A 71,446-nucleotide genomic window follows, 5' to 3' on the forward strand; every position below is an offset into this window, starting at 1 on the left:
GATACAATACTGATGCTAAAACACCTACTTGAGTCGGAAGTTTGGCTTATGAGGTCCAAAATGGTGGTGGAGTTGGCCTTTCCTACCACCAAGCACCTTGGGACTGGTCTGATGGTCTTGGTTTGGTGACTAGACTTGGAGGCTCGTTGAGGTGGAATTGACATATATCAATTTTGCTTCTGCTAAAATGAGAGGGAGGATTGTATATCTATGACAAGTGTCATCTCTACAGGTTTCACGCATCCTTGAATAATTAATGTGAGATTTACTATTTTGGAGCATTATGAAAAGGCTCCACTTTCTGCCAAACAAAACAAGAAAGCAATTCCTGCCCTCCTGGACTCTCATTGATCCCATTGCCGTTCTCCCCAATCCCCTCTCGCCTCTTGCTTTGCTCCACTCTGCTCTCAAACTCTTGATACTTCATTGTCCCTTGTGGCTGACCTCCTACAAGTAAGAACCTAACTTAAACCACTCATTAATGTGGGAAAGATTCCCTTTGTCATAAAAACAGCAAATCAGCCACCAGGTCTGCCACACTTTTAAAGCAAAAAGCATAGGTTCAATTTCAGTTGCTGCAGTTTACCAGATTCCTTGCTTATTGAACTAAACTCATTCAATTCCATCAATTCAAAAGAACAGCCAGCCAGAAATTGAACAAGACCAACCATGTTTTGGGTTGGGCCAAGTGAACTCTATGAGATGGAATTTGTTTTTCTATTTGAACTTTGAACAGGTCTGGATTTGTCTACCATTAGAATAAAACTCAATCCAAAAATGTCATTCAGACATTAGATTTCTCATAAAAAATTGTTTATTTTTTTATTTTTTTATTTTTTTTATGGTTTTTATTCAGACACAATGTTTAAAAATAAGACTTAAAAACAATACTAAAACATTTGAAGTCTGTCAAGACTTCAGACAAAAAAGACAAGCGAGGACTTAATCATATGCTAGAGCTACTCATTAGGACTGCCAGTTACATGGTAGAAAATTAAACAGCCCAACAGCTTACTGGGCTCTAGTTACTGAGCATAACCAAATCTGCCAGGAAAAAACACTAAATGGATCTAGTCTCTGTCTGAACACTTAGTTTGATTAAATACTAGGTTGTTTCCAAGGCACCTAGATGTCCAAATCTTGTGCCCAATAGATCTTTATATGGTCTCCATTGGTTAGAATGAACTTGCTGTCAAGTTGTTGTGTTGTTATTGTTCCTCTCTCTCTCTCTCTCTTTCTCTCTCCCCCTCCCTCCCTCCCTCTCCCTCTCTCCAGTTCATCACGGAACACATGCAGATTTTGCACATAATGTTTATTTTATAATAGTTGTCATGTCTTCCACAGAATGCAACAGGGTCCACAGAACAATCTTATTATTCTTGAGCTTCTTGTAATTATCAGTAGGAAATTCCTTTTCCAAATACATTCATATTAGATATGTCCTCAAAAAGTTTTTTAACTTTATGTGCATTGGCTACTTTATTTATTTATTTTGCAGTGCTCACCTGTGAATTTCATTATGCATCATGAGTACTAGCCATGGTGATGGTTTAAAATGCTCTGCTCTTTTAGCTGACGTGAACTGATTGAGCATTGACAAACAGTCACAACTCCAAATAATGAGATGGAATGTGTAAAAGAGATTCTGCCACCACCTACATTAGTCTCACATGCCTTCAAATTTTATATGGAGTACGTGGAACTCCTAACTGGATATAGTTCTCTGACAAGTTTTAGGGGTTTGATGTGCATATATTGGATGGAGATGGTCCATCGCGATCTAAAGAGCGTTAATTGCCTTGTGGATAAGCACTTGACAATCAAGATTTGCGATTTTGGACTGTCATGGATACTTACCACTACACCAATGAGAGATATATCATCTGCAGGGACTCCAGAATGGATGGCTCAGGAACTCGTCTGAAATGAACCCTTTACAGAGAAGTGTGATATTTTTTGCCTGGGGGTACTAATATGGGAGCTTTGCACTCTTACTAGGCCATGAGAAGGTGTTCCATCAGCACAAGTAAGTGTTAGGTTCTCTTACAATTATATGTTTCAATCAAGTCTGAAGTATGATTTTTTTGCCTGCTATTATTCAGGTAATTTATGCTGTTGCCAATGATGGATTGCGGCTGGAAATTCCTGAATGTCCCTTTGGCAAACTAATTGCAGGTTTATTCTTGTCAAACCTTGAAGTGTTAAAGTCTTTTATTTGGCGTGCTCTAATTTCTGAATACAATTCTTTTTCCAGATTGTTGGGTAGAACCAGACGAAGGACCTAACTGTGATGTGATTCTTTAACGCTTGCTTGATTATGAGAATACACTCCCTTGATTTAATTTATGTTTGTACAGAAAACTAGAGTGAAGGTGCTGAACTGACAGTTTCAGAATTTTTAAGTTATCATGAACTGCCGATCAGTGACCATCTTCCATTTAAATAGAATCATAAATTTTCCATGGACTTAAGTTTCAGTTTGCTCTCTGGGCACCCTGCCCTAGCCTCCCTCTTCATTAATATGTGTGCTTGCGCTGAATTTACTGTTTAAGAATTTGTATATCAAGATAATCTTCAGAGCACTTCTTCAGTTTTATTATCTTCTAATTGTATAGCATAAATTTCAGTTCCCCCTCTCTGCATATGTATGCATGCGATTTCATTTGACTTAAATTGGAGCTTGAAAACAACACAATGCTTGGACTTCAATATTATAAGGAGGCAAAGAAATTTTCAAATAACACAATAGGGACATGAGCAGCCCAGCTCCAAGTTTTCAGTCAGGTATGTGGCGCCTATTGAGGGCGTCCTTAAATCGACAGCATGAATCTACTCATACCTCTGTGCTCATATGATTCTCAGGTGCAGGGTAGTAATCCTCCCTGAGTTGTACATCTCTGAGATTTGGTATTCTCAAAAGAAACATCAAGTGTTCATTAGCTGTCCCATGAATGAAAAGCTTCCTCAGGCTCATACACTCAGCTATCAATCCTGCTGCAGGGAGAGAGTGTTCTCTGATTAGCATTCCTATCTTGTGGAGGTCAATAATTGAGCTCAATCAGATTCGCATTCCCAATCTCATTCAGGTAAAACCGCTCTCCCAGGCTTAAATCCATGTACCCTGATGGAGCAGTCAGAGCATACCCTACTACACCTCCACAGTCCACGCATTCTGGAAAGCTGAAGGTGACACACAAGGGAGCTTAGTCCAACAGTGCAGGCAGCAGGTCTCTGTTGCTGCCTGCAATCGCCTTCAACAGTTATTCTCAACTCTTCCAGAACCGGGCAATCCTCTAGTCTTGCTAGAGCCAATGGAGTCAGCAGTTCATCAGCAGCAAACCTCAAACTTGATCAGCCAGGGGCAGGTAAGGCCCCATAGCTACCAACCCATAATCAGTTAAGTGAGGACAGTTCTTGATGGACAGCGACTCCAAACGTCTGCAGAGTACAATGCCATCCGGTTGAGAATCTATTCCCTTGCAGATCCCATGGAACTGTCCCAGCTTCAAAAATTTAAGCCGTGTGCACTTGGAACTAAGCCCCTCCAGCGCTGACCAGGTATCTCTAACGTTTTGGCAAACACCAAGAACCAATTCTCCAGCATTGGCAGCCTTGCAAAAGGGTCACTGGTTGTGGTATGACTGATGAAAGCTTCTCCGGGAGCGTACACGTTTTCATCTGGATCAGCCCTAGCATCTGATAGGGTAGAAATATCAGCGAGACAGAGGAGGGGAAGACGAGGACAGTTTGAAGCAAGAGCTCGTAGAGTTTCATTGCTAAGTACAAAACCAGTGTTTCTCTGATCAAAGCATACATGTAGCAAGAAACTCATGAAGTTTCGGGCAGGCAGCAGTGATAGCGCGAAACTCATGATCAGATTTAAATCCCTCAGTGGAAGAAACGGTGAGGATATCATGACGGGAAAGGGAGGCTTCAAGACAAGGGTGAGCTTCAAGGGCTGGTGGGATATATTCTGTCCAGGAGTAAAAATTAGAGAGATGGAGGAAAGAAAGTGAGTGGCAATGCTCAAGCAGTGGGAGGAGGTCAGACCCAAATGGTAGGCAACCGCTAGTGCCAGCGGACGAGCATAACTCGATGAAAATTAGGCCAATGAGGGGCCAGAAGCTGGAGAGTGGATAGATTGAGTGTAAACATTAAGAGAGACCACATAAAGGAAGGCCTTACGAAAGAGGACAGCCAGGAGAAGGAAGTCTAGAATTGGATGGCCCCAGGGGGAAAACAGAGAGAAGTCGAGCTCAGTGATGGCTTGGAAGCAAGTTGGTAGATGTTTCGAATGTTACAACGAAGGGTGAGGGATGTCCTCTTCACGCGCTCCACCACCAAGGAGAATATGTTGGAGATAATCATATCTGGCAAATCATGCACATGGAGACTCCCCACACTTGGTGCCATTTTTCCTTCTGTGGGATTTTCTATTCCTCAACTTTTTTTCTTCCGCAAAGGGAGTGGGAATGGATGATGAGTAGCCTTGGTGTCATATGGGGATGAAGTTCATCATGCATGCAGAAACCTAAAGAGTCTTAAAGACGGACTAAGTGTTTACTTGTGTGTAAGGATGAAGATAAAGATTCAGCGCGGGAAAGTAGTGCTGGCTTAGAGGGAGGATGGGAATGAGAGAGAACTTGCATGGAGTTGTGGGGATGAAGGAAAGATACAGTAGTGGAAACTGATGCCCTTAAGGGAGGAAAGAAGCTCATGCATCTGAGCTGTGCTTGTGAGGATGAAGAAGATAAAAATGCAGTGGTGGCTCCACACGCAACAGAGAGAGAGAGAGAGAGAGAAGAAGAAGAAGAAGAAAGAAGCTCATGCATCTGAGCTATGCAGTGGTGGCTCCACATGCAACAGAGAGAGAGAGAGAGAGAGTAGTAACAGTAGTAGCAGAAACTGGTGGCCTTTAAGAGGATAGGAGGTTGTGCATCTGAGGTGAGGGGTAATGGTGAGGACTGAGGAGGAAGGGAAAGACAGAGTCACATAAACTGGTGGCTCGAGGGAGAGAGTCTCAAGGGAGGACTTGTAGGGTGGAAGATAAAGATGCGGTAAAAAGAGAGTCTCTAGTCTTTGGGTTGCCACCTGTCGCCACGGCCCACAACCCCATCACCCCTGATCGTTCATTTCACTTTTCTTACTCCTTTTTTTCCCTCCCTTTTTCCATTTCTTTTCACCTTTTTGTGATATTTCTTTTCTCAAAAATTCATTTAGTCGGCGGTAATGGTTATGCCATCGTCCAGTGGGTCCGGTCCGCTCCACATGGGTCCTATAATTCTCCAAAAACTCATGAAAATGTAAGGAAATGCGTTTGAAATATGCCTCACTTTTTCAGGAAAGAGAACTTTACTAAATGGAAGGAAATGCGTTCTGTCTATTTTATGTAAGTCTCTCAAAGTAAAAATTCTTTCACGACTCGAATAAGACCATTGATTAAATACAAAGTGATCCACAACTTTTGAAAATGGCCTTTAAGTTTCTTGATGAAGTGTTAAAGAGTTTGAAGTCATTCGGTATCATTTTGGGTTGCAGGCCTTTTGTTTCCCCATGTAGCTAGGCGCAACAGAAATGCCAGTAAAGACAAAGGAGTTCAATGCATGGAAGGCATGTCTTAAGCTTCTGTGGGTAATTTTTTTATGATAAGAGATTCTACCTATTGCAATATCTAAGACTTTCCTCTGTTCTCTACTGCCATAAAGCCAAGCCTCTGTTCTCTACCTATTAAGTTGATTATTGTTTAATATAATCAACTTGTTAAAGTGATACTCTTTCCTAACTAATTATTTGCCTTGTTTTTCTATCACTATGAGTTGTGGAATCTGTCCATGAAAGGGCTCCTGGATGAAAAGTCATCCCGTTTCAGATAAGCCTTTAACCATGTGTTATTTTTTATTTTTTTTTGGTTTACAACTGGTAATTACTCTAAATTAACTATTCAAGTCTGGCTAGGGACCAGCAAAACCTAACCAAGACTGCAGTTCTAAGGTAAAGTGAAAGAACAAAATACTAAAAATGAGGTTGAGTAACAATTCCAATCATTTTTACACTTATCGATTTAGATATATAGTGAAAAAAAAAAATACTTAGAATGCTTTGATAATCAAATGACTAAAAGCCCAAAAAAATGGAAGTTGTAAAACTTGAAGAAGGAGCAATGTCAAAGAAACTTAGGTGGTGTTTGTTTTTTTGACTTTTTACTGAAAGCAATTTGTTTTCAAAATTTAGTTTGTTTGTTTTTCTAATTTTTCGTAACTTATTATAAATTTTTTATTAATTAGAAAAAGCCAAAATATGTAACTTTTTCTAAATAGAAAAAATAACATATTGATTTTTCTTTACTTTTTAATAATTATAGAAATAAAATACTATAAAAACAAACAACCTAATATTTAACACTATTAAACATTAAAATTTTATTTAGAATTAAATAAAAAAAAACAAACACCACCTTAGGATTGAAGAAAGTCCAAAAGTTCAAAATTAGTTAAATAACATATGATAATATTAAAATATAATAGTTAATTTATGTGGAAAGGTTTAAGATTAACGCGTGTATACTCAACAAAGTTAGATATATGAAATTTGTGATACGTAAAATATTGCAGTTGTTTGTGTATGAGTTTGTTTCTTTTCATATGTAGGTATGAAATCATTGGGGACGGTGTATATTGTGAATCTAAATTTTATAAGTTCAAATTTTTGGGAAAATTAATAATTTAATATTAAACTTTTAGTAAAATTGATAGCTTAAAAATTCTTTTAATATATCAAGGACACACTCTCTTGGATGATTAAAAATGCAAGTATTCCTTAAATTTATACTCCCTGGCATAACTGTGCTTTTGGCATTGGAGCCGGAGCAAATATAAAGATGGTCATAGAGGGATTTGAATCCTTCCTCACGAATAGGTAAATAATCCCCTTATTACTATTAGACTAGACATACTTTTTTGTCATTTTTTTGCCCCTTGAAATTAATAGCTAGATTTAAGCCATCTCAAATCATTTGCTGGCTTCACCACCGGCCACCGTTGGCAGGTATCCAAGTCAATGAGATATTGGGATGGTGACATGCCATTTTGCTAGGCACTGGCTCCAAACCTAACGCTCAACTTGGATTTTATTTATAGGTACTAAACCCAATTATACCCCTGCCACAATTCTCTCCCAGAGTGGGAGTCTTGGGGAAATGCAAGTAATATTGAATTGACATAATCATTAATTATATGGGAGTGGTCATTATCAAGAATTAGTTAATTAAACCCAAGGTGAGAAAGCAAAAATGGACAATGTGGTAGCTGCAAACCTACCAGCTTTTTCTAGGCAAGGAATGACAAGTAGGTCATGATACTTTGACGGAAAATCCTTATCCATAACCCTCCCGCCAAAATCTGCTAAGCCATTACTTAACCATGAAGAAAGCTTCAAAAGCAAAATATGGTGGATAATTTTATTTTTTGGACCGACATAAATAATTATTGAATGAAAATGGTGGACTTTTATCTTAAGCTATGATGTTTGTGGCTGGAGCCGAGTGCCAGTAGTTGGGAATGGACTATGACCTTAGGAATGACAAGCAAGGTAGCCTAAAATATCATACGGACGTGCCAACCAGTCACATTCAAATATTTTTCACATGGCATCAACATGCAGGCCTTGCTTTTTGCCAATACCTTATCAAAAACCAGCGCACCCTAACCCTTCCAAGTGTGATCTTGACTCAACCGCTACCATACAATTTCTTTCGATACTCTGCTCAATTGCATCTAGGGTTCCCCGCCTTGATTCACAAAATAGAGCACCATGTTGTGACCACAATTTTACCTCTAGAGGTACATAAAATCAGATGACCTTCATCTCGGGCAATCAAGAGCACTACCCTCCCACCAACTAGTAAAACCTATTTGACCTAATGATTCAATTAAAATTTTTATTTGTTTATTTATTCATATTAATTCATATCAGACCATAAAATATTAATAAACGTGGCATATTGATATAGGAACAGCATGTTCTAACACAACATTGTCACACTCTAATATCAGGAGTTGCCTCAATTATGTATATCTATGGGGAATGGGGTTTGCCATGTGCACTCATTCCATTTGATATATTTTAGATCATAATTCAGATCTGATTTCGAGGGTTAGGCCATCAGATGAGCTCCACTGATTTAGCACCATTAAGTTATCATACATTTGTAGCCAACTACTTCCTTGAACAAGACAAATCAAGTTGTTGACCAGCATCACACCTAATCTTCCTGAACCCAACAACTCAAGGGGGCAATCTCCTGCTGTCCCAAAGAATTAAAACTAGGCTTGTTAACCAAAAATCTAAACTTCCAAATTTAACTTAAACTTCTAATTACAAGAATGTCGGATCTGTTCATTACAAGTATATAGTTAAAGTAATGCTCAAAAGCAAATTATGAATGCTAACAATAAAAAAGGAAAAATCATATAAGGACATCATTTACCAAAGATGAATTGCACTATAGATTTGGGTTTCATACCCAACAAATGTTAGAAACAAACGCAATATTGCTGCCTTGACTTTAGATACAAAAACAAACGGACAATATTGGATTCTTGTGAACAGTATTGAAGGCAGTCGTGCAGGGATGTAGATCACATGCTTCGCTTTCTATTGATGAGCCATTATGATGCTGCGAAGATACATCTGTGGAGGTGTGGTCCTGTAGAAATTGTTTTTTTTTTTGCTTTTTTGGAAGAATTTAAGACCCCCTTTGGAAACTTTCTTAAAAGTAGTTTTTGATGTTTTTATTGCATGAATAGTTTTCTAATTCAGAATTTTTTTTTTTTTTTTACAAATCATTAATAGAAAATGTTTTTTTATTTTTTTTTTTGAGAATTTGTTATAAAAATATATTGTTATTCTACAATATATTTGAGATATTTTAAATTATTTTTTTGTAAAATGTTCTTAATAACAATTGAAAATGCTAAGTTTATGTATTTATTTCACAATTATTTACTAAAAGGGCATATATCCTTAAGGCCAAAGGCCAATACGCTTGAAGCTCCTTTCAATTTATTAGCTTGTATACATCTGAATCCTGGATGCCCTACATGCCAAGATCATAGCCATTTCCATTAGGAGGCCCAAATGTTCCATTATTCCTCATTGTCTTACCAAATGGTCTGATCTCCATATATTGCTGACTGTTAGCTGTCTGTGGACGAGCTCAACCGACGAGTCAATGGTCATGAAGGTTAGAAGAAGGGCATCACCAGAATAATTTGGTACCACAGACGTGGAAGATAAAATATTAGAAATCACAGAATGACCCTCATAAAATCAACATTATTCTCCAGTTTTTAGCCTCATTGTCCCCATGATTTTCATATTCCTAAATGTTATTTTGGTCTTTCCAGGAAACAATTTCATATTCTTATCATTGAGAAATTGAGGTGCCAAGGTCTTAGGCTGACTGGTTGGCTTGGTGCAGCTAGCTTTCTCTGCATTTCCACCTTATATAGAACAGACTGAGAAAGAAAAGACTATCACTGGAAACCCAGTAGAGAATATGGGTTCCCAGAAAATTCAACTGGCTCTTGTCCTCTTCATCTGGGCTTCACTGGCATGTCTCTCTTCAAGCCTCCCCACTGAATTCTACATAACTGGAGAGGAGTTTGCATCGGAAGAGAGAGTAAGAGAGCTGTTCCATCTATGGAAGGAGAGGCACAAGAGAGTGTACAAGCATGCGGAGGAGACAGCCAAGAGGTTCGAGATTTTCAAGGAAAATTTGAAGTATGTGATAGAGAGGAACTCAAAGGGGCATAGGCATACGCTTGGAATGAACAAGTTTGCAGACATGAGTAATGAGGAGTTCAAGGAGAAGTATTTATCCAAGATTAAGAAGCCAATCAATAAGAAAAACAACTATCTCCGGAGAAGCATGCAGCAGAAGAAGGGCACGGCGTCCTGTGAGGCGCCTTCCTCCCTGGATTGGAGGAAGAAGGGCGTTGTCACCGGGATAAAAGACCAAGGCGATTGTGGTAAGTCTTAACCATCCCCTACAATTCTTTGATTTGATGATTAAAGACAAGACACAAAGTTTCCCAAAATTTGAAGTTCATTATAAGACTATCATTTGCCATTGTGGATTTGGGAGTTACATGAATTAAATCTTAGATACCATAATCAGGAATAGCAACGGGCAGGTTTGGGACGGGTAGCCCCCATCCCAACCTCACCCCATTAATTCAAAATAAGTCTCATTCCCGTCTCATTTAAAAAATTAAATGGGAAAGGGTGAGATGGGGCAAGTATGAGAAATTCTCATACTCACCTCGCTCTGCTTCATTTGACTTTTTATTATTATTTATTATTTATTTTTAATTATATTAAAATAAATATATTTTATAAATAATTAAATTATCATATTTTTTATTACTTATTTTATTATTATTTATATATTAAAATAGTAAAATTAAAATTTAAAAATTAATTTTATATATAATCAGGATGTGACGAATACCCAAAAAATTCTATCCCATTGCCATCCTTAGCCATAATGAGGGGTTTTGGTATTACTAGGTGCTTTGCCACATACGTTGTTTCTAGGCTTTGTCCCCCCTCAAAATAAAAACTCAAGGAGAATTTTTGAGAACAATTGCAACAAAAAGGGCCCCCTTTTTAGGGCCTTTGAACAATTAACATGCTACAAAAATATGAAATGTCAATTAATAATTTGCCACTGTCACAAATTTATAATTCCCTAGAGGCCCTCTTGTTGAGATTAGGCAGTTGCCGTCCTCCTTTTTCACTTTCTTGATAGCTCATATTTTATTACTTTCCTTGGTCAACTATAATAAGATATTAACTATTTAGTGTCAATACTTTATATTTATATTGTTGATTAATGATTTAAATTAAGTTTTTAAGCATGTAATTGTAATTGTCTGAACATGATATTACGATTCTTTTGGGACGGGTGACTCCTCACTTACCAGCTATGATGAATGATGGGTGTTTATTTGAACTTTGACTTTTAGATGAACCAAGAAAATTAGATAGGAGAAGGAAATGACCAAACTATCCTGTGACCATAATTTCCCCAGATAAATAATCTAAAACTTTGGTTGGGAAAAGTTATAGATGGTTGCAATCAGTAAAGGGATTTGATCAAGAATTCGAAATTGTTACTTGTGCCTCTGCTTAATGTCACACAGGAAGTTGCTGGGCGTTCTCTTCCACTGGAGCCATGGAAGGAATAAATGCCATAGTCACTGGAGACCTCATTAGTCTGTCGGAGCAAGAACTTGTAGACTGTGATACAACCAACTATGGATGCGAAGGAGGTTACATGGACTATGCTTTTGAGTGGGTTATAAGCAATGGTGGGATCGATTCAGAATCGGATTATCCCTACACAGGCACTGATGGTACCTGTAACACAACCAAGGTCTGTTTAGTAAAGAATTATAATACCTTTTGGCAAAAAATTCATTCTTCATTGATCTCACTTGATGTTTGTGTAGTTTTATCATTTGTATGGGTTTTCTTTGATCAGGAGGATACCAAAGTCGTTAGTATTGATGGCTACAAAGATGTCGATGAATCGGACAGTGCTCTCTTATGTGCTGCTGTCAACCAACCTATTAGCGTGGGCATGGATGGCTCTGCTCTTGACTTCCAGCTCTACACATCTGTAGGTCTTACTGCTAATTTATCATTTACATTTACGAATCCGAATACGAAAATGTAAACGATGGTAATTTGAATTTGTTCAGGGAATATATGCTGGGGATTGCTCGGATGATCCAGATGACATTGACCATGCAGTTCTGATAGTTGGCTATGGCTCTGAAGATAGTGAAGACTACTGGATTTGTAAGAATTCATGGGGAACAAGCTGGGGAATGGAGGGGTACTTCTACATAAAGAGGAACACTGATTTACCATATGGAGAATGCGCCATCAATGCCATGGCTTCCTATCCGACCAAAGAGTCTTCTTCACCATCTCCTTATCCATCCCCAGCTGTTCCACCACCGCCGCCGCCCCCACCATCCCCGCCACCGCCTCCCCCTCCCTCCCCACCACCTCCCTCTCCTGGCCCTTCCCCTAGTGAGTGCGGTGACTTTTCCTATTGCCCGAGCGATGAGACTTGCTGTTGCATATATGAGTTCTATGATTTTTGCCTGATCTACGGCTGCTGTGAATACGAGAACGCCGTTTGCTGCACTGGAACAGAGTACTGCTGCCCCAGTGACTACCCCATTTGCGATGTGGAAGAAGGCCTATGTCTCAAGGTATATATGACTATCCCATCAGTGTTTCTGCTTTTGTTCTTGGGAACGTTATAATTCACCTTATCTGTTTGTATGTTTTTTGTATTACAGAACCAGGGAGACTACCTAGGAGTAGCAGCAAAGAAGAGAAAGATGGCGAAGCACAAGTTCCCCTGGACTAAAATAGAAGAAACACAGAAGACATACCAACCTCTGGAGTGGAAGAGGAACAGGTTTGCTGCGATGCGTTGAGAAGGGGAAAGATGAATGAGACTTATGAGTTTGAATTTTAAAGATTGTCAGTCATTTGTCCTATTTCTTCCTCCCCAGGGGGAGCGACCATTACATTGTCCTGTTTTGAATGTATGGTCTGATGCACATTGGACATATGTAGTAAGCATAATCAACAGCAGAAGATGGGAAAATTTGATTTCTTTTCTACGGGTAATGTATTGGAACACTATCTTTATCGTTTGCGATTGTATTTCCCTGTTTGGTTGTTTGTCCTACCTTGCAGCACATGCCCTGTCATATAATTACAATACAGGGTTCAGTAATTCATCCTGCAAAAAGGCTATCAGGTGAGAATTTAGAATCTTCAATGAAAATGTCCCTGGAAATCTCAGATACAAGCCTAGTGGGCTAAAAACTGTGGGGCGAGAGGAGTTTAGCAGCTAACTGTGGCCATGGACTAGGCCACGAAAATAGATGGATTTCATTGAGGGCTTGAAAACTGCTTTTTAAAAATTATTTTTGAAAATGTCTGCAATCTCTTCATTTCCTGAGAAAAAAAAAAAAAGAGAACATTAACTTTTATATTGTTTTCAAATTACCCTCTTTTATATTACAAAAAAGGCTGTGAGGACTGAGGGCTAATCAATATTTTTCATTCACTTGGCTCGACTAGTAGGTAGGGAAGCATAAAAATGGGAAGAAGCCTTGGATTGAGATACAATGTTCCCCTTAAATGAAAAGCTGACTGTGGTTGGACCTTCCATGTCCACCTATATCATATCGTTGAACATAAATTATTATCAAATATGACATGAACTCAAAAAAGAATTAGGTATGATATGACTTTAAAACAATTTGCTAAAACTTCAATGTTACACAATTTGTTTTGAACTTTGAAGTGAGGGGACCCCAAACATGCAGAGGAATTTTTGTGATCCTTTGCATGTCTACACAAGGAAGGGCCTGCGTGACTCTGGTGTGTGAACAAGACTGGGTTGTCTTTTACTCAAAGCTCTTTCTTATAATGCAGGGTAGGCACCTTTCCTTATGAAAGATTCTAACTTGACTCGATTAAAGTCAATAATGGCGGACCCCCTAAAGCCATGAAAAGCTTTCCGCGGGCCACGTGGACCGGACCTACTCACATGGGTTGAATTCCAAGCTTTGATCTGATGGATCTAGGTCTTCAACCAACACTTTGTAGTGCTTTTATACCCCATTACATTCTTAAAAAAAAAAAAAAAAAAATTTAAATTGCATATGATTTTTTTTTTTTTTTAATATCCATGATTATCTCGTAGAGATTAGGGTCTCATTGATAATTTTTGTAAATATACTCCATGTACTAGCTTACAAGTTTGTAAGAATCATTCTCCTCAAAATATCTATGACTCTTATTTTGTCCAACAATAGGTTATTAGTATTATTTTTTATTTCTAAAAATAGAAAACTTGGCCTTATTTGTTTCTACCTAAGTCTCATTCCCTTATGCTTTAGTCCAATAACTTATATTTTATTGTACATTTTCAAAGGTTCAAATTCAATGTTCAATAGAGACCAATTTAATACCTTAGAATTTTCCAAGAAGAAAAAAATGTAAGTGAAAAAGATTTACACTATGATTTTTTGTATTTGCAACCCTCTTCGTGTAGACTATTTTTTTCTTTTCATTTTGAAAGAATATGAAAGCATATTTGGACCCTTTTTTTTCCATTTAATTTTTTGGAAACAAAGAATTTTTTTGATAACTATTTTAAAAAATAATTTTTAAAAATTGCTCTCTTACATTTGTAAAATAAAAGTTTATTTGAAAACTTAAAATATTTTTAACCTATTTTTAAATATGTTTTTAAAATAATCATATTTGTATAATTATTTTTTAAAACAATTGTCATAAAACAACTAAAAGATATTTTCCCAAAATATTTTGTATTTTATTTTTTGAGAATTTTTTTTGAAGAAAGTAAAAAATAAAAAATAAAAAAATAAAAATCATAACATGATATTTATATTATATAAATTTTTAACTATATTTCTTTTTATTTATTTTTAAAAATTAGTGAAAAATTAAAATCAAGTAAGATTTTATATATTTCATTTATTAAGAAATACTTGTCATTTTTCTTAATCATAAGCATTTTCAAGAAAACAAAAATGGGAAGTAAAATCATAAAATGAAAATTGAAAATAAGAACTTGACCATTTAAGGGGTACTTACCATATTAAATGTGGGTCGGTCCCTCATTTAAATATTCTACTTCCCCCAACCGCATCTATGTCCGTGACCAACCCCCCTGATTCCTCTCTTTTCCTTTTTATATTATTATGCTTGCTTTATCATACCTTATCAAATTTATAGTAATACTATCTATTGTGAGAAATTATTAATATTTTATTTTAATTTATATTAAAAATAATAATAAAAAGTTACCAATTTAATATGTCGGTTAAAGACAAAAATGGAAAAACAGGGTAGAATGATGGCAAGGGATGAATATGGCACACGACAAACGCGTGCGAATGCCTCAATGGCCAAGAGCCTTATCTCGGTCTCTCTGGTCTCTAGTCTACACGAAAACGATTGTGAAAGCAAAAGTATATGTAGAGAGCGGAATTGGAGTGAGAACTTTCTCGCTTTCTCTCTCTTCTTCCTTCTTTTTGTCTCTTTACTCCTGAAGTTTCGGCAGGATCCCCGGCGACACCGCTCGGTACTGCATCTCCACAGGTATGCCTATCTCTTGGTTCCATCTCTTTCACCCGGCCGCTGTCTTTGATTCTTGTTTTTTGGTTTTTATTTTATTCGAGCCGAACAACTTTGAATAATTGTATGCAAAATGGTGAATCCGGCTATTTCGGTTTCAATGGGTTTTCAACTGAATTTTTTCGTGAATTTGAGTTCGCTGTCGAGGAAATGGGTGGTTTTGGTTTGGGATTCAAGCTTTTGAGTTACCGGACAAGTTTTTCTTGAATTTCGATTTTGTGCCTCTGAACTCAACTCAGCTAAATCTAACACAACTGATTCTGTTTTTGCTAACAAAGCGGTATTAATTTCTTTTTCCTTTTTTTTTTTCCCCTTTGCTTCTCCTCAGTTTTCTCAATAACCAAACTGTACTTTTACTTTATTTTTGGTTATACTCCGTAGATCATAAAGTTATATGTTTCTGATATTCAAGTGGCTTCATCGTTCGTTTTCTGTTTGGCTGTGAAGTGTGTTCGAATCATTTCATTTGATAGTATCATTAAATTGAACTGTAGTATATATTAGTTTGGAAATTAGACTTTTCAACAATTATTTTCAGATTTCTGTGGATAATAGGGGATACAGAGTAGATTGTTTTGTTCGCTATCTTTTTTCATTGTTTATTGATTTTGATAGACTGATGAACTTTGAATTAGAGGAGAAGTGCGGAGAACCAACTCTACAGAGAGTTCATGGAGGGAAAGCAATTGAATTTTAGTGCACCACTTCTATCAGTGAGGCGAATTTCATCGACATTGGGTTCTTCAGATGGACAGAAAAAGAAGATGATTGAAAATCCGCGGCCCTATAGACAGATTTCTATTCCTTCTTACATACCATACTCCAGCGTCGATCAGGTGACAGAACCAGTTGCAGTCCCTTTTCGCTGGGAGCAGATTCCGGGAAGAGCCAAGGATGGAAGTGAACCAGAGCCCCAGTTGCATGATGAAGAGCTTTCAAGCACTCCAAGGGTTCCACCAGGGAGGGTTTTTGATGTTATACAGAAGCCTGCAGAAATTGAATCTGACAATCGGAATATTTTTAGGCCCCAAAATGAAACATCTTCCTTGGATGAAAATTTTACTAACTTGGAGGGATTACACGAGGAAGGAGATTCTGATAACGATAGTGGCAGCGATGCCTATTCTGATGCGGTTGACTCACTGTCCCCAACGAATTCATTGTCTTTAAGCTGTAGTGTTAGTGGTTTGAGTGGGTCTGATGGTCCAGATGTCAAACCTTCTGGAACCTTCTCCATAGATCCACAAACTCGAGATCTTATGATGAATCGCTTCTTACCTGCAGCAAAGGCAATGGTCTTGGAAACACCTCACTACGCTTCAAGGAAGCAATCTGTGGTACTTGAACAGCCTAGACAGGTTAAAAGGGTGATCAGCGAGGATACAAAACCTTCTCTTAATAAATATTCGACAGACATCATACCGTATTATGGCCAATATGAAGAGGAAGAGGGAAGGGAAAGTGAAGATGAACATGATGAATATGATGCTTCTGGCAACATACCAGGTTGTGGATTAATTCCCCGGTTTTGCTTAAAGAATTCTTTGTGCCTCTTAGATCCGGTGCCAGGGATGAAAGTAAGGACCCGGGTTCCCAAATCTTCTGCCCGAGTTGTTAAAAAACTGTCCAAGCATGCATATGTCAGAGATCATGACCGAATTGTTACAAAGGTAACTGCTGGATTATTGTGTATTTCTTTTTATCTTTATTTGCTTTTTTACCATTCCATATTCTGGTTCCAACTGGTATTGATGGATGTTCCCTGGTGGTGATGCTGTGTACAAGCAGAATGCTTGGGATGCTTTTCGTCGGAACCAATTAGATTATGAAGTCCAATCATCTAAGCTGCATGAAGTTGGGAATATGATGACTGTGGAATCCAATTGTACCTATTCCAGTGACTCACAAGCAACAGATGGGTCATCTCCCCACAGACACTCAAGTAGCGGCGGTGGCATATCTCCATACAGGAATGAAGCACCTCACTCTCCCTTTCATGAAGGAATGGGGTTCCTTGGTGTACCTATAGAAGTTGACAATTTCAAGGCTGATAGGTTAATTTTTTATAGCCAAGCCTGTAAGAACTTTTCGGAGATATTATCCCCCGAAGAAAATAAACAAGGGCCAGGCTCAGTTAGCCCCATAGTTGAGAAAACATTGTACATAGATTCTGTAGATGTTGCAGAATTTCAACATCCAAGTTATTCTGACACCAAGGAGCTGATGGACACTGCTGGTTTAGATTTTGGGACCTTGGTAGAAAGAAGAGGAATAGAAGAAGCTTCTAGTGCGGAATCTTCTTTTCAAGATATAAGATGCCTGAACATTTCAAAGGGGGGCATATTGAAATTAAAAGCCCCTGGATCTGTTGACTCCCTGCCTTCATCCTCTGACATACCACATATCAATAGCCAAGAAGACACACTGGACAGCTTTAGACTGGATCAAGGTCTCGATCAGGAATTTAGGTCCTTGGAATTCTCCAAAGGGCCTATTGATGGAAACCTAAGTATGAACAATGAGCAGATTCTAAAAGCAGATGATCAAGTTGATTCAAATGTCACATTCTTACAGTCCCCTGTTCCCCCAGCCTTACCAAAGTCACCTTCTGAGTCTTGGCTCTGGCGTACTGTTTCTTTGCAGAAACCACACCAAAGAAGCAAGTTTCATCCTAGAAAGCAGGCTCCCAAGACTTCCTCCACGGATACAAAGTGGGAAACCATTGTAAAAACTTCTAAGTTGCATTATGATCATGTACGCTATTCTGAGGTAACTTCATTGCCACCCTGAGTCTTTATATATATATAATTTTGTGATCAAGGATTTATTGGTGAGAGACCTGAGATGAACTAAAAATTCCTTTTACCTTGACAGGAACTAATTGCTCATGTTCCTCAGCTACCCAAAACTTGAAAGTGCTAGGATCCCATGAAGTCCTTATTCACAATATTAGGATGTTTTTATCCAATATTGTCAAAGGTAATTGTAATTTTCCAGAGGTCCCCTTACCCTATTGTTCTCACTGATGTTATGTTAGGTATAGTGGAATTCAGTGTGGTTATTTCTTATTTTGTCAACAGAAGTTTATACTTACTGTCCATTCCTTCTCTTACATCAGAATGAGGCTGAGGTGGTAGTCATATATTGGATCAAATTTTGTTTGTTGTAATGCTCATTAAATTTTCTTGCTTCAATCTGGTTTCTTTGTTTGCCTCACATGTCTGTATTTTCATAAAAGAATACCCCTTTTTGGTTGTGAATGAAGATGCTGCTTCCTTGGTAGCTTACAGATTTCACTAGTGTAATTATGTGAAATATCGGATTCTTTGGAGCTCTTTGCCTATGAGGCAATGTGGGAGATAGTACTGTCCGTGTACTCTGCCAATTTTGTTGTTCAATCGATTTTAGGCGATTCAGATGCTCTTTTATTTCATGTTAATCTTGGGGTAGTGAATGGCGGCGTTCTTGCCTAAGAGGATGCTAGAATTGGCACCGAAGCCAAATTGATAGTGAAGGTGAACATTATCCAAGAAAAAGAAAAGTATACTTTAAGGTTACAGGGCAAACAAGGGTAGTTTTGCCGCTTTTAATTTTTTCCAACAATTTTGTTTAATGTTAGGGAGATTTATTGGTATATATGTTAGGGAAATCCCATGGTTTTAAAAACTGATCGGACTGGTCTGTCCGACCGGTCACGGTTTCGGTTTGGTCCGGAAAATTGGACCAAAAAGTGATCGAATCGGTATCGAACCGCTTGAACTAGCGATTCGACCGATGAACCGAACGAACCGGTCGATTCAATCATTTTTTATTTATTCCCAACAACTCATTTTCCTTCCCATCCCCTCCCCCCAAAGCCCCCCACCATCGGCATGCCTTCCTCGCCTTCCATTTTTGTTTTTTAAAATTTAATTTTTATGTTCTATATTTAATTTCTTAATTTTTTGTTATTATAATTGTAATGATATGTTTGATATTTAATTTTTTTTATTTTTGTTTTATTTATTGCACATTGAAATTTTAATTTATTGAAATTATTGAAAATATTGGGTTGATTGACATCTATCAATAGAAAATTTTATGAAAAAACTCAATAAACAGTGTAGATGTTGTCAAAATTTAGATAGAGTTTATTATTTTTATTTATTAATTTTTTTAATTTTAATAATATTTAAAATATATATTTATGACATCATCAGTTCGACCGTTCTGATTCCGTCGATCCGACTAGTGAACCGTAATTTTTTTTTTAAATTTTAATAATATATAAAATATATATTTATGATATTACCGGTTCGACCGCTGATCCGACCAGTGAACCATGAATTGGTAACTTTTCTAATTCAATTATTGATCCGGTTTTAAAAACATTGAGAAATCCATAACGGCTACCATGCCCTTATAAATTAAGTTTTTTTTTTTTTTTTTTTACCATTTTAAAGTTGGAAGAAAAAAATTTCAAAATAAAACCCTCTATTTTCTTTAAATTTCTTCCACCAATGAGATTTGGGTGGTTTACCTAATGGCCTTTTTGTTAATGTGTTCAGCAATTGGATTGATGATAATTTTAAAATAAATTATTACAGAAAATCATATCAGTACAGATTTAAAATTTCAAAAATCTTGAAATTGAAATGATCTCAATCTCAATAAAAAGTAAATAGTATTTTATTTAAATCAAAAGGTTAAAAAATGGTTGGTGGTCGGGTGTGGACCTTAAAAGCTCTCGTTACCAATAGAACAAAACTTTAAACTTTTCTGACAAGATAGGGAGTTCTCTTTTCTAAATTGGTAAGGTATACTTTAGATTAAGGATATGGAAAGCCTTATGCCTTTGTAATGTTAAAGGAATACCCTACTTTACCAATAGAGAAATAAAATTAAATTTGTCATTATATATATTATGATTCTTCCTTTTTTTCAAGGATGTTTTAAACATGTTAAGAATACATTTAAATTCCAACAGGTTTTACCATTTAGCTCTGCTGATATAAATTGCAATGTTACCTTGAATAGAACTGCTAAAAGTTTTCCATCTCTTGATTCTGGAATGGGGAATATAAACTTTGTGACTGGATAGCAAGGGACAATGGTTTTAGGAATATTGAGTTTTGGGCTTTAGTCTGTCATGTTGCCATAGCCCATCAGCCCCAGCATCATGCATTGCTTTGGCTAGCTCTTCAGGCCTGGCTCGTACTGGTACACCGTATCCTGCAACTTCTGAATACACTGGATTCTTTTCCTAGGATGGCATATTGGTTGATGATATAAATATATCTATCAAATTGAGTCATATTTAAGCATGTATTTCAATGTACATAGCATGTGAATCTACCCTATGTAAACTGTATGGCCGGTTTTACCGCTATGCTAAACTAATTTTATTCCAACAAAAGGGATTAAGAAGACAATTACTTGAAAGTTCACTTCTATGCTTTCTAGATATGGTCAAATATTCTAAATACTCAAGCTCAAATCAGCCTTGCCGGTGGTTGTTTGTGAAGGCCAGGCATTTGTTTGAGTTTCTTCTTTTTGTTTCTCAGTAGGTTGTTCTTGCTGCCTTGAGGAATACGGAGACAAAGAAAGCATGGTATTCATTTCATACTTGCTTTTGTGGTGGGTGTCTTCCTCATTTGCACTTCTTTGGCTCAGTCTCAGTTGCAAATCAGGCAACCATTCCTCCTCCTTCAATCTCTTCTCCTGATTCGACTGCATTTCAAAACATAAAATACAAATGAAGAGCAGCACTATAAATATCATCCAAAATTTCCATGAAGAACTCTGATACACGAAGAGTAGCATTCCATGAAGAGCCATATTTTCTGAAACTTACTAGTAGATTAATTGTTAAAATACTTGTACCATGGATGACATGTTAAATGAATCAGATTCCAAGAGGTTACCTCAAGCCGAAATGGCGGCTCAATTTGTGGTGTGGAGATACTGGAGATGGTTTTAGGATAATGCAAGTGTGATTGAAATTGCCCAAGTCTTTCCTCATTTGCAGGGCTCCATTCAGACGGCTTCTTGCTGTATGTTAGCGTTGCTCCAACACACCTTGGAGTAGTACAAATTTGATGCACTAGAGATTGGGAGGCAGCATTAGTCCTGGTCTTCTCCCTCCACGGATTTCCAATCAATTCCCGTGGAGGCCACTTCTTTTCTTCAAGAAATCTGCTAGGTCTAGTGGGTCTATTTTGTGCAATTGCCTCCAAAACATGATTCGGGTTTGAAGTTGATGGCCTGTTTTGAGTATGGAAAATCATCCTTTCAACCAACCCGTTGCCTTGTCCGAAATATTGTTTGCTCTGTAGTGCACTAGTACTTAATCTTAACGCATTATAGTACTGACTGGAAGCATACTGTTGCCGCCTATTTGGGTGTGAGTGAAAGGCTAATCAAGAATATGAAACAAGTTCTTTCAGGTTTCTTATAATTGAGTTTAAGCAGTTACCTTGAAGAGTTAGCTCTGAAATCATATTGTTGTTGAGAGAGGGTGCACCGCAAAAGATTGTAACTACGACTGCACTCACCAGGGTTCCAAGCTTGCTCCATTCCACTCTTCTCCATGCTGAAATGTCGGCAAGAACCGGTTGGTCTGAACAAAATTCCAGGAGAGCAATCACGATCTCGATCTCTTCCTCCCATTCGTCTATATGTTTTACATAATACTGTACAAAGGAAGCAACATTTGAAGAATTGGTAAGATTATGCTCCCACTCCTTTTCAACTTAATCCTTTAAATCCCATATCATTGTTATTTAATTGAGGATTTTTCAACTTAATCCTCTAATTCCATATCATTGTTATTTATGTTGGATTAGGTTTCTTTTTCATGTGGAGGATGGACCAAATATGTCAAATCCAACAAAGCCCATATGATATGGGCATTTTTGTCTTTTGGTATAGGGTTTTTTTAGAACCCCTAAAAAGATTCATGTCTTAGAATACCAAGTGAGAGAAGAACAGTTGTTGGTTTTGAGAGTAAAAAGTCTTATGTCTCTTGATTTTGGTTGGTCGGATTAGTGGTCGAAACAGTCAACCGTAAGTTATAATCATCTGAACAAAGCAGGATGGAAAAGAAAAAGAGAACATTTCTATTATTTACAGTTTTCATCAAAGAGTAATATCTCTTTGATCCCTAGTCTGATTGAGGTAAAATTTTAACAAAATGTTCAATACTCATGGTATGTCAATCTAAACGGTTAGATCGTTGATCAGAGTTTTTTGAATAGATTAGTATACCCGAATAGAATACCGAGTTTGTGACTTCTTTATTTCACTCATTTATTGTTTGATGTTTATGTTTGTGAAGTTAAGAATTTTTGCTCTTGATAATTGTTGTTTTTGATAGTCTCTGATTAATGTTGGGACAAATTGTATACTCTCACTTTTGTTGATAGTGAAGTTTTTGAGTTGACTTCGGTCTAGTGGTTTTTACTCCTCACATTAAGGAGGTTTTCTACATTAAAAATTTTGGTGCATGTGTATAGTTGATTCTTGTTGATAAACATTACTATGATATTGTGTTTTTATGTTACTTTCTTATTAAACGCGCACATAGGGAGAAAATTTGATTGATCCTTCGTTGCGTGTTGATTTTTCTCCTAACAAAGTGGTATGAGAGCTTTGGTTGCTTCTGTTGTGTTGAAGAATGAATGTTAGTACAAATAGAATAGTGAGCTTAAATGACTCAAATTATGCCGTGGAAAGATAAAATGGAGGATTTATTGTATGTGAAGGGTTACCATCAACGAATGTTTGTCAAAGTAAAACATGTTGACAAAACTGATAAGGAATGGACATTGCTTTACAGGCAAGTGTGTGGGTATATTTGACAATGGGTATATAACAATGTGCTAAACCATGTTAGTGGTGAGAAGCATGCACGCACATAGTGGATCAAATTTGAAAGGTTGTATTCTCAAAAAACCGAAAACAACAAAATGTATTTGATGAAATGGTTGATTCTTTTGAGATATCATGATGATACTCCTATGATCGATCACTTGAATATATTCCAAGGTTTGATAAATTAGTTGGTTGTAAGGGAGGTAAAATTTGATGAAGAGGTACAAGGCTTATGGATTTTGGGCACTTTGTCAGATTCTTGGGAGACATTTAGAATGTCATTGTTTAATTCAACTCCAAATAGTGAGATGATAATGGAAATTGCTAAGAGTAGTGTTCTAAATGAAGAGATGAAAAGAAAATTACAATGTTCCTCCTCACAATCAGATGTACTAGTTACTAAGGCACGAGAAAGAAGTAAGATCAAGGATCCAAAAAACAAGGAAAACAATAGAAGTCCATAAGCAGATTTGTTAATGTTGAGTATTATCATTACAACAAGAATGAGACATATCAAGAAATATTGTAGAAAGTTGAAGAAAGAAAATAAGAAAAACAGAGAGAAAGAAAATGAGAACAATAGCAATGATGAAGATTGCATTGCCATTACTATAGAAGACTTTCTACTAATATATGATAATGATATGATCAATTAAACATGTGATGGGACCAACTGGGTAATTAATAGTGGTGCTACTATTCATACTACATTTTGTAGGGGTTTCTACACATCCTACACACCCGGTGACTTCGGAGTTGTAAGGATGGACAACAATGGTGTGGCTAAGGTTGTTGGCATGGGTAATGTTTGGTTGGAAACCCATAATGGTATGAAACTATTTCTTAAAGATGTAAAGCATGTTCCAAACATTCGGTTAAACCTTATCTCTACCAATAAGCTTAACAACGAAGGCTACTATAATGGTTTTAGTAATGGTCAATGGAAGCTTACTAAGGGCTCTTTGGTCATAGCAAGGTGCAAAAGGAATCCTAATATGTACATGATCCAAGCTGGACTTTCTAAGGATGTCATTCATGCTATTGAAAATGTGGATACAGTTTAGTTGTGGCACAAGAGACTTGATCACATGAGTGAGAAAGGAATGATGGTATTGTCCCGAAAGAATCACTTATTTGGGATGACAAGCACATGTCTATAAAAGTGTGTTCATTGCTTGGCAGTGATGCAAAATAAAGTTGCTTTCAAGGCACATCCTTCTTCTTTAAAAAATGAGAATTTGTTTGACTTGGTCCACTCTGATTTGTGTGGTCCAATGAAAGAACAAACACTTGGTGGTTCACTATACTTTGTGAGCTTTATTGATGACCATTCAAAGAAGATTTAGGCATACACATCGAGGCATAAGGATCAAGTATTGGGATATGTTCAAGCAATTTCAGGCTTCGATTGAGAGAGAAACTAGAAGAAAACTAAAATGTATTCAAACTTATGGAAAAGAATATTTAGGGCCATTTGATGAGTATTGCAAGCAATAGGGTATCCACCATCAGAAGACTCCTCCAAAGACATCATAGTTGAATGGTTTGGCTGAAAATATGAGTAGGACATGGGTTAAGAAAGTGAGATGTTTGCTTTTACAAGCAAGGCTGCCTAGATCTTTTTAAGGTGAGGCTTTGAATACAGTGGTTCATGTGTTGAATCTCTCACATTCTGTTCTTTTGTGGTTTGATGTGCCAAATAGAGTTTGCATAGGCAAAGATGTTTCTTTCGATAGAAGGCCTTTGTGCACATTCCCAAAGATCAAAGGTCTAAGCTTGATGTGAAGACATGCTAATGTGTATTTGTGGGTTATGGCCAAAATGAATTTGGGTACAGATTGTATGATCCAGTTAATAAGAAGTTGATTAGAAGCCGAGACATTGTATTTATGGAAGATCAGATAATAACGGACATTGATAAGATGGAGAAAGTAGAATTTGGCAATAATGACAAGTTGATTGACTTGGAAATGATTTCCCCAACACTAATGGCAAATCAACTTGATGTTAAGACACAAAATGGCCAACATGGTGCAGGTGATGATTCAGAACCTGTAGAGGTTAGAAATTCTAATGATGTCCTTGACCAACCACAAATACCACAAGCTACTCACATAGACCCACCTAGACGGACTACCAGGAATCATCAATCTTTCACTAGATACTCCCATAGTCTCACATTGAGGAGGTTTTCCATGTTAAAAATCGCAATGCATACATATAGTTGATTCTTGTTGATAAACATTATTGTGATATTGTGTTTTTCTATTACTTTCTTATTAGACACACACACATAGGGAGAGATTTGATTGATCCTCCATTGCGTCTTGATTTTTCTCCTAACAATTTAATGGAGGAAGACTACAATCATTAAATTTGTTTCTATTAAAAAATTTAGCTATATAATCAACATTCAACATGGACTCCCAAATGGTAGAGCAATTGTTTAAGAGACATAAAAGACTTTGATATCCCACATCTGGTGGGGGAAAATTTTTATGACATTATATGTATAGACTTTTTTTAATCATGTAGACGTATTTTAAAATCATGAGCATTCTCTAAGTTCATACTTCAAAACAAATAATATCAACATACCCATGGATATCTATGCAAAGTAACTAACATCAACCTGATTTTTTCGAAATTAGAGTTATTATACGCTTGTGGCAATCACCCCAGCTTCTTTCCAATTATAGGTTTATGGCAATCTTCTAGATTCTTTCCAGGTCCACAGTTATCCCCGTGGTCCATGGATTCAAAATTCCTAGAAGATAAAAGTTGGTGTTTTTATTCCTTCCCTTTTTCAAGCTTTACCCCTATTCCACACATTTCCGGTTTCCAGCACCATTGAAAAGATCCAAAAGATACCACTACTTTACCTTGTCCTGATTCATCAAGCCTTTTACTTCGATACATCTGCGCATATTTTGAAAGTGCATTGTCAGAATAAGAGAAAGTAGCCAAAAGAAGAAAGAGAAGCAGCAAAAGAGAAAAAAAACACTAAAAAAGTGCCGCGAAAACAGAAACTATTTCAGAGAATGTGAGTGGAACCCTATCTAGTACCTGCAAGTGGCTCTTTACATGGGCAATGCTAAGTCCTTTCACATTCATCAACTCAAGAACCAGCTTTGGAGTCGCTCCTGGGATTCTCGAAAAGAAAGTACTACTTTAAAGCGAAGAATATGATGAATGGCAATATTGGATATTTAATGCGAAGAATTTAAGTTTTATATATAAATTAGAACACAAATTTCACTATAAAATTCAATAATTTTAATAATTTTTTAAAAATAAAATTCAAAGAGTTCAATAAATTTTATAGAGAATTTTTAGCGTTTTTTTTAATAGCCAAATATAAATAAGTTGAAAGCGAAGAAGCATTTTATTAATTGATTGTTTATAATAACACTGTCATTAAATAACACTAAATTTATAAAATAAACAACATAAAATTTAATATGAAATAAAAATATTTTAAAATTTTAAAATTAAAAACCAAAGAGTACTCCCATGCATTAAGAAACTTTTTCAATAAAATATTAAATACAAAATTGTAAAAAAAAAAATCAATATTACTTGAAGAACTCATGAGAACAAAAAAAAATTCTCATATATTGAAATAACAACAAATAAATTACAATAATGATTTCAATTGATTTTGTACAATGTTTTATTTCTTTCTATAAAATTTTATCGAGATCAGTAATATTTAATTATAAATGTTTTTTATCTTTTGAAAATTCCAGGTTTTAAGAGGACAAGAAAGAAAGAAAGAAAGAAAATTCTAGTGAGGAAGAATGAACATGGAGTATCTTTAAGGTAAAACTTACTGGCCTGTCCACCAAGCCTCTCAACAGCATGCACAAAAGAGAGATGGAGGTCAGGAGTCCACCGGAGTCGAGGCATTTTTGATCGAACATACTGCCTAACTGAGTTTTTCCCTCGACGTTTTTCCCCAGCAGAGACATTATTATTATTTGCTGAACTCCCTTCTCTTTCTCCTTCATCATCCTCCATGCTCACTTCAGCTTCAGCTGCAGCGTCATCCTCTGGGGAGTTGGATTCTTCATTCAAGTCAAAGGAGGTGTTTTCTGTTTCCTCCTGCTTGCTTCCATCATTTTTTTCTTCATGGATAAATAATCTCTCTGTCATGGCTACTCTTGCTCCTTCATGTAAAACACTTCCCAATATTGTAGATTTTTTTTTACAGTTGCATTTCGCTGAAAGACATGGAGAGGAGGAGAGCATGTGGGAAAATGTGAAGTACAATCAAGATTTGAGGAAGCTGGGAGAGGAGAAAAATAGCCATAATGCTTATCTGTGGAAATAACTAGACAAAATTCACTTTTAGCAGTGTAGGATACACATTATATTCTCTCCTCTTTTTTTTTTTCTCTTTTTTTGTTGAATTATCATTTTAACCTTTCCGTCTAAATTCATATCGTTTTCATGGAAATGAATAAAAGGTAACCATGAGTGTGCATTCTCTTGAAATGCTTCTACATTTAAGTGGAAGGCATATCCAATGTGTGTGCCAAGATCCATTTATAATTTAGCCTAGCTCATACTAAACCCTAAAGAGGTTTATATCTAGAAATTATAATAGCTTTAAGTTTTTGATTTGACCATAGTCTAACCACATGCACCAAAATAATACATTAAAATTGTGTAATTTAGTTAAGATTGTGCACTAAAATTTGTTGTGTTGGCAAAAGTTGTAATAGTGCTTATCGTGCAAATGAAAATTTAATGCTAACATATCAGTGTAAGAAAAAATAATCCACACATAAGGATATGTGAGATTTTAATGTGATTCAGCCAATCGGGATTATATTAACAAAAGAGAAAATTATTTTATTACACGATAGTGATTATCATAAAATGAAAAACCAAATATAACTATAGAGCTGTGTAATATTCTGTGTTTCCTAATTCATGCATCTACATTTGAACTATGAGCCCTCACTCCATCGAATATTACATAATCTTCCTTAGGTCCTTGTGTGCTTGGTATATGTTTTAGATCTACATCTCTATTTCATAAATTTTTCCTTATGATCTCGAATATTTAAAGAGATATTATAAGCGAGTATAATATTATAATAATAAATTAACATAAGAAGTATTCTTTACAAAAAGAAATATATTCCATTTTGGAATTGGGGACACTTCCTAAGAATATTTACTTTGAATCAAATTCCATTGAGTAAATATTTCATCTTTCTATAATATTCGTATTGTATATCAAATTTCAATGATAGAACATTTCACTTCACTTCTAACCAAAATTCTTTCTATAATCTTCTTAGACTTTTTTAGCTCTTTCAAAAATCTTGATCTAAGCTCTAATACCACTTATTGTGTAAGTGGAAGCTTAAATACAATTTATTATGCAGAATCTTCAATGTTAACATATTAGTACAAGAGTGTAAAGATAAAAATAAGAATATATGTTTTAATATAGTTTAGCCAATCACGTTTACATCCATGGATACTAAAGAGCATTTTACTATACCATAGATAATATTACAAATGATAAAGTTATTAAGTCCAAAACATCACATGCATGTTTCCTTATTTTTTATATTTATATCTTGACCATAAGCCCTTGTTCCAACAAGTGTCACCTACAATACCTCAAATCTCTATATAGTTGATATAGGTTTTATATTTTTATTTTGTAACTTTTTCTGTTACCACCTAAAATATTTATAAAAATATTGTTAATTATTTTTCATCTTTTATAAGATATGTTTTATAACTTTTCCCGTTCATGACCGAGTGTATTATATGTTTTCCTAGTTAGCTTTTTTTGTCATACTTGTAAATAATAATAATAATAACAACAAAAAGGATGATACTCAATCAGAGATTGTAATTGCTATTCTCTGGACTCTTTCATCTCATTGCTGTGGATGCAAAGTTTAGGTGGGCGTAATTTTTAGGTGGATGTTTAACTGTAGAAACTTAATGGCGAGCGCACAACAGTAGCTAGGACATTAATTTATTAATAAATCCTTTTCATAAATCGAACATGTCATCCACCCATATGTATAAATGGAAGTAGCTTCGGAATAAAGAATTGAATGTTGAAAATTTATGTATTTTCCAGTCAAATAGAAATTAATCATGATCAGACAAAAACATTTCCATACTAAAGAGTTAAAAAGAAAAAGTCTCATGAACAAAAACTAAATGTCTACTAAAAGAGTGCAATCTATATATTCCCAAGACAATTGAGAAAAAAAAGAAAAAAGAGAAAGAAAAAAAAGGCCATTATAATCATATGAGACTTACATGTATAGACATAGATCAATAGTCCTAAATTAAAGATACTATATGTTCCCAACTCTTTATAAACCACTCAAGTACTATCTTTAGAAATTCTGCAAAAGATTTCGAAGATGTAAATTGTATAATATTCTTGAGAAAACACTTAAGAGGATACAAAATATCAACAGATGTTAGTAGCTGGAAAGCCTCATGTCCTTTTTCTAGAACATGTTACACAGGATGTTGCAGATCTAGTACAAAAGTTGGGATAACATTAACGGAATTAATGCAAAAATTATTCATCCTGAGCGATTAACTTCACAATTGAACTCATCAACAGATACTTGTCCTCCTATTTTGTAGTTTTAGTGTCAGTATCTACAGAAGCTATGTTACTAGCAACAACTTCCAAACAAGAAGAAAGCTACTTTAGATAATTACAATGTCGAACAAACATTGATTTTAGTTAATATTTAGGCACATAGCAAAGGTTTGTCAGGAGGAAAATATTTTCCAAATTGACAAAATTCAGTGTGTTGTTCCTCAAAATCGTCATCTTATGTGATTAACTCTCAAACAACTATTTGGATAATGGATATTTTGGAATGATATTGCAGAATTTAGGTCAAAATCATATGCAGGAAAACATATTTAGTGACCTGACCATAATTATATCTAGTAAGGGTTTGAAGGAACTGGCAGATAAATCATGTTTTGTTGCTTCTGAAAATTCTTAGATTGATGATTTGTCAAATGATCATAATTGATAGTTGAAACCCCCCCAAAAAGGTTTGAATAACTATATATCCAGGTGAAGAATCTTGCTATTAGAAGCACAGTATTGTGAGTAAATCATATATATAAGCTAAAAAGAAGGCACTTATACTTCAGAAAAGCAAAGAAATTTCTCTTCCCGGACCAGCTAATACAAACCATTGTTGATGAAGAAGATGCTTTGATCCTCCTTCCAGATTTTTTATCAGTTGATCAATCTTTAACTGTTGATTCAGACATATCTCTGGACCGATCCTTCCATACCCACGAAAACCTAGAATGCAAAGTTAAAAACAGGTGGACTGATCGAAAATGAATCAATCCTTGAACAACTGTTAAAAATAGAGAGAGGGAGAGAGAGAGAGAGAGAGAGAGAGGGAGAGGGAGAGAGGAAGAGAGAGAGAGAGAGAGAGAGAGTATTGCTTGAGAAGTTTTTGTTTGATTCAACTGTGGAATTAAATTGAAATGGCAATAGTCATCAGAGTTCTGATATTCTTAGACTTTGACGGTTTAAAAAAAAATGATGGGATAGTATCCACCTGTTCTCTTTATAATGAAATAATAATAACATTATGAATACAGCTGAGACCGGTCCCTTGGCCTGTTGTAGATCATGTGACTGCCTTTTCTCTTCATCATCCTTCTTTCACAGTTGTCCACGTAAAATCTCTCTCTCTCTCTCTCTCTCTCTTTGGGACATCTCCCATTGTTTTTATGATAAACAAATTCCATTTTATTAATTGATAACTTTCACATGCAAGGTGGTCTGTACCAAACATGGGACCAGTTCTTTCTCCAACCCATCAATTTTTCCCTACCTAAACCAAGACTTTCTTTCCATATCATAAACCTATTTTCTGTCACCATGTTCCCATTGTCGTTGTCCACAGTTTTAGTTTATACTGCACATGCTCTTATGACTTTGATACATTGGTCTGATTCATAAAAAGAAACCAAACATTGAATAAAAACCTTGGTATTGTATGTGTGGGGCTACAATGGTGGGTGAAAGTAGAAAATTATTGAATCTTGATAGGACTATTGCATGCTTTCAAACAAGATGCCTTGATCAATGTCATTTTTCAAACATTTTTAATTGCATTTGCGAAGAATATTGCTTCTCTAGGTGCTCGTTTCAATAATTGAACTACATTTTAGTCGGCAAAGTGGATTTGAAACCTTGACTTCAACTTATAGCCCTTCCCTGAAAAGTTTTAAATTAGTCCAATATCAAACTACAAATATATTACTCAAATTTCATGTAGATATGCATCATTGGTCAAACCCAGTTTGGCACCACATATTTCATGCAAAATCTTCCCAAGGATCCGCCATGAAAGGCCAGAGATATTCCATCTTAATCGTAAGATTTTGTTCCTTATAATTAATATTCAAAGAACAAAGGGATTTACCACTAGTATTAAGTGCTTCATCTACAAATGTAAACGCAGTAGAATAAAAATAAATATTTTACAGTCTTGTAGGGAAGAAAAAGAACTTATGAAGGAGTAGAAACCATATAGTTGGTACCAGGCTTCCATTCATTTGGATTCATAAATATGTAAGCTGTAAATTGATTGCTGAAGTTATTAGTACTATCAACTTCCATGTGTGCACTGATCAGCTGAGGGACGGAGGAAAACACACACTTAAAAGCTACATTTGTCTCTTCGGAGACCAACATATATAAAAATTAATTAATTGGATTTTAATCATGGTTACCCAACAAATCTGAAAGCCCATCATATTAGACATTTATGCAGAAAACACGGGAGGGCAACAAGTAAGAGAGACATGTCATGTCTCCCATCCCTTTAGATATTCTCAAATTGCAACCTTTGTTTAACCTTTTCTCCCACCATCCAAAGGGTTTACTTTCCAAAGTTTGCTAGAGAGAATTCGGATTGTTTTGTCTTAATTATATGACAAGTAGGGCCTTTTCTTCAGAGTCTTTGGGAAAGAAGAGGAATCACTTCGAGGATTAGGTTTGGCTAAAAGACACATAAAAGTGGCTGTCATTTGTGGCATATCCATACTTTCTTTAGAGAAAGAGACAGATATTCCAAGGATTGAAGTAAGAGTTTCAATAACTATATAAAACTGGGTGGGAAGAAAGAACTTACGGGGTTTAAGAGGTTATAAAAATGGGGAATCCCCAGTCCTACGTGCCTAGAAAATTCTTAATGTTTTGTCGTCTGGCGTGCATGGGGGTTGACATGATCTATTTTTTTCTTTATGGCATATAGGAATTTTCAAAGAATTGCTTTTCTTTTCTATCATTTGATGAATGCGTGGTACATATGTGAAGACATTCAACCTTGCATCACAGCACATCATGGCTTTAAAAATTTTGTTGGAGAATATTTTAAATGCCCATAAAAAAGAATCCATCAGCAACTTGTGTATGTCAATCATTTCTGGCTATTATTTTCATTACACATGCAAATATGAAGTCTTTTCAAGCTCCTTAGGGACCATTAATCCAAATGAAAAACTTTTTATGTAATTAATTAATTTGTAAATGAATATTAGTGCTACAAAATTCGAATTTTTTGTATTGATGATAATTTAATCAAGTGCTGAGAAGAAGGAACTGGGAAAGGTAATTAGATTAATAATCTTTAGACAAGTAATTCCATATTTGCTGAACAGTAGAGTATTGGCCCTGGCCCTAGGTTTTCGGAGCATAGTGACAAACATGTGATCCCGCAGCTCGATATTAGTAGATTCCTAAGAAAGCACTCTTACCCTAATTATGTTACCTAGCCATCCTCATAATACAAGGATTAGATATTGGTTTATTAGCTTGTGAAAAATATCATTGTTTAGGCTTAAGCATATATACCTTTGGGCATACCTTTTAAAAGGAGACCATCCCTTCGGCCTCTTACTTCCTTGCTTTCCATGTTGTCAGTATATATTGAACCATCCTAGGGAATCTAGGGGCTGAGTAAAATATGTATCCTATAAGCTTAAGTTTTTAAGAAAAGTGGTAATTTAACATGATATTAGAGTTTGGTTTAACGGAAGGTTATGCGTTCGAGCCTTTGTAAATCTAGAAATGGTTATTTACATTTATTTGTCTCTCTATTGCAGGTATGGGGCCCTGAGGGAAAGTGTTATTGGGTGGGAGGTCATGAGTTCGAAAACCACTTCTCTGTAATTTGTATTTCCCCCATTTATTTCATTGGATATGAATTATTGAACTCAAATATTACAACCTTAAACTTCTAAGAAAATTGGTAATTCAAGTTAGTATCAGAACTTAATTTGATAAGAGATCTAACTTAGTTTGGTAGGAGGTCTTGGAAATAAGTCCAACTTTTACCTTTCTATGTACGGGCATGGGCCCTTCGAAGTTTTCACCACAAGGAAAAACATATATGACCACCTTGGTAATGTATAAAATACATTTCATTTGTTGCATAATGGAAAATAACATCATATTTTTCTATCAACACTTTTAGAAGCAATTATACTTGCATTTTTAGACACATTTGACTAATGAATGAGTGGTGGAAGATAGGTGCGACGTAGTGCATATATACATCACTTTTGGGTTATAATGCAATGTTATTATAATTGATTGTGGAAAATATATTTGTTTTGGGTTGGTTAGCTTTTATATTTTTAATGTTTATGAATTAGCATGTAATACATATCATATTATTTAAATTTACATATATTCAAAAATGTATTTTATATACAAATTTTGTTTGTGCACCTAGACTGTGCATCTAAACAGGTGTCAAAATGTGTGTAGATTTCAAAATTTGTTCCAAATTTATTTTTATATTAATTTTGATCATAATTTTAATCTAGATTACATTTTCTTTTCCACTCATATCCTTTAATTCTTAGTTTTTATTTTTATTTATTATTATTTTTTCCTTCCTTTTATCTTTTCTTTTCCCACTTTACTCCTCTTCCTTTTCCCTTTTTCCTTTTCCCTTTTTCTTTCTTCTTCTCTTTTCCTTCCCAATTCCACCCCCCACCCCCCCCCCCCCCCCACCCCCCCCATCATTTTCCCCCTCCATTCCTCTCATGGAAAATCATCACCCCATTGCACTTCATCGCAGGGCTACAAATCCCTCTTTCTCTTTAATTTCTACAGTATTTATTTATTTATTTATTTATATTTGATTTCTCCTACACTTAGGCTTTACATATTAAATTAGGTTTGATTTTTGTTATAGATTCAGATTTACATATTAAATTAGGCCTGATTACAAATATTGAATTTAGCTCTAATCGAATTTATTTAGATTTATCATATTTTATATTTGATTGATCATGCTTATATACTAACCCTTAATTTGGAATTTAGCTATATTTACTACGCTCATTTTTGTTTTGCATGAGCCTATTCCACTAGGCTTATTTGTATTCCATTAGTTAAGTACAAATTTATGATGCTTAAATATTTGAGTACACATTTTATTTCCCTATTTTTATTTAGTTTCATTTTTATTGGTTCTCATAAATATTTTTTTTTTTTGTAAATATTTATTAGGTGTATATAAAGTTGAATATTTGAAAGTACAAAATTTTTTTTTAATGAAATAAATAGTTGAACAATCATGTTTTAATAAAAATAATAGTTCAGAAAAAAAATTTTAATAAAAGAAAGTTTTCTTAATAAAAAAAAATTAAGAAAAATGTTTTTAGAGGAATCCATAAACTTGTTTTTAATAAAATTAAAAAAAAAAAATCTTTTTAATAACAAGTGTCCAAAAATTTATTTGTTTTATAAAAATTGCCCAAAATTTTGATTTTGATTTATTTAATAAAAGTTGTCCATAAAATTGATTTTTAAATAAATTCTTTTTCCTTAATTATAATGAAATTAAAAGTAATTCTCATAGACAGAGGTCTTAAAGAATTTTTTTAATAAGAATAGGATAAGAGTCATTTTGGCAAATTAAAGTTGTAGAAATCATTTTCTTAATAAAATTGGATTTAAAATATTTTTTTAAATAAAGTTTGTACAAAAATTAATTCTTTGTAAATAAAATCAAATTGAAATACTGGTGTAAATAAAATTGTAAAGATTCATTCTTTTACTAGTAAAAGTAAGTAAAAATCATTTTTATTATTAAATTAAAATTTTGTAATAAATTCTTGTGCAAATAACTTTCTTAAAAATAAAATAAAATTAAGTCACTTATTGAAACTAAATTGGAACTTTTTTGTAAATAAATAAATTAAAATCATTAATTTAAAATTGTTTTTAATACTCTTTTGTAATTTCTTGAAAAATTAATTTTTTGAAATATTTTTTAAATGAGTTTACATAATTCTTATGTCATTTATTTTGTACATTCTTATAATATAATTTTATCATTATTTGTGTGTATATTGATTTATGTCTATCTATGATTAATTAGTTAATTGTCACCGTTCTCTCTATTTGTTTAGTAAAGATATTATGTATATGGGTTTAGAAGACTGTTATGACTTATCACCTTACTTTCTCGATATATAACATGACCACAAATCTAAACTTGATTTTTGCAGATATGTCTTTTTTAAATAAAGAGTCATATAAAGTTTTCTTTCTTATTTTATTTTCTCTTTTAAAAATAAATTAAAATAACTTACGACTCCAACTTTTCAAAAGAATCAATTTTTCATTAATAAAAGCGAGTCTTGTTGTTGAATCCTCACACACATAAAAAAATACGGACCCACAATATGCATCCAAATTTTGTACAATATTAAACTAATAATTTCATATAAAACAATCCTCTTTATATTTCCTCTAAAAAAAACTTACAAAGCAATATTAGGAATGTTATACAATAGCATATATTGCACATGAACATAGGGAAAAAATAAAACACATGTTTAAAGGTTGCCAAATAATTTAACCAAATGAAAAAAATAATAATAAAAGAAAAGTGATTGGGTAAAAATATTTATTGAGAAACAAGCATTATTTACTTAACAAAATGCATATTTTAGACCACATAAGAGTTTGTGTTTAGTCCTATAAATTTACTTGCATTTCTCTAATGATAGTTCCAACAAGGATAGGAAATCATGGACTCTAAATGCGGGTTTTTGATGAGTGTACATTAGTTTAAAAAAATAATTTGTAAACTATAATAGTGGAGAAAATATTTTCAAATCTACCTTAATTTTTGTCAACTACAAAAGAAAGTGAGTAAAAATTGTCTTTTGAAAAGATAATTTCTAAAAATTCTATCGAAAAAATGTTTCTTGAAAAAATGATTTCTTTTTTAATTATAGGCAAAAATTGTCTTTTGAAGAGACCATTTCTAAAACTTCTTTAAAAAAATATAAATTGTCTTTTGAAAAGATGATTTCTTTTTACTATTTTTTTAAAAGAAAATTATAGGCAAATCTAAAAATTATTTTTAAAAATTCCAAACAAAATTCGTCCCATAGACGATTTCTTAAAAAAAAAAAAAATCCAAATAAACATAGTCTCTTGAAGAAATGATTTCCAAAAATTATTTTATAAAAAATATTTTCACGCTACATGTTTTCTTTTTCTTTTTCTTTTTCTTTTTTCTTTTTAATAATAGAATAATTATAAATATATGTATTGTAAAATTAATTTATTTTATGTACTAAATTCAATACATAAAAATAATTATAAATATTATTGATGTATTGGTTATATTACAATATTTATAAAAGTATAAATTATGTTTGTTATCTCATATTGATTAAAAAAAATATTTTGGTCTTTATTTCAAATTTATCTTTCAATTAATTCAGTTAATTATTATAAAAATATAAATTAATTTTATTTTATACTTGTTTTTTCTTTCTACTATAAATAATAAATATTTTAATTTTTAAACTTCATTTATTATTATTTTTCTTACACTTCCATATTACTTCTTGATATTGTTTTCAATAATAATTATTTTCAATCAATTTAAAATATTGAGGGTAAATAAATTAAAATTTTTAAATTTTAAGAAAATGACTTTTTGAAGAAACGACTTTTAAGTGACTACCATTGTATTATTAATTAAAAATAAGAAAACAAGTAGCATTTATATGATAATATAATTGTTATGAATATATGTATTATACAATTAATTAATTTTATCCACTAAATTCAATATATAGAAATAATTATAATTATTGTGAATATATTATTTATCAATAATAATTATAAAAATTATGTTTATAACTATTAGCTTTTCTTTTAAAAAACTTTTAGATTTGTCTATAATTAAAAAAATAATAATAATAATAAAAAGAAATTATTTCTTCGAGGAATATTTTCTCCACTACCTTAGTTTATAAATTATTTTTGTTTTATACTCTGGCACACTTATAAAAAATAATGGCACAATGGGATATGTGATTAGATAGAACTATAGGGGCAGCCTCCTTTGACCAAAATAATAAATATTTAAATAATAAACAGATTAAAGAAGTTGATTGATGCTCTTTCCTCATACTTCTATCATATTATTGTTTCATAAATAGTATAGGTGGGAAGTCCCTCTCATATTTTTCTAGAAATTTGAAAATTTTGGGGGGGCTCTTGTCATATTCTTAGATGACATAATTATTCTTCAATGTAACGCAACACTATTGACCATCATGTTGTAAGAATACTTGTCTGCTGTTCTCAGATTTTGCTGCCAGCATTGAGATTTTTTATTTTTTATTTTTTTTCAGAGTTCTCTTATTAAATATCCATCTCTTATTCAATTATTTATTTATTTATTTATGAAATTTACTTTATTATTAATTGCTGCTTAAAGAGGTGGTTGGTATTTGTAGGGGAGTTTGCCGAGTACAAGAAAATGGACAATTAGTTACGAGAAATTGAATTATAGCTGAGGATTGATATATTAATAAAGATTTTAGTTATTTTGAAGTCGAAACAATTAATTTATCTTAATTTTGTTTCTAGATATGCTTTTTTTTAATTACGGGAATCACTCTTTCATCCCAATATGATTAATCCTTTGAACGATTCATTATGAATTAAAATTCCATTTAGGAAATATAATTTTTACTCTTAATTTGAATATTGTTGATTTGGAAATTGCTTAAAAATATCACTTAATGTTATAAGATGATTTATTTATTTATTTGTATTGTTTTAAAGTTTTTTATTCATTTTATTGATTTTTGCATAGGGTTACAACTATGATTAAATAAATAAATATTATAAATTACCACAAAAAGATATAGGGAATTGAATGCTAATTTTAGACCATGCGTATTAACTTGAGCTTAACTTAATTTGAATCTCGATTTAGAAAAATAAGATTTGATTGAACATAAGTTAAGCCTCGATTAAATTGAGCATTGACAAGAATAATTATATTTTACATAATTTTTACCATCCAATTTTTCATACAGAGGGGAATAATTATAAAATCTAGTTCTATATAAGTTTTAGTATGTAATTCCATTTCATTAGCATTAAATATAAGATTATGGTTGTAAAGAAAAAGAATTGATAAGGTTGAAAATTTGAAGATGAGAGTCGATATTATAAAATAAATAAATAAATAAAAGAGAAAAGGGGAGGAAGAGCTAAAAAAAGGACAATTTTTAATTCTTAAAGAATTTAAAAAAAAAAAAAAAAAAACACAGCATGAAGGATTATAAAGATGAGAATTTTTATATAAGAAAAAAAGAAACGCAGCCATGGATTGTGTTTTTATTTTTTATTTTTAATTAAAAGAAACGCAGTCCAGGGCTGTTTTTATTTTATTTTTTAATTGAAAATAACACAGATTATAACTGCGTTTCTACTTTCATTTTTTTTAAAAAGAAAAAAAGAAAAAAAAGAGAAAAATAAATTGGCCAACGTGGATCCACGTGGCCCAAGAAGTTTAGATCAGGCATATTTTTTTGATTTGAAGTTAGTGGTCATTTTTTATTTTAAATGAACCTTCTTATTGGGCCGAAACTCTAAAAATCGGGTGCTCTGTTTTTAACAGACAAAGTGATTAAACATGATTTAGTTAGAGTACGTTTGGGAGTGATTTTAGAAAACATTTATATCATTTTTAACACTTAAATGATAAAAAATTTGAAGTGTTAAAAAGATTAAAAGTATTTTCTAGAATAACTACCAAACCTGCTCTAAATCAAACTGATAATAGCAACAGCCCAAAAAAAATACAATGGCTCTGATAGGTATTAAGAATGACTAGCAGATATGATTTCCTGGAATAGGGAACCGAACTGCATGTACATGGTAAGAAATGGAACATAAAGAAGAAAATCAGCCAAAGGAACAGATCCTAACATTAAACCCTATCATGGATATTAAAGGGCAAAGGTTATTTCAATTGCCATTTGATATGAAAAGGGAATCAGTAAATCAAAAAATCTCATCAATATATATAAATATGTACAAAGCCAAATGCCTAGCACAGTTAATAACAGACATTATTACCATGGCAGCTGCAGCCAAAATGTGAAGCCAATCTGACCATTGTTATGGTACATCCAGCCAGAAAATCCTCAAGTTCTAATAATGGGGCCCTCGTACTGTCCCCTCAGGACCACAACATTTTCAGGAGGTTGAATCTCCTCTAACCAAACCACTTCTGAGGGCTTTATTCCACAAAGTTGATCAATACCTTTTGCAGGGAGAAAAACCCAAAAAAAAAAAAAAGTCATCAGTTATGAGTTTCAGAATTCAGTTTAACTATGACCAAATGATAAGACAAGATAGGGGGAAATTACCAGGTAGATCTTTCCTAGGAGACTTTCGGAAATAGGAGCAGTGCCTCCCATCTTCCGAAGAGTAAGGGGGTGAGAGAACATCAAAAAGAGCACAAGGAGTTATAGCTTTGAAACAATGGATGTTACCACCATTTGTTGGATAAAGAATTGTTGTACCACACGGTGCAGACATTTCACAATCCCTCACTAGTTTTGCAGGTCTTGCTGCAAATTCCCACCAATCAAAATAAGCTTAACAAGAATGTAATAAACAACATGGCATATGTATATGAATAATCAAGGATGGCAAATATTGGTTAAATACACTGTTAAAAAAGCCTAACATAGGTGCATAGGACAGGACGTTGATTATCAAATCCTTTAGGCTTTTTTAACATTGTACTTAACCAATATTTGCAATCGTTGTCACACATATGCAATGAAACCAATCATTTGATAATCAATGTCCTGTCCTATGCACCTATGTTAGGCTTTTTTAACAGTGAACTTAACCAATATTTGCAATCCTTGTCGCACATATGCAATGAAACCAATCATATTGAAAAACTGTTTTTTTCATTTGGCGAGTAAACCCCCTCAATGTTGAAGGTTTGGTTACAACTTTTACCACTTCCACTGATCTTTTTCCACGAGTTTCATCCTTGCCATTCAGGATCCAAACAAAGACAAATTTCAAAAGTCCAAATTCTTTTCCATCCTATGTCTTTATTGAAGGACATAAGCAACATACCCATTAAAGAAATTGTGCTATTTTCACATGAGCAAATGTTTTCATTGCATACCAGGACTATTTCTAACTTCTAAAGTTTCTAGAAACTTCAAGAAAAGAACAGGATTTTGACTTTGGTGTGCATTTTTGGTGCTTTATTAATATTACTTGCATTTACCTATAAAAAAAAACTATTGCAGTATAAGACCACACCTTGAGATAGATCAGCAGTCCCAGGTAAATCAAGCCAATCATATGATTTCACATGTAGTGTACCATACAGAAGCTTGCTCAACACTGTCATTCCAGGATGATTATGGAGGGGTATGATAGAGGAAGGTGGCATGCAGAATATTCCTATCTGCAGCAAAATCCAAAAATCACCAAGAATTCATGATAAACCAGATTCAGTTTTTGAAGAATCAAGCAACCCACTCTGCAGGAACCAATTGTGACTCGAAATCACAATTCAAAATGAAAAATTAAATAGCAACTGAAGTCCTAAAAGAATGTAAATTGCTTACAGAGAATTTGCCTACAAAAATTAATAAATCATCAAAAAAATTGCTTACAGAGAATCTGTCACATTCATGTAAGTGCAGATATTTGATTGGAGGCGGGTACTGATGACTGCCATTACGCACTTTTTTCCCATTGGCACCATGCATGGAACCCTTCCATCCACGTGCCAGCTGTGCCTCCTGTTCGAGACCCACATTAGAAGGCTTCATATCATCTGGAATAGCATTATGTGATTAGAGTATAGCACAATAAGATAAATTGGGTAAGTTCATAAGCAAAATGAAGGGCAAAAATTAAGACAATAATTAAATGAAGAGTGGAAAAGAGACAAGAATACTTGTTTCCCACCTAGAATAGAACGAACTTTTCCAAGAGCCTCCTCAGATAAGGGACCATCAACAGAGAAGGATTCTTTGCAAGCATTATATAGTTTCTGCACAACTGGCATGGCGAGAACAACCAATCTGGGGATTTTCCAATGTGTGAAGAATTTATTGATCAGCTATCCAAACCAATAGTATCTCAAGCTTCTCTAGGTTACAGGAGAGCTTTCAGCAAAACTTAGTTTCTCTGCAACAATTCCAAAGCCAACTGGAAATGGTTGATCTCAGAACAAGAATCCAATGAACCGCAATCAACATACATAGTCGTTAAAAAATCCTAATCCAAGGATGTTTATCCCATAAAGCACCTAACATCACAACATGACAAAAACACCAACTTCCACAAAAGGACAGAAGTAACTAAATCATAATATTTATAACTCAGTTTGAAATTTGGATACATTTTTTGTTCCTTAAAAATTTTCTGTTTACTCTTTTTAGAAACAAAAAACAATAGTAAATCATATTTAAAATGTAGAAACTCTAAGAGACTTGTCATTAAAAAGATAATGGTTTTAAAAACTATTTTAAAAAATCAAGTATTAAATAATTTTTACAACCTCAAAATTTAAAAGTTTTAAAAGAATTTATATATATATATATATTTGCATCAGGGTTCCTAAATTTTATATAAAATTTGCAATTATTTTATTTTTTTTAAAATGAAAAATCAGAAGTGCATCAAACCACACTTTATGGGAAAAACAAGTCTATCAAAAGAATCTTCCTAATTCTCTGTTTATTTGCTAAGAAACCCAATGAAAAGAATAGAAAAGAAAATGAAATCTTAAACCTTAAGTTATATTTGATTGATTAGATAAGTGAAAAGGGTATTTTCCGCTGATTCTCATTCACTTGCAGAAAATCATTTCCCTCAAATTTCCTCTACTTCTTTTTGCAAGACAACGCATCACAGAAGACAAAAAAGGAAAAACAAAAGGTATGCTTTCTTGTAAAATTTTCCTGCAAGCCAAACACATGCAGGAAAATAGATTAATCGCTCATTTAATCAACACAATAACAATTAGCTCAATGATTCCGATCAAAATATTGGTTCAGTGATGTATGGACAACCGTTTGGCAGAGATAAATTCAGTCATCCTCTTTCATCCAACTCAATACCCGAAAATGTTAAAACTGTATATTTCCTTTCAATTTCCACAATTTTCTCAGCAATCAAACACACCGAAAGCTAAAATTTTCAGATAAGTCCAATCAAGTTGAAGCGTGAAACGCTTAGGCATGAAAAGCAAAAAGGAAAGCAAGAATCAATAAGAAAACCCTATAATTACGATGAATTATGGAATCATTCTCAAACAATAAAAAAATAAAAGAAGAAAATTGCAGATTGAAGCCCTAGATCACTATCGTTCAGATCATATACGTATAGAAAGAGAGAGTGAGAAAGAGAGTACCCGGGATGAGAAAAGGAGAGAGGTGTAAAGAAAGAGGAAGTCGAGTGAGAGGTGACTAGGGTGGGTCGTGAGAAGTGGGTGGTGGGTGGCGGTGGTGGTGCGGCGGCAGAGGCACCCAAGGGCGCGCAGCTTTTGCCAGACCACGCACAAGTTGTCGCGTCTCGGCTGTAGATGCGCCAACCACCCCCTCCGTACGCTTACCACGTCCAATTCAATGTATCTTCCCATCTTCATTTTTTTTTTTTGCCAAAACCTACTACTTACCTTCTTCCTACCGCCGTAAATTTTATATTACAGATAATCATGAAAATAAAATAATCAATATTTGAAAATTGGTTATTTCTTTCTGAAAAATATAAGCCGCCGTCTTCAGATTTTATTTTTAAAATAAAAAAATAGAATAAATTTTAAAACTAAATAAACAATTTTAAAAATTATATCCGGTAACATATTCTTAATTATTTTCAATTTTGATAATAAAAAATATAAAAAAGGTATTTTCTTTAAGCAATTTTTAAAATGAAAATAATTAACTTTTATTAAGTCTCAAATATCATTTACCTTTCTTGTGATCTTATGACTTAGGTATTCCATCAAATCCGAACATTGCATTAAGGCCTAAAAAAACCGAAAAGACTTCCTACGAGGGAGGTGGAGACTTGAGAGGAAGTGACGTAAGTCTAAAAACGGAAAGGTGGGCCCTGTGGCTGCGGAAGAAAGCGCCCCCAGGTGGGCCGAATAGTGGGGCCGTTCCACCATTCTGGACTGATTCATCTCCTACGGCCGATTTCAGTCAGCCTATAAGCTCACTTTCTTTGAAACCTGGCCCATAGGCCCATCAAATCAAATCGACCCAAAAACACTTGAAAAATAAATTTTAATTATTTTTTACCCACGCCTTTTTACTTAACCCTAATTTTAAGTTTGGTTAGTGTGATGATAAATTTGTGGATGGGTTGCAATAAATCACTCAATCATTTATCTTATCTTATATTTAATCAAATATGAGATAAGATAAGTTCAATATAAGGATGCAATTTAAATTATTTCAACCCGTTCAACCTATTGTTCAAGTTGAGATAAGCAAAATATAAATGGATTAGGGTTAGACTCAATTAAAAAAAGATTTCAAAAAGTACCAATCCAAAAGTAAGTTGATGGTCCGAGCAATCGGTTGAATTCTAAACTCATATATTATTATTTATTTATTTTTAATTCTATTACATATATAATTTTATTAACAATATAAAAAGATAAAAATTTCTTAGTTTTTAATTATATTGACCAATGAGTTTACCATTTTTCCTTTAATTGTTAAAGTATCTTTTATAGTTGAAGTTTACATTTATGAACAATTATTTATGTTCAACCCTAATTCCACCTTAGGGTTGAACACATCCATGACAAGTTTGAAGTGGGTTACCCTTTTTAACTTATCCAACCCTTCAAAGTTGCGGCGTTAGTCAATATCTCCTTTATACCTTCTCCACATGGGATGTGATAATTGCATAAGATATACATATATCATGTATAAACAAATTTCTCCTTCTCATTTTAATTTTTTTTTTATCATTTATTTTATTTTTAAATTTTAAATATTTTAATCATTAATAGTATTAACAGAGAAATAAAAAAATTATTTATTAAATTATAAATGGTAAAACCATTTTCCAATAATAGCAAATATGATAGAGATTTCACACTTTTTTATAGTAACAAATATTAATATGCAATATTATGATATAATATCAACCCAGTCAAATGTATTCCAACAATTTTGAAATTGTGGCTTAATGAGAAAAAAATTTTAAATTCTAAATCTCATTTTTTTTTAAATTTGAAATTTTAATTTTTATCATTTGAAATGATAACTTAAAAATGTATATCTCTTATCTTAACTTAAAATTTCCATTTATAAGATAAAGAAGAAAAAGAGGTTTAATACTATATTTTATTACACCTATTAGATGTTTGATTGAGTTGAGATATAAAATGTGACTTGATAACTTATCATTCTCATTGTCGATCAAACAGAAAATAAGATATTTGATCTATGTATATTATTATATCTCTGTAGACCTCCTCAACTGGGGGGCATGTTTTTTTTGTTTTTTTTATTTTCATTGATTTTTCTTTTTTTCTGCTTCTTTTCTGCTTTCTTTATCCACCCGAGGACGGCTGGAAGTGAAAGGGGGGAGAAGGCAGAGCTTTTGGGCTACAGATGGGACGGGATACGGCTGGCTTGCTGAGGAAGACACGAACAGAAGAAAAACAGAGAAAGGAAAAGAAGAAAGAAAGCAGATCTGAGGAAGCTTTTGCGGGAAGAAGAGGAGGAACAGAGGAGATAGTGAAGGGGGAAGAAAAGGAGAAAAAAAAGAGCAAGGAGGGGGGGCACCACCTTGAGCTTGGTAAGCGTCCGTTTTCTAAGACCCTGCTTCACCATTTGCCAATTTATACACATTGTTTCGTTGTTTGCCTGGGTATAGCATTGATTATTGTGGGTAACATGCTCTGTTTTTTCCTTTCATTGTTGGTTCTTCCTGATTTCCATGCTCTTCTCCATAAGTGACTGCATTTTCTTGGATTGGATTGAGTGTTTGATGATTAAATCATGGGATCCTAACTTGCCCCATCAGTTAGTAACCCGTTCACCACTCATTGGACGTGGTTTTGCCATATAGCTCTCTGAATCTCATCCTTGCTCTGTTTTCATTTTTATTTCTTTTCTAGCTATTTCATCCCCCATGCACATGGCCACTTCCATCCCCCCATTCTTCTCACCCCAATGCACCCATCATGCGTCAACCCTCTATCCTCTACCACTCATAACCATCCCCCCATGCCCTCTACCCTCAGCACATTCATAGGACTGGCAGCCATCTCTATCACCTCCGCCAAACCATCTCTCATCATCGGGCTGCTGGAAGCTATCGAAGCTGCCGCCGCAATGCGCCGAGCGCACCCCCATGCGCTGTCTGGAGGATGCAGACGATCCCTTGCCAGAGACTCCGACATTATCGTGGCCGTTCAGGACGACGCCGAGGCGAGTTCCAGCATGCCTCGTGAGGAGGTTTCAGTCAAGCACAGCCAGCTCATGTTTTGGTGCCGCTACGCCGGCGGCGAGCCCACCCGCCGCGCCATGGAAGCATCTGAAGGCCGCCTTCACCAGCCCCGTCCTCCATCGTTCATGGCCTGCAACTTCTCTTCTTCTCTGACGCAGGCCTGGTGCGCCTTGACCCGCTCCGGCCAGGTGGATAGCCGCGCCAATCGTCGGCGACGGCGGCAACGTCTCTTGATGCCGCCGGTGGTAGGAGCTCCCTCAGAGGGTGATTTCCAGGCAGAAGGGGAAGCTAGGATGAAGATGAAGCCCAAGGCCCATTTCCAACCCTTAACCCCTTTTCAAAGCCCGAGGTCCATCCCTAAAGGCCCGGATCCTAAAACCCATTTTCCAGGCCCATTTTCTAAGTCCTTATTATTATTGCATGGGTATCACTTCCAGGCCCATTTTTGAAATCCATATTATTATTATTACAAGGCCCATTCTCGAAATCTTATTAATATTAATATTATTATTATTATTAATTCAAACTCTCAAAATCTTATTATTATTATCATTAATTAAAACTTTCAAAACCTTATTATTATTATTATTATTAATTTAAACTTTCAAAACCTTATTATTATTATTAATTCAAACTTTCTAACTTCCAATTTCCAAGCCCAATTTATAAAAATTCAACCTTCAAATAATACTTCAAAATTCCGATCTTTAATATTCAATTCCAATTTCCGAAAATTCTCATACTCACTTTAATCTATTTAATTATTATTATTTTATGTATTTATTCTAAAATTCCACTTTAAACAATTCTTTAAAATTTCCGACTTTCAAATTTAATTTCTAATTCCGAAAATTCCCATATTCACATTAATCTATTTAATTATTATTATTTTGATTATTTATTTCAAAACTCCATTTAAATCAAATTCTCTAAAACTTTTGATTTCCGAATTAAATTCCTAATCCCAAAAATTCTCATGTTCCCACTAAATTATTTGATCATTAGTATTTTATTTATTTATTTATTTCAAAACTCCGTTTTAAATCAAATTCTTTAAAATCGCTGATTTCCGAATTAAATTCCTAAACCCGAAAATTCCCATATTCCCATTAATTTATTTAATCGTTAGTATTTTATTTATTTATTTCAAAACTCCATTTTAAATCAAATTCTCTAAAACTTCTGATTTTCGAATTACATTCCTAATCTCAAAAATTCTCATATTCCCATTAAGTTATTTAATCATTAGTATTTTATTTATTTATTTATTTCAAAACTCCATTTTAACTCAAATTCTTCAAAACTTCTGATTTCCGAATTAAATTCCTAATCCCGAAAATTCTCATATTCTCATTAATTTATTTAATCATTAGTATTTTATCTCCATTTTAAATCAATTCTTTAAAACTTCAGATCTACAAATTAAATTCCTAATCCTGAAAATTCCCATATTCACATTAATTTAATCACTAATAGTTTGTTTATTTATCTTAAAATTCTATTTTAAACAATTCTTTAAACTTTCTGACTTCTAAATCTAATTTCCAATTTCAAAAATTCCACCATTCATTTTTACTCGTTTAAATATTGTTTTCGTAAATTAGTATTATTAACCCATATTTACTTATTATTTTGAGCATTAAAGTCCAATTCTTCAAAATCTAACGTCCTAATTTAATTTTCAATCGCAAAAATTCCACCATTCATTTTTACTCGTTTAAATATTGTTTTCGTAAATTAGTATTATTAACCCATATTTATTTATTATTTTGAGCATTAAAGTCCAATTCTTCAAAATCTAACGTCCTAATTTAATTTTCAATCGCAAAAATTCCACCATTCATTTTTACTCGTTTAAATATCGTTTTCGTTAATTAGTATCATTACCTCATATTTATTTATTATTTCGATCATTAAAATCCAATTCTTCAAAAATCCAGCGTCCTAATTTAAATTTCCCTATTCATTTGTTCGTTTAAATATTATTTCCGTTAATTAGCATTATTATTCCATTAATTTATTTTACGAATTCCAATAATTAAAGTTCAATATTTCAATATTTCAAAATTCCGTTTTCCGAATTTAATTCTCAATAAAAAAATTCCACTATTCACGTTCATTCGCTTAACCATTATTTTTGTTATTATTATTATTATTATTCCATATTTATTTATTTATTTCTTTAAAATTCAAATCATTAAAATTCAATCCTTGAAAAATCTGACTTCCGAATTTCAATCTCCAATCTCTAAAATTCTACTTTTTTGCAATTATTTACTTAATCTTTATCATTTCATCATTATTATTATTCCATTCATTTATTTATTCACTTATTTATTTATTAAAATTCCGTCTTTAAATAATTCTTCAAAATTCTAATTCCCAAATTTAGTTCTCTAAAATTCTAATTCCTTTCAAATTTAATTTCTAAAATTCTCATTCTTATACTTAATTTCTAAAAATCCAATTTTCAAATAATCTCTAAGACTCCGATTTTCAAAAAGCTAGTTTTCCTTCGAACAATCTTAATTTATGTTTGGTAATGCATGTGATATATTTCGTGTTCTATATTGTGCACTGACTCTGTTTCCATGATAGCGCGTTGCTGTTTGCTGTCCAGGTACGCATTCACTCATTTTGATCATTCACTATACACATTCTGATTCCCATATACGCATGATTGATGTGAGTATCCATAGACTTTCTCATTGACTGCCACGTCAGCTTCATTCTATTAGTAGAGACCCTACTTTAGGGACTTAGAGGGGTGCTACGGTCTTTACCGTATCTTCCCGATAAGTAACCTGACCCCCGAACCCGATCCGGTTTTTCACAGACCACCTTTTCCAAAGTAAGGAGTCACACTTAGGGTTTTTCTTTCTTATTTTGTTTACCCTTTTAAAAATAAAACAAAAATAAGTGGCGACTCCAAGTCAATTTTCTTAATCAAATAAATGAATCTATTTTTCAAAATAAAAATCGAGCTCGCCATTGGGTGGAAAACGCATTGAGTAGAAATGCGGGGTCCACAAAATGGCGACTCCACTGGGGATTTTTTTTTTTTTTTAGAGGGTCAAGCTTGAACTTAGAGTGAAGCAAACGTGGCATTTGATTGGACGATCAGTGGATGCTCATCTCTTGATTGTACATTGAGGATTTCTTGCTGCATGCTTAGATGTCGTATTCATTTGAGATTTTGACATGCTGGATTATTGATGATTGATCTTATTGCATTGCTTAGCATATTGATTCTGATTTTGGCACGATTGTTCTGATCACTTCACATGCATACACTCACCATTGTATATCACTCAGCTTGACATGTTGATTCTCTGACTTGTATACTATTTTAATCGTCTTTGAGCATGATGTTTGTATCACCATTCGTCTTGATTGTCGTATTCTCGCTTATCTTGTGTGTACATGAGTGATATATCCTGCTCTGCCTGACTGTATGATGCATGACTGCCCTCCCTTTGCATGATTGCATGCCGCTTGTCTATGTGGGTCTCACTTTTATCCCCTTACCTCCCACCCTTTGGTTTCGGTCATTTCCTTCATTTCGGCTCTCACTTTTGCAAATGTGAGGCCTTGTGTGTGCTTGCACCCCGACCGAGCTAGAGGTTAGGAGTAGGGTCTAGTGACGGGCTATACCGATGTTTGGGAGTATTCTAGAGGAGAGCGACACGTGGATGCGGATTGGAGTCCGATCATTGAAGACCTGTGTAGCCCCGAGCTAGATTTCATGGATATTTGTGCGGCCAATGTGTTTCCCTTTTCGGCTTTAGCTTTATAGGGTTATCGGATGCACCCACACTATTCACTATGCACTCTAGCTGACCATTGAGCGTTGCGAGTTTGAGAGTTTTCACCATAGGAGCCCCCTGGGATGCGAGGCAGAGCATGTGTGGAGGTGATGACCACCTTGCATGGAAGCACCCTGTCTCTTTGGAGGCATGCAGAGGGTTGCGTACCACCGGAGGGTACGATCGCTTCTGCTAGGGATCTTTTGAAGTCTACCCATTTCCTCTTAGAGCCACCTTGACCTTGTAAGTTGAGCCGTAGATCCTTCGACTAGGACTTCCTCCCTACGCATGGGCACATTTGAGGGCTTTCAGAGCCTCCGTAGTCACAGTTTGGACCCGATACTCCATCTTTTTAGTCTCTTGTCGAGAGTGCACTGGGATCAGGACGAGTTTGAGTACGATCGGGTAGTCCGCCTTCGCTTGGATGCCTTGCTCGCTTCTGTTTAGATTATCATTTCTTTTGTTCTCTCCCGTGACATGTTCTTATTCTGCTCTTCATGCTTTCTGGATTGGGTCTTGGTTCTCAGTCTGGATTTACCTCATTGGATCAGAGTAGAGGGGAGATTGATTCGGTTTTTTTTAGAGAGGTCGGATATGGATCAGCGGGTTGTCACAGTTGATTAGTTCACGACCGCCATGGCTTCTATTCAGGAGGCCTCGTCCAGTCCTAGACAGGAGATAGACAGTCAGCAGAGTAGACAGTTTGTAGTTCAGGATGAGACGCCTTGTGATTCACTGCTGCATCTACCACCACCACTTGGTTCGACAGTGCCACGAGCCCCACCATATATGTTACAGGGTCATTTTGAGGTTGTCTCACCTGCGGTGGTCTAGACCACAGACCTTGAGGATGCTCATGCATGTATAGATCGTATTGAGTAGCGTATCAGGCAGTTGAGATTATTTGGTAGTTCATCGACTTGGGACGATCTTGATAGTATACCAGTGGCCAGCCCACCGGCCAAGTTCAAGATGCCTGACATTGAGAGGTACATGGTCGTCGGTTGTCTCTACACTTATCTGCGACTCTACAGTACTGTGATGAGGGCCTATGGGTTAGACGGGTCACAGATGATCACTATGTTTCCTTTATCTCTGAGTGGTTCAGCCCAACGCTAGTTCACATCTTTGGAGTCCTTGCGAGGCAGGACATGGGATGACCTAGCTCAGGAGTTTTTGTGACAGTTTCCATTTAAAACTGTCGTAGAGGTGTCGAGGAGAGAGCTTGAGGGTTTGAGACAGAGATCAGATGAGTTCATTTCTTCCTTCGTCTCCCATCGGCAGGGGAAGATAGCAGAGATTGTTGATAGACCATTACAGAGGGATGACTCAGTCTTGATGGTCATTAGAGGATTGATCAGAGATCCTAGAGGGAAGTTCAGACCCAACTGGAGCGGACCTTATTTCATCAGGGAGTTGACCCTAGAGGACGCCGCATGGTTGATGGATTTAGATAGAAACCGATTCTCAGAGCCAACCAATGTGGATCAGCTAAAGAGGTACTATGTCTGAGACCATGGTCGCAGGATGGGTGGCCATCATTTCGGTTAGCCATTACCTTGTTATTCCTTTTGATACATAGTCCGTTGCTAGCCCATTGAGCCTCACATACGCATTATAGTCTTTCTTTCTTATCGCCTTGCTCACATTTTCACACCGGGATAGGGGCCCTTTAATGTATGCATGCATTGTTTGGTAGTTTCATGAGCTTTGGACCTAGAGGCATGTTTTTCTCATTATCTTTTCCTATCACTGCACCTCTGTATTTTCATCTCATCTTATTGGTTATGTTATTCATCTCTTCTTCCTTATCCTATCTACTATTTGTTTGTTTCATATTTCTCTTCACCCTGGGTGGTGAGCCTCCTCAGTTCATCACATGGAGGATGGTCACATCATTTCCACCATCTATCTCACGGACATTGGTTTAGAGATCCTTAGTTTGAGAAGGTCATCTTATCAGAGAGAGTTTGTTGGTTACCTTAGCACTTGGGGGTGTGTCCATTTGTTATTGATATCATCTTTGGGGTTCATTTGCTCACGTTCAGGTACGTGTATTTGTATATATGTTAAAAAAAAAAAAAAAAAAAAAAAAAAAAAAAAAAGAAAATTATTATTATTATTATTATTAGCACATGTGTGTATGTGCATAGTGTTCTCGATCATTGGGTATGTATATTGATGTTTAGGGGTCATTTTTATCGAGTATGTTCGTTATTGGGAGTTCGTATGTGAGCTATCTGAGATCCCATGTTATTTATATTGCTCCGTCATATCTATCTGTGAGAGAGATGAGTGACCTTCTCCTAAGGACTCCGAGTCATTGTCCTTCCCCTTATTACATTCATTATTGATGTGACTTCACTTCATGTTTGATCTGAGTCGATCACTACCTTTCTTCACATATCCATTGTTTCGCTGTCGTTTTTATCGTTGCTTGTGATTCATCTCATTCCCTTCACATCTTATTCTCCCCTTACAGCGACCCATCTCGGGTTCGATACTTCGCATCATCATTACACATATCACTACCAGTTCATTTTGCTTCATTTGTCTCCTTATCGATATCATATTCACGTTAGGCATTCTCAGGTCCATGGCTCATGGGGTTCACTATACATGTTGCATTTCATATATGAGGGCATGAGTTTTTATCATTGGGTATTTGAGCCTAGTTTCCTTTCATTTCTATCACCTTATCACCTTGGCCTACGTTACGTCCCGTGTCTTAAGACCACCCTGAGGCTATGGGATCAGATGTCGTCTTCGGCAGCCTCTACTTGGACAGGTGATTGAGATCTGGTTGATGTTTAGATATCGCCATGCTTCTTCTTCTGGGAGTCACCTCTTTGATGTGTAGGTCTGATTCAATTGTGTTCGGATTACCAGGATCGTGAGTTTGATGATGATTGATTTGGTGTCACCTGATTTTTGACCTATCATACCTCTGGTGCCACACTAGGGCATATCCCATTTCACTTGGAGGTTTATGGATCCTCACAGATCTGCACGATCATTATCACTTACTGGATACTCACTGAGACGCGGACATGGTCGTTACCTTACGGGGCCCCTGAGATCCATCCAGCTAGTTCCGCATTTCTCGACACTTGGATGCCATCATGCCTCTCCATCTGGGAGGTCATCTTGGATATATGTGCATGATTCAGTTATGGATGACCAGTATTACATGTTCGACGATAGATGACTTCATGTCATGTTGTTCTTCGGGCCTGTTGCGCACCTGATGCCATACTGGGGCATGTTTTCCGTTTCAGATGAGATTTATGGGTCTTCACCTATGTCGCATGATCGATGATAGATGATTACATGTCGCCCGATTTCCGACCTATCGGGCATCTGATGCCCATACTGGGGCATATTTTCCGTTTCAGATGAGATTTATGGGTCTTCGCTTATGTCGTATGATCGATGATAGATGATTTTATGTCGCCCGATTTCCGACCTATCGTGCATCTGATGCCCATACTGGGGCATATTTTCCGTTTCAGATGAGATTTATGGGTCTTCACCTATGTCGCATGATCGATGATAGATGATTACATGTCGCCCGATTTCCGACCTATCGTGCATCTGATGCCCATACTGGGGCATATTTTCCGTTTCAGATGAGATTTATGGGTCTTCGCTTATGTCGCATGATCGATGATAGATGATTTTATGTCGCCCGATTTCCGACCTATCGTGCATCTGATGCCCATACTAGGGCATATTTTTCGTTTCAGATGAGATTTATGGGTCTTCGCTTATGTCGCATGATCGATGATAGATGATTTTATGTCGCCCGATTTCCGACCTGTAGTGCATCCGATGCCATACAGGGGCATATTTTCGTTTTGGGTGAGATTTACGGATCTTCGCGGAGGTCATGTGCTCGACGATAGATGATTTCATGACATTTGTCCTTCGGACCTGTCGCGCACTTGATGACATACTGGGGCATATTTCCTTTTCGATTGAGATTTACGGATCTTCATAGAGTTGCACGCTCATCCCCACTTACGAGATACACATTGACACGATGTTTCCTCCGTGGAGCCTCTCGGGAGTTACCCAGTTAGGCCGGCACCTCGCGACGCTTCGATGTCATCATGCTTTCCTTCCGAGAGACGCCCCTTTGATCTATGGGTCTGGTTCAGTTGTACACGTGGATGACTTGGATCGCGCATTCGATGACGGGTGCTCTGAGCTCATCTGGTTCTTTTGACTCATCATGCATTGTGTTTGATAGCTCTTATGTGAGCGATACTTGGGATTGATTCGAGAGCATTTTGTTTGTGATGGACCAGGAGTTATGGTATGACCCTACACTGGGGCATAGCCATCTCAAAGAGTTTTTTTTCTATCGGATGACCATTATATCGAGGCATATTATTCTCAGTCAATGACGGATTTTTGAGCCACGTTCATTCCTCGGAGGATATCAGATGCCCTTTTTCACATTGGAGCATGAGACATGATTGGCGCATTTCATCTGGTGTGCTTTACACAGGGGCATACCCCTTTTCGGTCGATGATGGTTTTAGGTATGGCTGTTCCTTGGAGGTGTTCAGATTCATTTCACATTGGAGTACGAGATATGATTGGGTGATATATTTGATGTGATCATAGGAGCATAGCCTTCTCATCATTGTTGACATATTTTTGAGATGATTGGATCAAGACACGGACACTTATGAGAGCATGCAGTGGAGCTTAGTCATTTCAGGGTTTGCCCTATACTAGGGCATAACCCTTTCATTGGCGATTGATCTTAGAGATATCAGTTCACATTGGGACATGCTCTTTCTTTGGGGGAGGTCAGATATTCTCTTCACATTACCACGATGGCTTTGATGAGCGGATGTTATTTTGATCAGATGATGTATGATTGGTTGTATTCTTCTCATGGATGTCTGATTTGGAGATGCTTACACTGGGGCATAGCCCACTCGTCTTGGTGATGATTTTGTGAGATGACAGTTTATACCAAACACTTACTTTCCAGAGATCATTCTGCATTGAGAGCTTACCCATTTTGAGATGATGCGTTCATACTGAGGCATAGCCACCTTGCTGATTTTGACATTGAGACTCCACTTCTTGTTTATGATCGTTGCTCTCGATGGATTGTAGAGTTGTTGGCACCTTAGGTTCAGTCTTCTCAGCATACCTAGTTGGATTTGGACATTCACTTATCTTTGTTACACACCCATCCATCCTACATTGAACACCGTTATACTTGCACCCATCTTATTAGAGCCTTACATCTTTTGAGCCTACATATTTCATCATCTTACCTGACTTTATCCCTTTATCTTGATCAGAGGAAGATGTAGACTAGTCTTGAGCTTTCTGGTTGAGTTTTCACATGCCTTTGGACATTAGGTTCAACATCTCTTATGATGGTAGGACCTATCAGATTTGTTGATGCATTTGTGATGATATTCTCATGTTGATAGTTGACATCGTGTTTTGATTTGTTTATATTCCAGGTTTAGAGTCTTGGTCAACATTTGTTTGATCCATTATTTTAGTTTTGCTTTGTCAGCATGATTTCAGTGATGCTTGGACTTGTTTTAGCATTTGTTCATTGAGGCTATGTATATGTTTTTTTTCATTGCATCATCATTGAGCATATCCCAGAGTGTCTTGCTTGATGACATTCTGTGCCTTATCTTGGTTACTATTTTACACTGGGGCATAACCCTATCCTTAGGTTCATCAGATGTTTTGTAGATTTTTCTCACTACTCAGTCCATTTCTTAGTCTTTGCGAGTCGTCATATTGGGGCATACCCCCTTTAGCGTTTTTCTATTGGGGCAACCCCCCACAATCATTTACGTTTGGGGCATCCCCCACTGTCATTTACGTTTGGGGCATCCCCCACTGTCATTACGTTTGGGGCATCCCCCCACTGTCATTTACGTTTGGGGCATCCCCTCACTGTCATTTCGTTTGGGGCATCCCCCCACTGTCATTACGTTTGGGGCATCCCCCCACTGTCATTTACGTTTGGGGCATCCCCCCACTGTCATTTCGTTTGGGGCATCCCCCCACTGTCATTTACGTTTGGGGCATCCCCTCCACTGTCATTTACGTTTGGGGCATCCCCTCATTGTCATTTCGTTTGGGGCATCCCCCACTGTCATTACGTTTGGGGCATCCCCCCACTATCATTTACGTTTGGGGCATCCCCCCACTGTCATTACGTTTGGGGCATCCCCCACTGTCATTTATGTTTGGGGCATCCCCCCATTGTCATTTACGTTTGGGGCATCCCCTCACTGTCATTTACGTTTGGGGCATCCCCCCATTGTCATTTACGTTTGGGGCATCCCCCCACTGTCATTACGTTTGGGGCATCCCCCCACTGTCATTACGTTTGGGGCATCCCCCACTGTCATTACGTTTGGGGCATCCCCCACTGTCATTACGTTTGGGGCATCCCCCCACTGTCATTTACGTTTGGGGCATCCCCTCACTGTCATTTCGTTTGGGGCATCCCCCCATTGTCATTACGTTTGGGGCATCCCCCCACTGTCATTTATGTTTGGGGCATCCCCCCACTGTCATTACGTTTGGGGCATCCCCCACTGTCATTTACGTTTGGGGCATCCCCCCACTGTCATTTACGTTTGGGGCATCCCCCCATTGTCAGTTACGTTTGGGGCATCCCCCCACTGTCATTACGTTTGGGGCATCCCCCCACTGTCATTTACGTTTGGGGCATCCCCCCACTGTCATTTACGTTTGGGGCATCCCCCCACTGTCATTTCGTTTGGGGCATCCCCCCACTGTCATTTCGTTTGGGGCATCCCCCCACTGTCATTACGTTTGGGGCATCCCCCCACTGTCATTTCGTTTGGGGCATCCCCCCACTGTCATTACGTTTGCGGCATCCCCCCACTGTCGTTTACGTTTGGGGCATCCCCCCACTGTCCTTTACGTTTGGGGCATCCCCCCATAGTCATTTCGTTTGGGGCATCCCCCTATTTTCATCTTGTTTAGAGCTTTCCCCTGCCGTCAGTTTGCTTAGGGCATCCCCCTTTTGTTTTAGATTTATCACCACTGTAGGTCTTCACCTATGGGCCTTCTAGTTTAGTGTTTAGAGTTAGATTTTTGGTTTGGCTTACAGAGTTATTATTTTTCTCAGTTTAGCATTTAGAGTTAGTTTTTGGTTTGGCTTTCAGAGCTATTATTTTTCTCAGTTTAGCATTTAGAGTTAGTTTTTTTGGTTTGGGCTTCCAGAGCCATTATTCTTCTAGTTTAGTGTTTAGAGTTAGCTTTTTGATTTGGCTTCTAGAGCTATTATTTTCTCAGTATCAGTGTTCAGAGCCATCCTCGTCGTTTTTTTAGCTTCGGCGTTCAGAGCCATCGCTTCTCGGTTTCGGCGTTCGGAGCCTATACTGGGGGATATATTCCATTTCGGAGGATCTTTATGGATTTTCGCAGAGGTCACATGTTCGAGGATAGATGATTCCATGCTATCTGATCTCCGACCTATCATACATTTCGATGCCATACAGGGGCATATTTCGGTTCGGATGAGATTTACAGATCGTGAGGGAGTCGCGTGCTTATCCTTATTTGGCGAGATGTATGCAGAGATGATGATATATTCGCTATCCTCACGATGATTCCTTAGTGGAGCCTATCGAGAGCCATCTAGCCAGGCATGGATGACTTGAGCTCATCTGATTTTTCTCGGTGCCACACTAGGGCATATTCCCCATCTTGATCGAGATTTGTAGATTCCCCACTGATTTGCATGACCACCCTCAGTTATGAGATACACGTCAGGTTGATGATTCGATTCCATTTTTATCTTGATACTCCGAGGAGCCTCTTTTGAGTCTTTCAGCCAGATCTTACTCTCTGATACAGTCGCGGTTCTTGGACGGAGTTATGTTGAGTGCTTGGACCCCCACATCGCCATCTCAGTGGGGTACATATCAGATCTTTTACGCATCCCCATGGTGTTATTCTCGGGTTATCAGGACGGATCGGGTACATCTGATGCCATACTAGGGCATATTTCCCTCCTTTAGCCATGGAGGCGATCGTTCTCTCACAGACCCGTTATAGCTTTCGTCACTCAGTCGAGAGATATTGTGTTCGCCTCATGGACCATTATTCCTGAGCTCTTCATCGAGATAAGCTCTCAATGGAGCGTTGATCGAGACTCGTAGAGTCCCTTTCAGCCATCTCTAGCGGTTTGAGATTTGCAGCGGCATGCCACACTGAGGCATATTTCCCCCTCATTGTTTCCTTACGGTCTGGCGTTCAAGGCCGTCGTTCATTCACGGTTTACAACATTCAGAGTTATCATGTCACACTTTCAGTTCGGTGTTCAGAGCCACTTCTCTAGTTCTTATCGTTCAGAGTCATCATCATCACTTTTTAGTTTCGGCGTTTCGAGCCATCATTGTCGCTTTTCAGTTCGGCGTTCAGAGCCATCATCGGTTTTTAGATCGACATTCAGAGTCGCATTCTCAGTTTCGGCGTTCAGAGCCATCACCGTGTCTTCAGTACGGCATTCAAAGCCATCAACACTTTTTAGTTTTGGCGTCCGGAGCCGTCATCGGTTTTCAGATCGACGTTCAGAGTAGCATCCTCGGTTTGACGTTCAGAGTCATCATCATCACCTCTCAGTTTCGGCGTTCAGAGCCATCATCGGTTTTCAGATCGACGTTTAGAGTCATCATCATCACTTCTCAGTTTCGGCATTCAAAGCCATCATCGATTTTCAGATCCACATTCAGAGTCGCATCCTCGGTTTCGGCGTTCGGAGTCGTTATCACTTCTCAGTTTGACGTTCAGAGTCATCTTCATCACTTTTCAGTGTGGCGTTCAGAGCCATCATCGCTTCTCAGTTTTGGCATTCATAGTCATCACTATTGTCGGTTTAGGCTTCCAGAGCCATTACTGTCATCTTGTTTAGGCTTCCAAAGCCATTTTCTTCATCTTGCTTAGGCTTCCAGAGCCATTACTGTCATCTTGTTTAGGCTTCCAGAGCCATTTCCGTCATCTCGTTTAGGCTTCTAGAGCCATTTCTGTCGTCTTGTTTAGGCTTCCAGAGCCATCACTGTCATCTCGTTTGGGCTTTTAGAGCCATTTCTACCATCTTGTTTAGGCTTCCAGAGCCATCACTGTCGTCTTGTTTAGGCTTCCAGAGCTGTTACCTTCTAGTTAGTGTTTAGAGTTAGCTTTTTGGTTTGGCTTCCAGAGCTGTTACTTTCTAGTTTAGCTTTTAGAGTTAGTTTTTTTGGTTTGGCTTCCAGAGCTTTTATTTTCTCAGTTTAGTGCTTAGAGTCGGCCTTGTCATCCAGAGTCACAAATCCTGGCGTTCATGTCCACTGGCATTGCACATCTTACCTTCAGGGTTTTGCATTCGTCCTCGGCTTTCCTCACTTCGTTACCCGGTGCTTATCGCATATTCATCTCGTACTCCAAGGTGGTTCGACCGTTACTCATCTTTGACATTGATCTCTTGAGTCACCTGTAGAGACGTCTTAGAGGGAGTCTGGGTCCTCGGTGCAACCTTAGAGGCGTTTTGAGATGCGCTTTTCTTTTAGGGTTAGTGTCTTTGTGTCCATGTTTCCCTGGTGTCCCTGTGGGGGCCTCTTTGGTTCTTCGGTAGAGTTCACTTCATTACACTCATTATTCACACTTTCTTTTCACTCTAGTGTTCATATTCCTTACATTTGTAAACTCTACCGAAGATGGGCATATTTGTAGACCCCCTCAACTGGGGGGCATGTTTTTTTTGTTTTTTTTATTTTCATTGATTTTTCTTTTTTTCTACTTTTTTTCTGCTTTCTTTATCCACCCGAGGACGGCTGGAAGTGAAAGGGGGGAGAAGGCAGAGCTTTTGGGCTACAGATGGGACGGGATACGGCTGGCTTGCTGAGGAAGACATGAACAGGAGAAAAACAGAGAAAGGAAAAGAAGAAAGAAAGCAGATCTGAGGAAGCTTTTGCGGGAAAAAGAGGGGGAACAGAGGAGATAGTGAAGGGGGAAGAAAAGGAGAAAAAAAAGAGCAAGGAGGGGGGGCACCACCTTGAGCTTGGTAAGCGTCCGTTTTCTAAGACCCTGCTTCACCATTTGCCAATTTATACACATTGTTTCGTTGTTTGCCTGGGTATAGCATTGATTATTGTGGGTAACATGCTCTGTTTTTTCCTTTCATTGTTGGTTCTTCCTGATCTCCATGCTCTTCTCCATAAGTGACTACATTTTCTTGGATTGGATTGAGTGTTTGATGATTAAATCATGGGATCCTAACTTGCCCCATCAGTTAGTAACCCGTTCACCACTCATTGGACGTGGTTTTGCCATATAGCTCTCTAAATCTCATCCTTGCTCTGTTTTCATTTTTATTTATTTTCTAGCTATTTCATCCCCCATGCACACGGCCACTTCCATCCCCCCATTCTTCTCACCCCAATGCACCCATCATGCGTCAACCCTCTATCCTCTACCACTCATAACCATCCCCCCATGCCCTCTACCCTCAGCACATTCATAGGACTGGCAGCCATCTCTATCACCTCCGCCAAACCATCTCTCATCATCGGGCTGCTGGAAGCTATCGAAGCTGCCGCCGCAATGCGCCGAGCGCACCCCCATGCGCTGTCTGGAGGATGCAGACGATCCCTTGCCAGAGACTCCGGCATTATCGTCGCCGTTCAGGACGACGCCGAGGCGAGTTCCAGCATGCTTCGTGAGGAGGTTTCAGTCAAGCACAGCCAGCTCATGTTTTGGTGCCGCTACGCCGGCGGCGAGCCCACCCGCCGCGCCATGGAAGCATCTGAAGGCCGCCTTCACCAGCCCCGTCCTCCATCGTTCATGGCCTGCAACTTCTCCCTCCATCGACCAAGCTGGCAGCCACCCCCAGACCGCTAACTGTTGGAAATCAAGCCAGCATCCTCTGTTTACTTCCCTAATTAGTGTAATGTACAGCCTTTATTATAATTGATTTAGGAGTAATTCTAGCAAGGTAGTTTATTCACTTTCCATGTAAGAGTAGTTTATATATTTAGGAGTAATTCTAGCAAGGTAGTTTATTCACTTTCCATGTAAGAGTAGTTTATTCACTTCCCATGTAAGAGTTTATTCACTTTCCATGTAAGGGAAATTCCATTCCGGAATTGTCTCATATCCGTAGGCTATTTATTTATGCTTTCATTCATTGTAAAAAAAAAAGGTATCACAGAATGAATTGAGGTGTTCCTCCATATTTTGTTTTCAAATTCTTCATATTTTTCTTCAAATTCTTCATGGTATCAGAGCAGGTTTAATCCTGTCTCATCGTCTTCATCTTTAGTCAGTTTTTTTTTACTCAATTCTATTCTTCTAATTTATGCCTAAATACGGTCCAGCCTTTGGAATGGCTACCAACTCATCATCCTCTACTTCTGATATCATCATCTCATCGTCTTCATCCTCTCATCAGATGGAGATGCTTCAGAAACTACTGTCTCCTCTTTTGTCAGTACAGTCACAAACTGGCTCATCTTCCAACCAGGTCATTGGTTCCGGAACCTTGGCTCACAAAGGTAATTTTTTGAGTGCCTTCACTGCTGGTAAGAAACGTAAAAAACCTTGGATAGTGGACTCAGGAGCATCTGATCATATGACGGGAGATGCGACAATTTTTGATACATATAGCTCATGTCCAAATAATTTAACAGTCCGAATAGCAGATGGTTCACTATCAAAGGTTGTCGGAACAGGTTCAGTTGTGCTATCAAGGGATCTTACTCTCAACTCTGTTCTCCTTGTTCCTAACTTGGACTGTAATCTATTGTCAATTAGTAAACTCACTAAGGAAAAGAGGCGTATTACTAATTTTTCCTCCACTCACTGTGAATTTCAGGATTTGGATTCGGGGAAGACGATTGGCAATGCTGAGGAATGCTCTGGACTCTACATCCTTAAGGAGCGCCACGATCCACAAGAACAACCTCAAATGACAGTTGGTAGTAATTCTTTTTCGGTTTCATGTCAAAATAACGATAGTGCAATTAGGTTGTGGCACTATCGCTTAGGTCATCCAAATGTTATGTATCTCAAGCATTTATTTCCTTCATTATTTAATAAAAATCCAAAATCCTTTGAGTGTGAAATCTGTCAATTATCAAAGCAAGTCCGGTCTCATTTTCCCATTCAACCCTATAAAGAGTCTAGGCCATTCTCAATGATTCATAGCGATATCTGGGGTCCGTCAAGAATAAAAAATGTAACTGGTACTAGGTGGTTTGTCTCATTCATAGATGATCACACTAGATTAACTTGGGTATTCCTCATGAAAGAAAAATCTGAAACGAGTCAAATTTTCAAAAATTTTAAAAATATGATTCAGACCCAATTCCAGTCAAAAATACAAATTCTAAAGTCTGATAATGCTAGGGATTATTTCAACTCCATTCTAGGAGAATTTCTAGCACAAGAAGGGATAGTTCACTTAAGTTCATGTGTTGATACCCCACAACAAAACGGAATCGCTGAAAGGAAAAATAGGCATTTGTTAGAGGTGGCTAGATCACTAATGTTCTCCATGAATGTTCCAAAATTATTCTGGGGGCAAGCTGTCCTTACGGCAGCCTACCTCATCAATAGGATGCCGTCTAGGGTACTAAAATTCCAAACACCTTGTCAAACACTCCTAAAATCCTTTCCGACTACTCGTCTCATCTCCACCGTCCCACCCAAAATTTTCGGGTGCTCTGTCTTTGTTCATATCAATCAACAACATAGAAGTAAACTTGATCCTAGGTCACTCAAGTGCATCTTTCTTGGGTATTCTTCAAATCAAAAAGGGTATAAGTGTTACTCTCCGGTCACAAGAAAATTCTACAATTCAATGGATGTCACCTTTTTTGAAACTCAGCCTTACTATCCCAAAAACGATATTCAGGGGGAGAATTCAACTCAAGAATATCAATTTTGGGATCTTGAGTCATTCAGTGAGTCACCCATCACCACTGAAAATCACATTCCTCCAGAGTTATTTAATCAACCCGAGTCCATTGTTGACTTATGGGATAAGGAGCACATCCAAGAGGAAACGGAGGAAAGAGCACTTTCTCAACAAACCCATGAGGCAGAACCGGGTCTTAATCCAAGCAAACTTCCAGGTAACAACGCTCCTGATGGTACTGTTGATTCCGAGTTAGAAAATGATATTCTTAATATGCCCATAGCTTGGAGGAAAGGAGTTAGATCATGCACTCAGCATCCCATTGGAAATTTTATTTCTTATGATAAGCTATCACCTACGTTTCGTGCATTCACTTCTAGCATCACAGAGATACAAGTTCCTCATAATATTCAGGAAGCTTTCAAGTATCCTAAGTGGAAGGCGGCAGTCGATGAGGAAGTTCGGGCGCTGGAAAAGAATGGTACGTGGGAAATTACTGACCTCCCAAGAGGTAAGAAACCAGTTGGGTGTAAGTGGATTTTCACAGTAAAGTACAAGGCAGATGGTAATGTGGACAGGTATAAGGCTCGGTTGGTTGCCAAAGGATTCACCCAATCTTATGGCATTGACTATCAAGAAACTTTTGCTCCAGTTGCCAAGCTCAATACTGTTCATGTACTTTTATCCTTGGCAGCTAATCTCGATTGGTCGCTTCACCAACTTGATGTGAAGAATGCCTTCCTCAATGGTGACTTAGAGGAAGAAGTTTACATGGACATTCCTGCTGGACTTGAGACGACATCAAATTTCAACAAGGTTTGCAGACTCCGAAAATCCTTGTATGGTCTCAAACAATCTCCCAGGGCCTGGTTTGAACGGTTCACTAAGGTAGTGAAAGGGTACGGATTCGTTCAATGTCAATCCGATCACACATTATTTGTGAAACACTTCCCAGAAGGGAAACTGGCAATTATCATTGTATATGTGGATGACATAATTTTGACAGGCGATCATGAAGAGAAAATTGACTTACTTAAAAAATTACTGACAAAGGAATTTGAGATCAAGGATCTTGGAAACCTCAAGTACTTTCTCGGAATGGAGATTGCTAGGTCAAAGAAAGGTATAGCAGTCTCACAACGCAAATACGTTCTGGACTTATTGAATGAAACAGGAATGCTAGGATGCAAGCCGGCAGAAACACCTATGGTTACAACTGTCAAACTGGAAGAAAGTGATGGAAGTGCGCCAGTTGATAAAGGAAGATATCAACGTCTTGTGGGGAAACTCATCTATCTTTCTCATACAAGGCCAGACATCGGCTTCTCTGTTAGTGTGGTAAGTCAATTCATGAATAATCCAACCGAAAAACACATGACTGCTGTGATCAGAATATTGAGATACCTCAAGATGACACCGGGAAAGGGTCTCTTCTTTCAAAGAACAACAAATAAAGAGATTGAGATTTTTTCAGATGCAGATTGGGCAGGTTCAGTGACTGATCGGAGATCAACTTCAGGCTATTGTTCATTTGTCTGGGGGAACTTGGTTACATGGCGAAGCAAGAAACAGTCAGTGGTAGCCCGTAGCAGTGCTGAGGCAGAATTTCGTGCTATGGCACAAGGTATCTGCGAGGGAATCTGGTTGAACAGGCTGTTAGAAGAATTACGGGTTCCATTGAAGCATCCCATGGTGTTATACTGCGACAATCAAGCTGCCATCAGTATCGCTAAGAATCCGGTTCATCATGATCGAACTAAGCACGTGGAGATAGATCGACACTTTATCAAGGAAAAGATTGAAGAAGGAGTTTTCAAAGTCAGCTACACTCCGACAAACTGTCAAACGGCTGACATTCTCACAAAAGCTCTTGCTCGAGTTAACTTCGAAGATCTGACAGAAAAACTTGGAATGATCAACATCTACAACGCGACTTGAGGGGGAGTGTTGGAAATCAAGCCAGCATCCTCTGTTTACTTCCCTAATTAGTGTAATGTACAGCCTTTATTATAATTGATTTAGGAGTAATTCTAGCAAGGTAGTTTATTCACTTTCCATGTAAGAGTAGTTTATATATTTAGGAGTAATTCTAGCAAGGTAGTTTATTCACTTTCCATGTAAGAGTAGTTTATTCACTTCCCATGTAAGAGTTTATTCACTTTCCATGTAAGGGAAATTCCATTCCGGAATTGTCTCATATCCGTAGGCTATTTATTTATGCTTTCATTCATTGTAAAAAAAAAAGGTATCACAGAATGAATTGAGGTGTCCCTCCATATTTTGTTTTCAAATTCTTCATATTTTTCTTCAAATTCTTCACTAACAGCTTCTTCTCTGACGCAGGCCTGGTGCGCCTTGACCCGCTCCGGCCAGGTGGATAGCCGCGCCAATCGTCGGCGACAGCGGCAATGTCTCTTGATGCCGCCGGTGGTAGGAGCTCCCTCAGAGGGTGATTTCCAGGCAGAAGGGGAAGCTAGGATGAAGATGAAGCCCAAGGCCTATTTCCAACCCTTAACCCCTTTTCAAAGCCCGAGGTCCATCCCTAAAGGCCCGGATCCTAAAACCCATTTTCAAAGCCCATTGGTTCCTTTTGTTTGTTCTTTTCCAGGCCCATTTTCTAAGTCCCTATTATTATTGCATGGGTATCACTTCCAGGCCCATTTTTGATATCCATATTATTATTATTATAAGGCCCATTCTCGAAATCTTATTAATATTAATATTATTATTATTATTAATTCAAACTCTCAAAATCTTATTATTATTATCATTAATTAAAACTTTCAAAACCTTATTATTATTATTATTAATTCAAACTTTCAAAACCTTATTATTATTATTAATTCAAACTTTCTAACTTCCAATTTCCAAGCCCAATTTATAAAAATTCAACCTTCAAATAATACTTCAAAATTCCGATCTTTAATATTCAATTCCAATTTCCGAAAATTCTCATACTCACTTTAATCTATTTAATTATTATTATTTTATGTATTTATTCTAAAATTCCACTTTAAACAATTCTTTAAAATTTCCGACTTTCAAATTTAATTTCTAATTCCGAAAATTCCCATATTCACATTAATCTATTTAATTATTATTATTTTGATTATTTATTTCAAAACTCCATTTAAATCAAATTCTCTAAAACTTTTGATTTCCGAATTAAATTCCTAATCCCAAAAATTCTCATGTTCCCACTAAATTATTTGATCATTAGTATTTTATTTATTTATTTATTTCAAAACTCCGTTTTAAATCAAATCCTTTAAAATCGTTGATTTCCGAATTAAATTCCTAAACCCGAAAATTCCCATATTCCCATTAATTTATTTAATCGTTAGTATTTTATTTATTTATTTCAAAACTCCATTTTAAATCAAATTCTCTAAAACTTCTGATTTTCGAATTACATTCCTAATCTCAAAAATTCTCATATTCTCATTAATTTATTTAATCATTAGTATTTTATCTCCATTTTAAATCAATTCTTTAAAACTTCAGATCTACAAATTAAATTCCTAATCCTGAAAATTCTCATATTCACATTAATTTAATCACTAATAGTTTGTTTATTTATCTTAAAATTCTATTTTAAACAATTCTTTAAACTTTCTGACTTCTAAATCTAATTTCCAATTTCAAAAATTCCACCATTCATTTTTACTCGTTTAAATATTGTTTTCGTAAATTAGTATTATTAACCCATATTTACTTATTATTTTGAGCATTAAAGTCCAATTCTTCAAAATCTAACGTCCTAATTTAATTTTCAATCGCAAAAATTCCACCATTCATTTTTACTCGTTTAAATATTGTTTTCGTAAATTAGTATTATTAACCCATATTTATTTATTATTTTGAGCATTAAAGTCCAATTCTTCAAAATCTAACGTCCTAATTTAATTTTCAATCGCAAAAATTCCACCATTCATTTTTACTCGTTTAAATATCGTTTTCGTTAATTAGTATCATTACCCCATATTTATTTATTATTTCGATCATTAAAATCCAATTCTTCAAAAATCCAGCGTCCTAATTTAAATTTCCCTATTCATTTTGTTCGTTTAAATATTATTTCCGTTAATTAGCATTATTATTCCATTAATTTATTTTACGAATTCCAATAATTAAAGTTCAATATTTCAATATTTCAAAATTCCGTTTTCCGAATTTAATTCTCAATAAAAAAATTCCACTATTCACGTTCATTCGCTTAACCATTATTTTTGTTATTATTATTATTATTATTCCATATTTATTTATTTATTTCTTTAAAATTCAAATCATTAAAATTCAATCCTTGAAAAATCTGACTTCCGAATTTCAATCTCCAATCTCTAAAATTCTACTTTTTTGCAATTATTTACTTAATCTTTATCATTTCATCATTATTATTATTCCATTCATTTATTTATTCACTTATTTATTTATTAAAATTCCGTCTTTAAATAATTCTTCAAAATTCTAATTCCCAAATTTAGTTCTCTAAAATTCTAATTCCTTTCAAATTTAATTTCTAAAATTCTCATTCTTATACTTAATTTCTAAAAATCCAATTTTCAAATAATCTCTAAGACTCCGATTTTCAAAAAGCTAGTTTTCCTTCGAACAATCTTAATTTATGTTTGGTAATGCATGTGATATATTTCGTGTTCTATATTGTGCACTGACTCTGTTTCCATGATAGCGCGTTGCTGTTTGCTGTCCAGGTACACATTCACTCATTTTGATCATTCACTATACACATTCTGATTCCCATATACGCATGATTGATGTGAGTATCCATAGACTTTCTCATTGACTGCCACGTCAGCTTCATTCTATTAGTAGAGACCCTACTTTAGGGACTTAGAGGGGTGCTACGGTCTTTACCGTACCTTCCCGATAAGTAACCTGACCCCCGAACCCGATCCGGTTTTTCACAGACCACCTTTTCCAAAGTAAGGAGTCACACTTAGGGTTTTTCTTTCTTATTTTGTTTACCCTTTTAAAAATAAAACAAAAATAAGTGGCGACTCCAAGTCAATTTTCTTAATCAAATAAATGAATCTATTTTTCAAAATAAAAATCGAGCTCGCCATTGGGTGGAAAACGCATTGAGTAGAAATGCGGGGTCCACAATCTCATATTATATCCGATAAAAAAAAAAACTAAATAAAACCCTTTTTGCATTTCAAAAGTTTGAGATTTTGTTACAAACCTAACTAAAAGGGATGAATAGATAGTTCTTCATTTTAGTCTAATTTTTTATTCTTTAGAAGTATAGAAGAAGAAAAGAAATTTAATTCCACAATAAGACAAATCGATGTATGTAGAAAACCATTCACAAAGTTTCTACCCACAAACTCTCCTAAAGACTTTATGGATGCAAAAATTACAAGGTCTAAAGGCCATAAAGCTCATATCCTCTATATTGAAGAAAAAGTATAGAAAATTACTTGATGGTTACATACACCTTAAATCCTATAATAGTCTCACATCTATGATGTATTATCACATGCGCTCCTTAGAGGATATCTTAATACCTTGAGGGAATGTAAATCTTTATCACAATTTCAAGAAGAATTCACAATTATCTCTCGAGCATCAGGATATGAAAAAACTAATCATTCTTTTTCCTAAATTTGCATGAATCTTGATTTTCTAGGCATAATATATATAGGGACAAACCCTAGTGAACCAAAATCCTAAGTTTCCAAAAAAAAAAAAAAGGTGGAATTGAAAATGTAGAAAAAATGTAAATAAAGATAATAAATGTAATATTATTTTTTTGGAAAATTTGCTACAAATGTTCAAGCCCTAATAAGGGCACTTCAACAATAACTTCAAGTCTTCAAAAAAGTATAGGACACAAAAAATATAAAAAGTCTTTAAATCACGAGGAAAGAAAAAAAAATTATACAATTTAAACTAAACAATCTAATGCACTAACAAAATCATTTTATTTTATCTTACTAAGAGTGTGGTTTGTAGTAATTATAGAAAAAACTTCTACTCTTCTTAACATTTGAATGATAATTTTTTTTCAGTATTAAAAATATTAAAAATATTTTCTAAAATCACTATCAAACGAACTCTAATCATACACAATGGATATAAAATGCCCTTTTATTGAGTCATACATATTTGCTTCATGGTGTTTATTTGTTATCATAGTCGTAAAATCTAGTTTTAATTTAAAAAGAAATATTATAGTTGTGTGAGTGTCAAGGGTTAAATAAAAAAAGAAGATGTGGATGTCTCAAATCTTTAGGAATATATGCTCAAACTTGAAGATTATACTTAAAGGCAAATAATAATAATATGATTTAAATCAACCATTTAAGAACATTTTAACTTAAAATTAAGTTAAATTATTAAGTAATACATATCATTAAGTTTTATAAAACACCCCTTTAATCACAAGTTAATCCTTTATATGGTTTGATATGTCATTCACAATCATTTTGCGACTTTATTATTCAAAGATACAAAATAGGACTTGACTCATCCATACAATACGTTCATTTTAAGGTCTTGACTCATCTTTAGTCTTACACACTCACCTCAAAATCATTTTTCCTTATAAGTGACATGTGGGATTGTTGCATAACTAACGTATAAAAGCAACAAGAAACATCATACACCATAGCCTAGAGTGAAGAAGAATCGAGCTAAAAGTATAAGTCTCCCTTTATTTGGGAATACCTCATACAAAAGCACTCCAAGTAGTTGAAAGTGATGCTTGATGCTCCCAAAATAGGCTTTGAAGGAATTCTCGAACAACCAGTGTGTTCACGACATCTGTATATGCCACAGGATCGTCCATGGATAGGGAACCAGGCTAGAGGCCCTTGGATAGCATTCCTGGCTTCATTGGTCACGCAAGAGTTCCACCAGCCTTCAAACTGGTACATAAATGTACAAATTATATATGCTTTTTGAAAACAAAAATCATTCCCTAATCTTTTGTAAAATAGAAGACTCTTTAGAACATAAAAATATTTTTAACACATTTTCTATATTTTAAAAAATAATTTTTATATGTATTATTTTATTTTTAATTATTATTTATATTTGTATAATTATTTTTTAAAAATAAATTCTCAACAAACAAATAAAAATAACTAGAAGTGATTAAAAGATGTTTTTTAAAAAATATATTTTTTAAAAAAATTAACAAAATTTTTTCCTATTTTTTTAGTTATCCAATATGTTTTCTTATTTTTCTAGGAAAAAAAATTATTTTTAAAAACAACTTTTATATGGGAGTCAATTTGAGATTTTGTTTTTTTTAATCACATATAATCTAAAATATAAAAATTATAATCTCAAAAATATCTCTTTATTTATAGAAAAAAAATAATATTAATTAAGAATGACAATGAGACGAGTTTTTTCAAGTATCCATCTCATCTTACCCCTAATGGATGAGTTTAAAATTTAAATAAATGAGTTATTATCTTATCTCATTCCACTCCACCTCGATTATATATAAAATTAATTTTTAAAATTAAATTAAATTAATTTTTATTTTTTTTTATTTTTAATATATAAGTGATAATGATAATAATAATAATAATAAAATACATTTCAACAAAATAAGTTATAAAAATTATAATTATTTAATTATTTATAAAATATATTTACTTTAATATAATTTAAAAAATAAAAAATTTTAAAAAATAAAAATTGAATAGAACATGATAAAGTGGGTATAAAAAATTTTAATATCCATTTCTCCCTTTTTAATTTTTTTAATAGGATGTGGATAAAAATTATTTTAAATAAACGGATAGGAATGGGATAAGAGTAACCAGTCTTGAACCTGCCTCGAGGTGGCGTAGAATAATAATATTCTATGATATATTGATCAAGTGTATAAAATGTCAATTTCAATTATTTTAAAAGAAAAACATTTCAACTATTTTAAATATTTTTTTAGATTGGATTTAAAAAATGAAAGAAAAAAGAGAGGGAAGGGAAAGGGTGAGAGGGAGGCACGCCAAGAGAGGGAGAGGTGGGACCTGGTCAACGGGGAGAGAAAAAAAAGGAAAGCGCGTCCGACTACACCGGATGTGGGCGCCATCACCACCACCATTCCAAAACGCGGGAAATTTACCACCCGCCGCCGATGACAGTTAACCCGTTAAGCCTACCGCCATTCATACCTGCACTATGGACCCACATTCCCAAAACTGACATCCCAGAACGGACAAAAGTATTTTAAAAAAAAATTAAATTTAAAAAAAGAAAAGAAGAAAAAAAGGAAAACACAGGACACAGGCTGTGGGGGTGGTGGGGGGCTACAGAGAGGGAGAGGAGAGAGAAAGAAGAACGTAAAAAATAGAAAAAAAAAATTTGGAGAGAGAAGCAGAGAAACCCCTGAGAACTGAAAGAAGATGGTGGAAGAGAGGGTCTTCTGAGATCATTCGAGAAAAGGGCAGTAAGAAAAAAAATTAATTATGTTGTATTAGATTTTTTTTCTTTGCTGCCTTCTTCAAGTCTCACCTCCCACCAATCAACCCCACCCTCCTTTGAAAAAGAAAACCAATTTCAACTCCATTCAGACCCTGAAATTCTTAAGGATATTACCATTCAGTTACAGCACCAAGGAAAGTTATTCTTTTGCAACCTTTTGCTCCTTTCTTTATGGTAAATTTACTCTCTCTCTCTCTGTTACATTGCATTCCTTTTTGCTTTTCCTTTTGCTTTTACTCTCTGTTTGCTTGTTCATGAGGGTATTCTTATTCTCTTGTGTTGTGAAATGCTATTGGT

The 71,446-nt window shown here is 35.7% G+C and overlaps 5 protein-coding genes and 1 pseudogene across 13 annotated transcripts in view; 3 read left to right on the top strand and 3 right to left on the bottom strand.

Annotated features, from left to right (window-relative positions):
- Window positions 1–2,688: 2,688 nt before the first annotated feature.
- On the bottom strand, window positions 2,689–3,871 carry LOC109123276 (F-box protein MAX2-like; annotated as a pseudogene).
- A 5,457-nt stretch (window positions 3,872–9,328) lies between these two features.
- LOC100248137 (low-temperature-induced cysteine proteinase) lies at window positions 9,329–12,750 on the top strand. Its single transcript, XM_002266272.5, has 5 exons — window positions 9,329–10,028; window positions 11,205–11,437; window positions 11,546–11,683; window positions 11,766–12,287; window positions 12,378–12,750. Exons 1-5 carry the CDS (start codon window positions 9,557–9,559, stop codon window positions 12,516–12,518), a joined length of 1,506 nt encoding a protein of 501 aa, XP_002266308.2. The 5' UTR covers window positions 9,329–9,556; the 3' UTR covers window positions 12,519–12,750.
- A 2,319-nt stretch (window positions 12,751–15,069) lies between these two features.
- Window positions 15,070–18,555, top strand: LOC100253264 (uncharacterized). 3 transcript variants are annotated; one of them, XM_002266227.4, is made up of 4 exons: window positions 15,070–15,225; window positions 15,897–16,931; window positions 17,050–18,030; window positions 18,136–18,555. In XM_002266227.4, the coding sequence occupies exons 2-4, from the start codon at window positions 15,933–15,935 to the stop codon at window positions 18,172–18,174; spliced, it is 2,019 nt and encodes a 672-aa protein (XP_002266263.1). In that variant the 5' UTR covers window positions 15,070–15,225; window positions 15,897–15,932; the 3' UTR covers window positions 18,175–18,555. The 3 variants fall into 3 exon arrangements, with proteins under 3 accessions (XP_002266263.1, XP_010655526.1, XP_010655527.1); XM_010657224.2 differs by having other exon boundaries at window positions 15,074–15,225; window positions 15,877–16,931; XM_010657225.2 differs by lacking the exon at window positions 15,070–15,225 and adding an exon at window positions 15,239–15,541.
- A 1,974-nt stretch (window positions 18,556–20,529) lies between these two features.
- LOC104880489 (uncharacterized) lies at window positions 20,530–30,645 on the bottom strand. 4 transcript variants are annotated; one of them, XM_059740358.1, is made up of 7 exons: window positions 30,322–30,645; window positions 26,946–27,335; window positions 26,179–26,255; window positions 25,995–26,031; window positions 21,795–21,932; window positions 21,165–21,655; window positions 20,530–20,970 (listed from the first exon to the last, which is right to left on the bottom strand). In XM_059740358.1, the coding sequence occupies exons 2-7, from the start codon at window positions 27,265–27,267 to the stop codon at window positions 20,719–20,721; spliced, it is 1,317 nt and encodes a 438-aa protein (XP_059596341.1). In that variant the 5' UTR covers window positions 27,268–27,335; window positions 30,322–30,645; the 3' UTR covers window positions 20,530–20,718. The 4 variants fall into 4 exon arrangements, with proteins under 4 accessions (XP_059596341.1, XP_010655530.1, XP_010655529.1 ...); XM_010657228.3 differs by having other exon boundaries at window positions 21,165–21,633; window positions 21,716–21,932; XM_010657227.3 differs by lacking the exon at window positions 30,322–30,645 and having other exon boundaries at window positions 26,946–28,758.
- Window positions 30,646–39,441: 8,796 nt separating this feature from the next.
- Window positions 39,442–43,124, bottom strand: LOC100253193 (plant cysteine oxidase 4). Of its 2 annotated transcripts, none has more exons than XM_002271983.5 (6): window positions 42,894–43,124; window positions 41,444–41,686; window positions 41,146–41,309; window positions 40,787–40,934; window positions 39,865–40,068; window positions 39,442–39,758 (listed from the first exon to the last, which is right to left on the bottom strand). In XM_002271983.5, the coding sequence occupies exons 2-6, from the start codon at window positions 41,541–41,543 to the stop codon at window positions 39,640–39,642; spliced, it is 735 nt and encodes a 244-aa protein (XP_002272019.1). In that variant the 5' UTR covers window positions 41,544–41,686; window positions 42,894–43,124; the 3' UTR covers window positions 39,442–39,639. The 2 variants fall into 2 exon arrangements, with proteins under 2 accessions (XP_002272019.1, XP_010655531.1); XM_010657229.3 differs by having other exon boundaries at window positions 41,444–41,665; window positions 42,894–43,115.
- A 27,838-nt stretch (window positions 43,125–70,962) lies between these two features.
- LOC100251542 (protein MALE DISCOVERER 2) overlaps window positions 70,963–71,446 on the top strand; it is an 8,722-nt gene continuing 8,238 nt past the window's right edge. For all 3 annotated transcript variants that reach the window (XM_010657230.3, XM_010657231.3, XM_002266021.4), the window contains exon 1: window positions 70,963–71,323. The gene's annotated coding sequence lies outside the window, so the exon portion shown is untranslated. The remainder of the gene's footprint in view (window positions 71,324–71,446) is intronic.

This window comes from Vitis vinifera, chromosome 10 (genome assembly GCF_030704535.1).
Source record: "Vitis vinifera cultivar Pinot Noir 40024 chromosome 10, ASM3070453v1".
NCBI lineage: Eukaryota > Viridiplantae > Streptophyta > Magnoliopsida > Vitales > Vitaceae > Vitis > Vitis vinifera.

Excerpts from the sequence above, each read along its gene's own strand:
- LOC100248137 (XM_002266272.5), top strand. The coding sequence starts at position 9,557 with ATGGGTTCCCAGAAAATTCAACTGGCTCTTGTCCTCTTCATCTGGGCT. Across the intron at positions 11,684-11,765 it reads ACTTCCAGCTCTACACATCT|GGAATATATGCTGGGGATTG; the intron begins GTAGGTCTTACT and ends GAATTTGTTCAG. Across the intron at positions 12,288-12,377 it reads AAGAAGGCCTATGTCTCAAG|AACCAGGGAGACTACCTAGG; the intron begins GTATATATGACT and ends TTTGTATTACAG.
- LOC100253264 (XM_002266227.4), top strand. The coding sequence starts at position 15,933 with ATGGAGGGAAAGCAATTGAATTTTAGTGCACCACTTCTATCAGTGAGG. Across the intron at positions 16,932-17,049 it reads ATGACCGAATTGTTACAAAG|AATGCTTGGGATGCTTTTCG; the intron begins GTAACTGCTGGA and ends GTGTACAAGCAG. Across the intron at positions 18,031-18,135 it reads ATCATGTACGCTATTCTGAG|GAACTAATTGCTCATGTTCC; the intron begins GTAACTTCATTG and ends TTACCTTGACAG.
- LOC104880489 (XM_019222481.2), bottom strand. The coding sequence starts at position 27,363 with ATGCTCTCCTCCTCTCCATGTCTTTCAGCGAAATGCAACTGTAAAAAA. Across the intron at positions 26,032-26,178 it reads ATGTAAAGAGCCACTTGCAG|ATGTATCGAAGTAAAAGGCT; the intron begins GTACTAGATAGG and ends AAATATGCGCAG. Across the intron at positions 20,971-21,164 it reads AGCCGCCATTTCGGCTTGAG|TCGAATCAGGAGAAGAGATT; the intron begins GTAACCTCTTGG and ends TTTGAAATGCAG.
- LOC100253193 (XM_002271983.5), bottom strand. The coding sequence starts at position 41,543 with ATGCCAGTTGTGCAGAAACTATATAATGCTTGCAAAGAATCCTTCTCT. Across the intron at positions 41,310-41,443 it reads AAAAGTTCGTTCTATTCTAG|ATGATATGAAGCCTTCTAAT; the intron begins GTGGGAAACAAG and ends ATGCTATTCCAG. Across the intron at positions 40,069-40,786 it reads GACTGCTGATCTATCTCAAG|CAAGACCTGCAAAACTAGTG; the intron begins GTGTGGTCTTAT and ends GGGAATTTGCAG.